The 59,367-nt window shown below is 39.1% G+C and overlaps 1 protein-coding gene across 2 annotated transcripts; it reads left to right on the top strand.

Annotated features, from left to right (window-relative positions):
* Positions 1-2,626: 2,626 nt before the first annotated feature.
* Positions 2,627-42,623, top strand: glra4a (glycine receptor, alpha 4a). 2 transcript variants are annotated; one of them, XM_063485824.1, is made up of 10 exons: positions 2,627-2,959; positions 23,942-24,066; positions 25,006-25,073; positions 26,269-26,492; positions 28,886-28,968; positions 33,364-33,501; positions 33,752-33,966; positions 35,445-35,594; positions 37,585-37,695; positions 41,861-42,623. In XM_063485824.1, exons 1-10 carry the CDS (start codon positions 2,892-2,894, stop codon positions 42,152-42,154), a joined length of 1,476 nt encoding a protein of 491 aa, XP_063341894.1. In that variant the 5' UTR covers positions 2,627-2,891; the 3' UTR covers positions 42,155-42,623. The 2 variants fall into 2 exon arrangements, with proteins under 2 accessions (XP_063341894.1, XP_063341902.1); XM_063485832.1 differs by lacking the exon at positions 37,585-37,695.
* The last annotated feature ends 16,744 nt before the right edge of the window (positions 42,624-59,367 follow it).

The following is a 59,367-nucleotide window of genomic DNA, read 5'->3' as shown; positions in this document are numbered from 1 at the left end:
AAAGAATCTGGATGGGGCATTTTTCCTTTTGGTCACAGTTTTTGCATTTCCACAGCTCTTGCTCTTGCTTCATCCTGCGTGTATTTATGCTTAGTTAAAATTATAGCGTCTCAGTTCCTGAATGGCTGCCTCAATTTTCAAGAATTTAAATTCTTCACAGTAACAGCTTCTGTTCTGTTACAGCTAATGTATATCATCTACTAAACACACTTAGATGTTAACTTTCACTTCAACCCCTGGGCTCTGGATTTGCAGAAGACAAGAATATTAGCATTTAGCATCATTTTCACATTCACTACATTTCCCCTTTGATCTTTCAGCTCGAGGGCGGTTTAAGGCCTTGTCACTTTTATCTTTAAACTTGACAACAAATCTACCTTCGTCTTTAAACTTTACCATTTTTCTAATTTCCCAAGAACCCCCCACTTTAACTACCATTCCCTGATCTGTCTCTTTTATGTTGTTTTACTAGACTTTTTTTTATATAGCCACCCTTTCCCTCTCTTCCCCCACACTTCTATTAAACGACTTTTAGATGTTACCATATCAGCCAGTGTCTTGAACAAAGACACTAAATATCCAAAGCAACTTCTGCCTTCACATCTCTGACCTCATTAACTTCAGCCTTCTTTCCCTTCCTTTGTTTTTGTGCCCATACGCTCTTCCCGAATTCTTTCCTCTTGTGCCTCTTTTCCAGTCAGCTCCACTTGTTTTGATAGTGGTGTGACCCATGTTATTTTATTAGTTTATATGTCATTTTCCGAGTCCTTCCTGTGTAATTCCTTGTCTCTGCAATTTGTTACATACCCATAAGTCTGCTAGGGTCCAACTGGGCCAGAAAAATGTTAAGCTTATCAGATGTTGATGGTAAAGTCTCATCTACAGAGCCTTTACATAATAATATACTAAATACAAATGCACGCTTCAGGTAGGTGAAAGCACTGTTACAAGAATGATGCCTTGGCTGTTGTTTCTACAGCTGTGTGTTTCAGTGTCTGCAGCAGGGTTTAATCGCCACTTTCCTTTTAGACCACCTTCTGGATAATCCCTTTGTTTTCTTGTTTTTATTTTCCTCAGACTTTACGTGGGCTTACCTGTTATATCTTTTGACTTCTTTTAAAGTTCTGAATGTGTGACCCACTAGCTCATAGAAAAAGAGCCAAACTCAAAAACAGAATTTGAATGAGCCGATGTAAATTCATAAGCCCACTGGAATGTGAAGCTAAAGAGGCTTGTGATTTTTCACTCCTTTTTAAGAAAGAGAAAACTAACGCATCTTTAATACCATTCTTCACTGAAAGGGGACCAAGTAATTGAATATGGCGAAGGTTAATCTGCTGTATTTTCACACATAAAGACAAGTAATGGTTCTGCCTACTTAGAACATATTAGAGCTGCTGAGTGGAATCAACCGGGAAAGATGACTGACAATAAAACAGACAACTGTGCTGCTGCCCTGTGATTTCTAATATTCAGAGGCGCTAATGGACACTGAGACTGGCTCTGCTTTCTTTCTTTTGCCAGTACATGGGGATGCATTCAATGACCTGATGCAGTAACACTGTCTACCATAGTAGACAGGGTTCCATCTAGTTCAAGCCACAAATATATTGATCTTTTTTCCAAAGAAGATAGGGCACTTGCTAACCACAGCGCCCACCTCTGCAGTTCATTTAATAAAACCAGCAACATCCCTGCAAAAGCTCCACTTTGGTGATGTTTCCATGTGGAAAATCACTCTTTTTACAATATTGCCAGGATTAAAGGGTGCAAAGGTGGTGGCAGGTGAGTGACATTTTAGTCTGTTAGTAGTAATTAGCAGGTTTATCTGTGGGTATACATCTCCTGGGTATAATAATAATAATATTAATATTAATAATAATAATCCTTTTTAAAATAACAGCCCAGATTTTTTTTTAAATATTATCTGGAAAATCAGTTTGAACTGAAATAAATAACACTTATGTAATTTAGTTTTTTTTTTTTTCTAAATTAGTGATTAGAAACCAGCTCTGTCCACAAACTGCTAACATTCTGCATGCTGATTGGTTGGTTAAGGATTTACAGGTCACGCTCCCTTGACAGCAATAGTTTACCAATGATAACTAGATGTTGTAAGTGTAATTAAACCACGGCACCTAATTAGATTTGTGCATAGAAAGCTGCTGGCTGTGGTGGTCAAAGGTGATTGCTATCAGGGGACTGTTGCTGGAAATTACCTGCTGATACTTGCAGGAAAACAAAATGGTGAATGGCATAAAACAGCTTGTGGCGCTGTGGATAATACTTGAAAAAAGCTATTTTATTGCGCTAGAAATCTTAAATAATAACAATTTAAAAATGAACTTTCACATTTTACTTACACGTTTTTGAGTGTTTTAGTCCAAACTGGTCATCAGCTAGCGTCTAATTAGGTCATCATCGGAGGCCTCACTCCCTTCATTCTAATTAAGGATAATTACACCAGAGGCAGCCGTCAAAACAAAAGCTACTGTTCCTTTAAATCTTCACTCGTTTCAAATTTTTTGGAGCGAGGGAGGGAAATACAGTGAAAAGGAGACGAAACCACATTGTCAAGGAAAAGGAGAGAGGAAAAAAGAGACCCACACGTAAACCGACACTCCCCTAGAACACATGCACCAGCGCACTGACAGTCTGACCAGTGCCGTCCAGCCGCCTGAAGCACAGCGCCCGCTGTTTGCATGTGTTCACCCCCCCTTGGACTTGGTGGGAGGGGGGAGAAGTTTACCCAAACACCAGCCTGGATCACTGAGAGAGACGATGCCTTTTTCCTCCACACCGGTCTCACGATTCTTCAGTGGATTTGCTGATTCCCACAATTAACCTTGCAAGTTATTCATCGGGAGTGGGGCGAGATTTCGAGCCAGAGGATGCTCCCACAGGTCATTCGGATACTGTATGTCTTGTCTTTCTGCTTTTTCCAAGGAGTCTTTATCAGGTGAGGGAGCAATCTGCTATTCTCTCAGTTTTTGCGAGTTATTTTCTCTCTCATCAACTGCTTCGCATAAACTTTTTTTTTTTTTTTAAACCATTTCAATCGACGCTACTGGCTGTAAGACATCTGTCATTTGTGGACTTCTTTAAAAGACTTTGTTAGAAATTAACATCTAAAACGTTTTAAATGCTGGTTGGAAGGGGGGAATGGAAGACTGGTACATACGAGCAAGAAATCAATCAGTCGATTAATTAATAAAAAAAATAGACCTGGTGTTTACGCACAGAACAAAAAAGATGCCGCTAACCATGAAGTAACCACGGAGTCACTAAACCCTGTTTGCCCAGAGGTGTCAAACTACCTGTGGAATTCCCGGTTGCATTGAAAGGTGGAGTGATGGCTTTTGTGGGTCGTTTAAATCGCTACATTAATACTCCAGTATCGTGGTCGTGGTGCTGAACAGTTTAACGGGAGCCAGTGATTACAAAGCTTGCTGGGGTTATAAAAACTAATGAAAGCTGCTGCATACTGAACATTTGGATGCATGTTTGAAAATGGGAGCTGGGAGTGGAGTATATTGTTTCTGTGCTTAGTTTATTCACTACTGCAGGAAATATCATTCATTGTGGGTTCTAGAACACATTTTATTTCCACGCCATCATTCTTTCACTCAGTCCATCTAACAATAACCAAGCTCCTCTGTCTTCCTCTTTCCATGTCACCTTCCTCTCGTCCTCCCTCAACCTCTCTCCCTCCTCTTGGTGGCAAAAAGTTTTATTTGCAGTGAACACTTTTCTTATTTCATGCCCTGCCACCCTCAGGTGTGAGCGGAAGGGAATTAAGATCTGCATAATCCCAGAGCGGAACAGAGCAGTGACTCCGTGAACCCAGGGGCGAGGAGAGCAGCTCTTAGCCTGGAGAGCAGTCAACTGACAGCACCTCCTCTGACAAATTATATGCTCTCCTACCAGCCATTCTGCTAGCCACGTAGGGAGGGAGTGGGAGGGAGGCATGAAGGAAAAGGAAGGGATTAAGGTGTAAAAGACAAGCAGAATCAGATGGAGTCAATGGACACGTTGGGGGAATGATGGAAGATGAAAATGGGAATGGAGCAACCTGGGATGGGGAGAAATGGGAACAAGAAATTGAAACAGTGATTCATTTAGCTGGAGGTGGTGTGAAGATTAGCAAAGTGGAGAATGAGGCTGGTAGATGGAGAGAAATGGTTCAGATTGGAGAAAGAGGGGGAGGTGTATGTTAGATGGGAAGTGCTGTAAGAGATTTGGGGGAAAAATGTCATGTGAAATAGTGCTCATCAAGCAGGATGGATATATGTTTTGGACTGGGTGTTTGTCAACAAGAGGAAATGAGAAACGGGAACGAAGGGTGTAATAAATAACCAAGTTCATATCATACTCTGAGGGTTGGGAGATGGTTATGTGTTCACGTGTGGATGTAGAAAGAAGCGATGTTGTGTCTATTTAACTTGAATGACAACCTGGAAGCAAAACCTGACAGGATCTCTTATCCTAAAGCTTTTCTGCCATCCACTTCATTTCTTCATGATGTATCCCAGACAATTTCTGACCCTGCAAGAGGAAACTTAAAAATGCAAAGTTTTAATTGCAAAGTTGTTGATTTATGTTAATTTAAGCATCTTTAAAACTTGGTTCGTGCTTGCTCACCGTTACAGTTTACTGGACACTTTAACAGAACAGTGCCACGGTAAATGTTCTTGCTAACACCTTATTGCCAACACCTTTTAAAATATTAACTGTGAAAAATATTGTGTGCATTTGCAGAACAGGGTTTCCTGAACTTTATTTAAACAGTTATTTTAAATAAAGTAAAGCTAGATCAGAATATGTGAAAATAGCTAATGAAATTAGTCATGAGTTTTTGTTTGTCATACTGCCTCATTTTTTTTTAGAACGCACATTATAACGGGGAGCTATGAAAGTGGACCAATTATGTTTTCATTTTTTTCTGTTATAGTCTTAAAATTGATAATATTCACTTAAACATGGCCAATTGTCAGATAAAATTGAAGCAATCCACATGAGCCTAAAGCTCAGGCTTCACTTTTTTTTCTATTAATGACTCTATATGATTTTCATTAGAGTGATTATCTCTAATAAGGTATCCTCAGGCACACAGGTCTGCTGCGAGTATGGAAGCCACACCCAACTGCTGTTCAAACTTCCTGTTTATAAGAGGCATCCTATCAGAAGTAAGTTAGGTCAAAGAGAGGCTGGCCTTGAAATCAAAGGAGCCAAAATGGCTTGTTTCAGACAGCAGATGAATTGAGAGGCTGCAACAAGGCTCAGCATGAGGTTTAAAAAAAAAAAACTGAGTTATGCGAAGTTGCTCTAGCCAAATCCAAGAATAAAAAAAAAAAAATAAAAATAGCTGCAAATTAGCAAAAGAGGTCCACTTTACAACTGAGAACTTCTCCCACTGTCACCTCTGACTAACACCATTTGATGTGTTGTCTGAACGGGACTTTCCACATGGTAGAACTTGAATTTTTCTCTTTGGGGTGTTCAGTGAAAAACGAGTTGGTTGTTGATACTGTAATAAAAAAAAAAAAATAGCCAAACTATCACACATGCAGTCTTCGCCATGTGAACATCACATCAGAGGAAATTGTGAAAATATGTCCCTGACCTCTGGTCATCTGACATGTGTACTGGGAAATTGCAAGAGAAGAGTAGTGGATTGCATGAAGTGAAGGGCAGAGGATTGCACACCAAGGATCTCTGCTGTCCTTGCCTGCAGTCAGCTAGAGATCATGAGTCAGAGCTTAAAAAATATCAGAGAGTAAGTCTTATCAGATGGAGCTGGGCACTTGCGAGCCTGATGTGAGTGTGTGTGCGTGCGCGCGTGCGTGCGTGCATGCGTCCGTGCATGCGCACGCACAGGCAGGCATACGTGAGAGCATGGTAGTTCAAGAGGAGGCATGGGATCTTCCCTCTTAACTGTAATGCATTAATTGGAGTAGATAAAGACTTAACATGACCCTAAACCTCAACTTGAGAAAATAGGTCAGCCATAAACATTAAACATTATATGAGTGACATATTTGGAGATAAACATGATCAAAAATCCTGTAACCCAGTTAGAGACATAAAAGAAGTTATTTTTACTTTTTAGAATCTTCACTGCATTGCTGGCACGTTCAGTTTCTCATAATAAGTTTATAATGTGGGGAGTAGTTTTAATGCAGTGTCACTGCATTTGCAAGGAAAGTCTAACTTAAAATTTTGAATGCTTTAAAAAAAGATTTTTGTGTCTCAGTGACTAACTGGCCTAATTAAAACATTGTATTGAAATAATGTGCACACCACTGAGATACTTCTAGTATTACTGCAGTTATAATAACAGAATAAATTTGAACCAGAGTTTCAAAATGAAACCAACCAATTGTTTTGGTGTGTGACGACATGCAGTTCCTTATTTGCATCAAGCGATGTGATCAACTTTTGAACTACGATGTCTGAACTAGGAGTGATGTCACTGCAGAGTTGAGCATGTTCCAGTAGTGAAGTTGGAATATCGAGAAAAAACAGGATTTGTTTTGCTCCTTAGCAAGGTTTATGTTCACTGCCGCCATCTTGGATTGTTAAACTGGGGGTGGCCGGGGGGCTCCGACTTTCAGATTTGGAAATCCGACTTGAGAGGGCATTCCAGTTGGAAATTCTGACTTCTACCTTAAACTGGAACGTACTTTAGCTGAATACATCTACTGGTAGAACTGGTAGAAAAAATTCAGTAGGTTCACTGGAAGATATTGATCAGCTTAAGATTGTCCTTCAAATATTTGTGAGGAGGGAAGTGACCGGAAAAGGGTTACTGTACTATTACAAATTGAAAAGTTGCTGTTCTTAAGGCTTGTGAGACAAGCATTTTAAAGATGTATATCGAAATCTATGCAATATCCAGTCCAAGGGGATCAATTTTGGCCAGTGAGCTAATGGTCTAATGGCACGTCAACTTTTTTTTTTTTTTTAAACCTTCTTCTGTCAAATTTCATGAAAATGGTTTGTAGAAAAGTTAAGATGCAGGAATCGATGTTACAAATGTCTTTTTGGAATAAAATGTCTGCCATAACAGTGCTAATTGACATTTAGCAAGCTTGATGTTTCTTTTGAAGCCTGTTCTAAAACAACTGCTAAAGAACAGAAAAAGGACTTCTTTATAGTAAGCTCCCTGGAAAGAAGTAAATACGATTTTTAGCCAATACAGACTTCAAAAGCTCGGTTTCTGGGCGAGGACAAAATCTTTCTGTGATAGCTTTTAATTAAATTCTGATGGTCCTCCCAGCTGGCACAGAAGTATCTGCAACAGCAAAGCAATATCTGGAGGCTAGTAAACAGCAGAGAGAAGAGGACTGCAAAGATTGTGTGCCTTCACTTTAAACATTTTGCAGCCCACAAGGAGTTGTCCAAAACACTTGCATGGGGAAAACCCCGGTGAGAAAATGCTTGGCACTTCCATCAGAGAAAACTTTTGCATGCATTTTTTTAAACCCTTTTAAAATTAAACTTCACATGTGACGTGTGTAGCGGGGTTTTAAAAGACGGCTGCACATGGCAAGACAAAGAAATGAATCGGTAGGGTCTAACAGTGACTTCACCTTGAGTTAGACTTTAACAAACACTTTTGGGGTTTTCTCATTCTTTCCAAAAACACAGAAAATCCCCACACACTTGGTTGATACACAGATTAGAGCAGCAAGGAGTACTGGCAAAAGGAAGTGTGAAAGGAGAACAGATGGGATGTTTATGTGAGTTAATGACGAAAAAATGAGAGCCAAGCTGGATACAAGAGGCGAGCAGACGGTTTGCTCTCCACAGCCACCACCGCCATGAGCAGTAGAGGCATGCTTATCAATGAAATATTAACCCAATAGACAAAAAAAGTCCTCAAAAGATAAACAAAGAGTTCATGTTTTTGCACTTATAACCTTCAGATTCCAATGAGGATATCATAAAAGCCAATTAAGTCTTGCTAAGGAAAAGGGGGAAAAACGTATTTTTTTCTGCACGTTCTCAGTTTTTAATAACTCCGTGCAGCTGGAAAAAGGCAAAATGAACATCTATCTTCTATTTAAGTGCACCTTTTAATAAAAGGGTGACACACAGTCACGTCCCTGTCAAGGAGGCACTGTCTGACATAGATCTACCCATTTCTTCAGTGGGCATTAGATTTGTATTTGGATGTATGGTGGAGGTGACAGTTCAGTGATGGTCTCTAGCAGCTGGCCTGTTCCTTCACTGATCAACTGACACCTCAGGCTGAGAGATGTGACTGATTATTAGACATAGGTTTCAGTTAAACCACATATAACCTTTCCCTTTTTTAGTTACATCAAAAGTGCGTAATGGCCTCATTTGACAGATTGGAATAGTTTTTAGGTGCCGGTGGATGAAAACAGTGTTTTTGTCCTCAGGGACTTTAAATGGGCAAATATGCCAGTTACTTTCTCATATCAAAATCCAACCATGAGTTAAATGGCTACGATCATTCATATCATAAACCAGTTTTGTATTCTGGATGAGAACTGGGTCTCTGCCTGTCTTTTCCTGTCCACACTAAACCATGTATTTTTGACATGCCTCTGCCGCCAGCTGAAATCAAAACCCCAAGCCACTGAATAATAAATGCATCATGAAGCGTAACTGATGCGCATCAGCTCAGGGTAAACTTTTAATCTTTAAAGATATGTAGCCAGCTAATGCTAAGCTGAAAGAGCATTAAATGCAACATTGTCCACTGGTTATGGAGGGAACCTCCAAAAACCTTTCAGACGTGCATCAATAATTTTATGTAGCCTCTGCAGTTTTCCTCAGGTAATGGAGAACTTTTTAGCATCTTTCTTTCTTTTGAGTAAACAAACCAAAACTTCATGTTCATCTCCTGATGCAATCCCTTCATTATTAATTTAAGTAGAGCTGTCCATCAGTCGTGAGCTAAGATGAAAAACTGCACGATTTAAGTTGAAGTAGTTCCCTTCTCTGCGTTAACCCCTAAAGCAGCCAGGAATTGCAAAAGGTAATTAAGTCAACCTAATCGATAGCCTCATTCCTTATGTGGGTCTTCTCACAAAGACACATAAACAAATGTTTTATTTCCTTTATTTTTTCCTTTATTTTTTTTTTTTTTTTTGAAGTTTCTGCTGATCAGGAAACTCTTCAGATCTACATATACAGTTTCTATCTGGCAATTGTTTTAGTTTATAGAGTAACAGCAGTATTTCATAATCTATTTTATGTTTGTTTTTTCCTTTTGCTTTTTTTTTTTTTTTTAGGTTTAATATGTAATTTTACATACAGCTATGTTTTCGCTGACAGTTGTTTGCCAAAATGTACCGGAGGCCGTGCAATATTTTAGAAATGAGCCTGTTTTTAAAGCACTACCAACTAGCTGTCCAAAGATAGTATCTGCAAATAAATGTTTTCTGGTCATCTTCTTTGTGTATATAGTTTTTTTATTATTATTTTTTTAATTCTCTCATCATTTATTGATATTAAAACCTGTAGATGATGACATCCTTAAAACTGTATGCTTAAAACTACTTGCCTTCTATAATTCTTCGAAAATGGTAACACTGATATTCACTTATGAAACACTAAGTGTAGAGTTCAACTCACTAATTTACATTCTACACAGCACTCTGACTCTTTTAGATTATGTTGTGCTTTAAAATGTTGTAAATTGTGCTCCATTCACTGCTTGCTTAAATAATTCAGTGCAAGAACTTGTTTGATTTGTATACCTGAGTAAAGCTCTATACCATAGTCTTTGTGTCAAATCTTATTTGTTCTTGATTCTAACAGTGGCCTGGCTTCACAGTCAAACTGCTAGTGTTGCAGTTCTTTATTTATTTATTTTAGTTTTGGTTGCAGAAGGCAGCCAGCCAGCTGAGGTGGAGGCGTAGGTGTGAAGGTTTCAAGTGGCTTCATCAGGGTTATAAAACCACAGTTGTGTTCTGCAAATACATGTTGCTGCATCTTTGCAGCCAAAACAATCCAGCATACAATCTAACTCTCTCCAGTGTCTGGATAAGAAAATGTGACACAGTGGTAAGGTAATGCAATAAAGGGGAGCTCTCCACTCTTCTTCTCTAGCTCTAGCAAATTAAAATACCCACTTATTGACTAGGAGAGCACTTTGGCTCTGAGGTTCACCATTGTAGGTCATTATGCTCTCTACAATTAGAATCATGAAGTGGGGAACCATTATGAAACCCTCCATCATGTCATTACATCTGACCAGATGGGCCTTGCTGATTAAACTTCACTTTGAGAGTGAGGGGAAAAAGTGTGGTCTCAGAAAGCAAGACCTCATAATACACTGCTGGCCAAAAGAAGAAGTGGCCAGTGGAGTCAAGCTGAAGAGCTGCTTTGTAATTGAATCCGAAAGTCATTAACCGAGCCATTTAGAGTGACCACGCTATAATCAATCATTAATTACATAGGGCTGTGTCAGCTTTGTCAGCCAAATATCGCAGGCTACAGCTAACAGTCGAACAGCAGCATACCACAATTTATTAATCATTTTGCTTGTTTGTTTGTTTTTTCCTTTTTCTTTTTTTAAACTTGTCTAACTTGTGCTCTGATTGTATGCACTAATGATGTATGTAGAGTAGATGATAAGGATCATGTTGAGAAATGTTGTTTGAAGACTTTGGAACTTCTTTTTTTGGGAGGGGGCGTTGTTTGGTGTTTTGGTAACTATGAGATACAGTCTTCTCCCAAAACATGGCACCATAGTTTTCACTAGGGGTGTGTGTGTGTGTGTGTGTGTGTGTGTGTGTGTGTGTGTGTGTGTGTGTGTGTGTGTGTGTGTGTGTCTTACTCACTCACTCACTCACTCACTGGCTACATTATTTAGGTACATTTTGCTAGTACCCGGTTGAAAGCCCCTTTTGCCTTCAGAAGTGCCTTAGTTCTTCAATTAGGTACTGGAAACATTCCTTACAGATTTTGGTCCATACTGACATGATGGCATTTAGTGACTGTTTGCATGTGACTCTCCTGTTCCACCACATCCCAGAGGTGCACTATTGAGTTAAGATCTGATGACAGTGGGGCATCTAAGGAGATGCTTTTCTTCATACCTTGGTTGTAGTGAGTGGTTATTTGAGTTACTGTTGCCTTCTCAGCTGAAGGCAGTGTGGTCATTCTCCTCTGACAACACAAGGTACTTTGGCACATTTTGGCCTTGTCATTGGCTTAGTGAGAGTAAAAATTAGGAAGCATAACTGTGCGATGTTGGTAATTAATAAGGTTAAACAAAAACTACACCCGGGTTTCAAGCAGAATTCCTAATGTTGATTTGGGAAGCTGAATATAAGGACTTTGTGTTTTCTTGCAGCACAAACCAGATTTAATCTTTATTGTGTACAAGAAGAAACTTTTGGCTGATCCCTTATTTCCCAAGGGGATCCACATGTTTGATTTTACACAAATGTTGCAGTGGATTCCCTTCCTCATGCAACCCGCCCATTCATTCAGACTTGGGACCAGCACTAAGAGTAGACTAGATGCTGGGTTTGCGTCTCCGCCTGGTTTTTGACCAGGAAATGCAAAAACTACCATACCATGGAACCCCTAATATCCATACCAGCATGTATGTTTACACAATGTTTTAATCGTAGCCTTTCAGTAGTTCATAGCAAACCCAATTTTGCCAAATAAAGTCAAAACAGCATAAGAAGTATTGTCCTCCTACATTTTACTACACCCTAAGTCACATACAATCAGTAAAGGAGAATCTGTCAGGTGGTAAAGGTGGTTGAGAAAGATTAAAGCTGTATTTGTCAGATAACCCAGCGTAAGGGAGTCTCTCCTCTTCAGCAGCATTAAATAAGGGAAGTTCACTTGCAAAGTCCTATATAAGGACCCTATATAATTTTCCTATACACTCAAAGAATTACTGTGTGTTAAGGCTTACTTTTGCTCTCACATGGTAAGAATCAAATTACAATGACGGTTTCATCTGGTGAGGAAAAAGCTTCCTGAGATGCTTTGATGTCAGTAGGTTTTCTGCCTTTGCTGTAACCGATCCAATAGGGTCTTCAACCATCAGTTTCAAAGAAATGGCTCTATATTGATGGTTGGACTTACTGTATGTGTCCATTATGTGACACTTTGTGATGTAAGTGGCCCATTTACCCTAAGTGGCCTTCATGTGACTCTCTTCAACAGAGTAGAAAGCTGCTTCAAGGGTAAAGCAACATTGTTCATATACCTCCACAAATCTGCCTTGCTAGCGGACTTTTTTTTTTTTTCTCTCTCCACACACACTGATGAGATGACTAGTTGTCCTTGACAGGAGAAGTAGAGTATTAAACTGTAATGGTATCATAGTGTGCTTAAGTTTAAAAAAGAAATCTTTGCTGAGGAGAGCACAACAGTGTGAGCTTTTGGAAGGTGTTTGTGTTAATCCCAAGGATATTCTGTGTTATGTTGGCGCGCTGTTTCTTGGTTGCTCCTTGGAAAGAATGAATTTAAAAGAATCTGTTTTCTCAAAGTAATTGTTGTCTGAGGTCTACAGTAAAAGTAAAGAATGGAAAAGTTTAGATTATCTTCTAGGTCTTTAGAATCTTATTTATTTTAATTATTATTGCACTTATTTAATCAGAGGGGAAAAGGTCTGTCTTTATGGATTCAAAGCAAACCTTATTCTGGACAAAGATCATTTAACATGGATCTTATATAAAATACTGTTGAACCAACTTAATAAGCCCAGAGCCCTTATTCATTAAAAAGTAGATTTTATTTAATGGAGATTTTGAGGCTTAACATAAATAAAATACTGTAATTAAGTTACTGGTTCAAATACATTTAGTAATATTGTGTACAACCCCCTAATGCAGTATTTTAAAAAGATGGAACAAGGCAACAAAAGAATAGATACGAGCAATTCATGCTGCAATTTATACCATGTCTTTTTCAGTAACTGCTTATTTCTCCAAAAATGATGTGAAACCCAGTTCTTGCAATTCGGCAGCATGCCTTCTATAGAAAGTCACCTGGCCTACCTGAATTTGAGACATGTCCCCTACTTAAAGAGGCCCTGAATTGCATGGCAGCTGCAATCTGTGGAAGACATTTAGCTTAAATCTAAAGCGAGAGCGTTAAAAACACAGTTTTAGCCTTTGATATTTTGTGTGCAGTATATTTCAAATGGATGCACAAATTTAGGGCGCAACAGTGGTGTTGATGGTGGGTCAAATTCAGTGGCCTCCGAATTGACTTGTGTATGGTTATTTTGCCTTTCTTTGCTAACCTCGTTACGGACTAGTGAAAGCAGCAAAGCAGAAACCCTTGTTTTAATCTCTAAATCGAAGAAATGTCCAGTGTTAAAAATTATTACCAGCATATCACATTTAAGACTGTCAAAAAAGTATACACAGTCTTTGAGTCCATTAGATTCCAGCCTGAGCCTCTAATGAACTCTTCCTCATTTTGTTGATTCAATCGATTGCCTGGCGGACATTTGTCTTCCCCAGAAAGGAGAAACATTTTAGTTTGTTTGCTGCAATCATGTTAGTGGGTCCATAGATGTCCCATGTCTAACATTGAAATGGGACAACTATAATATTCGTTGCTTGAATTAGTTAAATTACATTTAAATATTAATTTTTAAGCCCTTGGTCATGAATTGGATAAGTGGAAGCGAGGAAGGGTGGATGGGGTAAGTTTAGACGTTTCCTATAGTTAAAATGTGTTTTACTACCAACATTTCTGAGATCAGCTTCTTGAAATGTGTTTAGGCAGATTGACTATGCCTTATTTTTATAGCCCATGTTGCCATCTTTAAATTCACTTTTGAAAGTTAGTCTTTATGTTTTTCATCATCTCTCTCTGTTAGTGATGTTCAAACTGTCATTTCAAGGTAAGCCAGCTAATATTTCAAAAGCCTTGGTGATCATAACGGCATAAAATTTCCCAGTGAGATTCTGTAAAAAATTAATTTTAACATCACAATGTTAAGGAGAATACTTTTTTGATTATGTTTTTATGGTTCTCCTGGAGGGCACTGCTTAGATGACTGGCTTTATGCTCAAAAGATGTGCTTTTACCATGATTTTCTTTTTTTACCTGGTGACACACACTCTTTTTAGTTATGCAAGACCGTGCTTTGTTCATGGTTATCTCAGTCCACACACTCACCTCAGAGCTTGCTAACCATCCATAACGGTGCTGGAGACACATCTCTCTATCATACTGAGCAGACATCATGTGAGCTGAACAGATTCGTTCTCACCTTGCCTCCTGACCACTGAGATTCCTTCCAGTTTTATTCATTTTTTTTAATGTCCCTAAAAGCAACATTGTCTCCTCAAATAGTGTGCTAAATGGTGTGGTTCCCTTTGTATGAGAAGTGTTTGCTGATCAATAAATGCGTCACATAAAGGCTGTTAATTAACATCAAAAGGCTTTCACTTTTCTTACCTTTTTCTTACCTTTGTTATTTGCTTCTCTCTCACACAGTGGAGTAATTAAATCCACCTGATAGGAAGACATAAAAAAGCACAACAGTGTATGTCAAACAGGATTAGTTCATAGTCTGTCTGAACGTGTTTTTCTTTAACAGGCTAAAGGATTACCATAGCCATATGCCTTTGTTCTTTGGAAAAAGCTGCTAGACATGCAATGCTTGTCCAGCACCCCAAGAGGCTCTTGTGAATAAGACATCACCCCGGAAAAAGTGCACAAAGCAAATGGAGCAGTGCCTGAGTTGTCTCTTGGACTCGAGCCTCTGAGGAAATCTCACAGAGCCAGACTCTGCCTCTCTTGAGGGTTTTACAAATCTTTGAGAAAGAAAACATGAGGACTTTTCTATCTACCCTTGGCTTTGTACCATCTCATGTTTACTGAGGCATAATCAGTGATTTTAAAAATTGCAACATGAAAATTGTAGCCTGCAGTCAAAGTCTCAGCTATAGCTGTGGGAGGGCTGGAGACTATACCAGCTTTTATAGCACCAGAGGCAGGGAACACCCTAGGTGTTGATGTGAGAGAAAAGGAGTTATATTTGCAAAAAATATATAAGAATACCAGAAAATAGTGTTTCATGAAATAAATATTATCCGGGGGGGTATCTCATTGTATAGCTAATCTTTGCAGACTGTTATAATCAACTATACACTTTAATGGGCAAAAATTATGGGCTGCTTAAATATTCCAGGCTAAAAAAAGTTGGTAATAAGACTAAAAACTAACTTTTCTTTCATCAATGTGAAATTATACATTAGCAGCACAGGTAAAATGACAAACTGATTTCACAAAGCATTGCAAGGCTGCTCTCTATACGAGTGTGATTCAGAAAATCCCTGGTAGACCCAGCTCCACGGTGTCTTTGTCATGACGTTGTTGCTTCCAGCCAGCAGCTTGATCAAGCGAAACAGGCCAGCGGCTATGCCTACAACTTCCTTTCTCTTCAGTGTCATGTCCAATATATGGGTCATGCAGAGTGCAGTTACTGTCTTTGTGTGTGTGTTTGTGAAAGTGCTGTGCATTTTTGTGGGAAGATTTTTCTGTTTGACAGTCTGCTCTACCTTCTAAAACCTCACTTTATTATACAGATTGACAGCAAAACCACCAGCTTTTAGGCTTTTCTTTATAAGCGCAGGTGGACCATGACCAGGGCCAAGTGCACACTGACTCACACACTGTCCCTTAGCTTTCTTATGTCTTTCTTGTTTTTTGCAATAACCGCTCTAGTTCCTAAGGTAAAATAGGAGGGCCACCGCACTGTACTTCCCCCCACAAAGAGTGACCTTTGAGAGATAATAATGAAATGATAATGAAACAGTAGTCAGAACTGTGAAAAAGCTTTAGTGTCCAATGTAGTGTAGGGAGGGAAACGCCATTACATCATCAACGTGATGTGGCTAGCAAATAGCTAATAAAAGAAAAGATTATGATAACTGGAAAATGAAATGAGGATAACAGGAAAAAGAAGCATCAGAGGATGTGATTTGTACTGAGACCAATGCGCGCTGACACTTCTTTCCATATTCATACAGGTGCAGGGAGCAAATGGAAGACATTTATCATAACAGAAGAGTAGTCTACAACGTGTAATTACGTGTTCAGCTTACATAGTTTGACAGTAGTCTACTTCTGTAAGAAATGAACTGGAGAGATTTCTCTGTTGCGTTGAGATCTGAGTTGAGTCGCTGCAGTGATGCAGACACCAGCAGTGAAGAGACGCACTTTAAATTCCTTCATTATGTTATCCAATTACCGTGCCCATTTGGCTACATAGAAAAATGCTTTCCCAACTTGCTAATTATTGCATTTTGTTACCTTGAATGCAAGACATGGTGAAGATGGAGATAAACATAGTGCTTTGATCATGGCTTTTATCCTGCATTTGAACACAATCATTCAGCTATAAGAAAGTTCATAATAACAATATGAATTTCAATGTAACATGTAGCAAATTATGTATATGACTCTAATCCAATTGCAGTATGAAAATGAAGCCATGGTACATTTCAAATCCCCAGACACACTTCAAGGCAAGTCTTTTGCAGTCGGTATCGTCCCTTCTTTGTATCAGAAATCCTGCTAGCTCTGTTTCACAGAGACTGACAGGAGGCAATCCATGCTGATATCAGATTGTAGACGTGAAGAAGGTGGCCTGAATACAAAGTAGCTTCAAGAGACATCTGGGAAGATGGGTAGGTCTGAGGAGGCTTTGTGTTAGATTCGTCTCTCTTGGGTGGGCCAAGTCAGTCCCTGGTTGATCGCAGGAATTGCCATTTTAACTTCTACTGTTGGAGACCTTTAGTTTGTTGATTAGGCTTTGGCCAGAGCCAACAGGGGGTACACAATGAGCAAGTTATATACAGTTAATCCATATTTTTAAATCAAAGTTCAATGCCTTTGGTAAATTTGAAAGATGCCTTATGGAGTACCTTATATAAAGGTTGTGGGTTCCCAAGTTTTTAATAGCAAGACTATACTCTGAAATCTACTCAAAAAAGAAAGAGAAACTTTTGCTAGATAATGTATGTGGGAGGAACAATTCATTCTGCCATGACATTTTGACAGCAGATGTTGCAATTAGGAGTTGGAGAGAGTGTAGATTCGGATTTAACGCAGCGTTATTCTCACAGATAAACGCATTATGTCATGAAGAATAGGATAATATATTTCCCACAGCTATAAATTTAAAGTCACTAGACAAGAATGCATTAGAGAACTGAAGATTAGTTAAGGGTGTATGAGAACAGCCTGGCTGTTAGTTAGAGTTCACTGTAGTAGCAATGTGATGTTAAATCTGTCATCAAGCCACAGCTCATTGTGTCCTTGTCATTACTGTGGCAAAAGCAAGTCTGTAAACATGTATTTATTGGTAATGACCCTGTCTGCTCTTGATGCACTATATATATGTCGTTGTGTTTAAAACTGGTGTTTATCACTTTCTAATCCAGTAAAATAATAGAGTACATTGTATTATCAAAATGGATTAGTATTGTTCTTTTGTCCAGACCCACTCTATACGTACTGAAGATTGTTTCAACCAAAAATTACAGTGTGAAATTTCCACAAAGTTTTAGTTCAGGTCTTTTGGAGTTAAACATACGTCATCCCTTTCTCTCTTTCTCTTAAGATTAGCTTCTTGACATCCACCCTTCCATTGAGACCATCTCTGATGAGCAGTAGATAGATCCACCGAAGAGCCAGATGCATCTCTCAGGTCCTGAGTCAAGTCTTTGCTGGATTTCTGTGTTTTGTTTTGTTTTTTAACCTATTTCTTAAAGGCATCTTGCATTAAAACACAAGTGTAAGATGCCGCTGATGGCCTGATTAAGTGACAAATCATCTGCTGTAGGATGCTCTGTCGGTACCTGTGTTTTCATACTCAAGGTGTTATAAGATGGCAGTGGTCATGTCATTGAAGATAAATGTGCAAGGTTAAATTACAGTGTGCTCCAAATCCCATTCCCCAATGTGCCTATTGATCAAAAAGCAACAGCAGTAGCCATAGGCCATCTCATACAGTGGTGTAAAGACAAGGGCTACACAGGCCATTAAAAGCAAAAAATGGCATGTCATTGTATTTCCATAAGGCACACCATTTTGATAAGATGCCTGTCACAAGCTTGAATGATTTCTGTGGTTTGGTAGGCCTGATAGAAAGTTCTGTCAATTATCTAAGAGGTATTAGATCAATATATGAGGCTCAAGTAAATGTCAAGGACAAGTTGGCAAGTAGGAAATTAGAGCAACAGGCAGAGAAAGCAATTTTCTTCTGTTTCCCATTATGCTAATGGGACTAGAAACTTAGTATTTCCATGTACTATATGAATATCTAATGGCCTTGATATCCCCCAGTGCTTCCTTGTTGGAAACCAGTGACATCCATACTGTGAAAAGATGTGCTTTTCTGCGTCTTTCTAATGAAAAAGTAATTAACAAAATATGTTTGAACTCCATGGGAAGACCCTCATCCCATCTGATTTGGTGCAATTTTTCTCTGTTATATGAAAAATAAACTGATTGTTATTAAGTTAAAAAAGAAATTGAACATATTTGTTCAAAGTAGTATTTTTATGTGATAATTAGCTGCTTCATTATCTGTCCCTGAAATTAGTGGGCAGCTTTCTATATCTCCTGAGGCACGGAGGCTATATGTCGTGAGAAAAAGAGGAATCAGTGAATTTTGCAGCTGTTGGTCTCTTGCTGACCTAGCCTCCCTTCCCCCTCACCCTACCCAGTCCAGTTATGTCCTTATAGATTTGAACTCTATGTAATATATAGAGAACGACAGCTCAAGCCTCTTTTGTTTTACTGGATGTGCTGATGTCCGTTATAACTAAAGGATACACCATACTATAAATGCCTAGCATTTGTCAAGTTATGTAGCTAATCTTTCTGCTTGACCTGCATGACCTGCAACAGCAGCATATTCTTATAAATTATATTTATACTTTATAAACATCTTATGGATTAAATCCAGTTCCAACATTCAAAGCTAGTGCAGCAATGATTGTGCTTTTAATGCTGAGAGCTGGAATGTGTAAGAGTCTGATTATCACAATAAGCTCTTCAAATTTAAAAAGCTTATACAATAAAACAAAAGATCAATTTCTGATCCAAAGCCGTTAAACAAACAGCATTGTCCTGTTGTATCTCTCACAGATTTGTTAAAAATTTAAACACTGTCATAAAAATTTGTTTAGCAACCACTATTGTGGAAACTAATGGGGTTCCTTATATAGAAATAAATCAATTAATATAAAATGTTTTCTTGTATAGTTTGTTTTAAGAAAAGATAATAATTTGGATTAAAATAAGTTTTCACTTTTTTTCACCAATTTTTAATTATTAATTAGGTAGTGAGTATCATCATATTCCAAAAACACAATATGACAGTGGTGAAGAAGCTAAACCAGAGCAAGTTGTGAGCTGCAAAGGTAAACTGTGAGCTGGAATTGGCTATACAGCTCTGGTAAGCCAAGAGAAGCTGATGCCAGTTTCCCTGTAGCTTAATTACTTTGCACTGTTCTCTGTTGGGTTGTTGTTGTTTTGTTTTTTTTTAATATATACTTAAAACTAGTAAATTAATCTCTATTCATACAACACTTCTCAAAATCTGTCTGTTTTGTGTGAGGAAGAACTGTAAAACAAAGCAACCCTGACTAACACTGGTCCCTGCGTTGTTATCCGTAGACTTTTTTTTGTTTGTTTGTTTGTTTTTTCCTGGACTGAGGGTCGTGTGTACACAAGATAACAGGATAATGCTTCTGTTACGTTGACCAAAATTAACGGCAACCTGAAGGTTTATTTATTTTATTTTCTTTATTTATCTTTGTTGAAAGCCTGGTGGAGTGGAAAGGTAATCAAATGCTTGCTAGCTCTTCACCCCAGTTGTACTTACTTTGGGTACACATGGTTGATCTGATAAGACGCTCCTGGCAGGTTTGCCAAAACAGCTTTTTCCTCTTGTAGCTGAGTACACTGATGTGAATTTGTGAGTTCAGGAAGATGCAGAGAGGCCTTTCAAACTGAAAAAGTTTTTTTCATTTTCCATATTCATATAAAGCCTACCCTATGATAGATTCAAACAGTAAAGTCGGGGCAAAAAATGTTTATAAAAGCAATAAAGCAAACTACCACTTCGAAGACATTGAAACATTTCTTACTGGCTACACTGTTATAACTATTTTTCCCTGCATCTAAATATGTGTGTATACAGTCACCTTTTGCTTTAGCTTTGTTTTCAAAATCTAATAAAAAGTCACTTGCTAACGAGAGTGTTACAGCCAAAACTTGCTTTATAATGGAAGGAATGACTTGTTATTCTCAACAGCAGCCTGGCACCGATCCTCAAATGAAAGGGATGCAGGGGGAAGCAAAAGGTCAGGCTAATTAAATGTCAGCAAAGAGCATCTTAATAATTGAATCATTCAAACAAAGAACCACATAATTTAGTTTTTAAGGTTTCTGATGAGCCACTTGCAGCCTCTCTTGTAGTTTTATGGTCAATAGATTATTGTATTGTACCATCTTAACAGTGATTCCTGTACACTATATAAACCTCGATAGACTTCACATCCAAAAGCAATTGACTAAGACATAGTTTCCTGATAAAGATGTCAATTTTTGGAAGGAGTTCAGTCTTTCCCAAAACCTCCAGCACTACATCTTAAACCTCTGTCAGGACTCATTAGTCGGAATGCAAGTGAGTAAATTTTCAAACAGTTGTATTTGTGCCAGAAACCTAAAGATAAAATTGTTTTGACACGCTTGTAAATGGCTTAGGCTGTTTCTTCTTTCACCCTCTCAGTTATATAAGATCCTATTGTGACACCATAAACAATAGCAAGAAATCCAATTGGATATGCGTGAGGGTTGATAGAGAGGTGATGTTGGTCCCCGAGGGAAAACAAACCCACACATCCTCCTATAGCAGCGGGTAAGAAGTTCATCCATTGACCTCAAGAGTTTATTTATCCTATTACTCTTTAAATATTCTTTACTTTTGTGCTTTAAATACACTTAAACTTTGTGTTCTCTGCATACTATATTTTCATTCTGTTTGATCACCATCAGGAAACATCGTAAAACTACCAGCACCTTATTAACTGAGAAATCTCATACTGCCATTTCCTGAGTGTATTTCCCCAACCATAAGCAGAAATTCCTCTCAGTCAGCTCTATAACGTGGGGCTGTATTTCACTAGAAGTTTCTGTCTTAATAGTTGGCTCGGAGCACTGACGCATGCATAGTACAGTATAGAAATGGTGAACCTTGTCCTGTGAGCTAGGCTTACAGTGTTGTGTGGCAGACTGAGTGCCTTGACTGCAGTTAACCTCTTCATGATCTTTTATTTCCCAAAATGTCATGTAATAGCATCTTTTCTTTGATCATGAGCAATCCACATCAAAAGCATTCACATGGCACTGCCTACACATGCTTGTTGTAGGGTCTTATTCTTTTTCTGTCAATATTTCTTCAAGATTAAAGAGTTTACTGTCACAGTCATTTGTCTTTGAATTCTTGTGACCACCTGTGAGAGAAAAATCACACTTTAGGCCAAACAGGATGCTTTATTGTTCTGTGTTGGTTTGTGAAAGGGACGCAACGCAAGACAGATTGTTTGTTGTTATCAGTGGCTTACTGCAAGTAAGAGTCTGACCATCAATTCATCCCCTTGTGCACCTGTTTGTGTTTGTAGCCAAGTGCTTGTGAGAGGGAAAAAAAGATAAGAGAGGTGCGCGTATTACATCAGTGTTACTAGAGGGGAAGAAGTGTGTGGAGTGAGGGGAGTTATGGGACCAGTGAGAGTCGAGCTTTCACAAAAGACTGATATGTGCACATCTCTATGATGAAAGCAAAAGAAGGGCTCCAGTGATAAGGCTTGTGTGTTCATGGGCATGTTGTTTGGTTGTCAGTGAATCCATCTAACCTCACTATGTATGCAAGGCAACAAGCTCGCTTTACTTGTGGTACAGACACTGGTAAAATCAATGAGCACAGTAACAGTAAAACTAGAGTTACAGAGGTATAGATGAGCTGTCAGATTAGTTGCACTGTACCAGAAGTATCGTGGGTAAGCACAACACAATATTCAGTCTAAAAATAAAAGTTTAAAAAATATATACAAAGCTTGCTAGTAAAACGATCACAGAAGTGATAATCAAATTGTAAGTGTTGGTCTTTGAATAACAACAGCAAGTTGAGTACATTTGAATGAATTCATTAAAAAATAAAGCTGAAAATGCTTGCTTGGAAAAATGGTGAACGCTGCTTAACCATTAAGTCCACACCTTAAGTCAGTTTTTAAGCACTCGGACTTTCTAACATTCACACACAAAATCGCACTCCGATGGATGCATCGGAGCTACTTTGTCCAGTGATACTTCACCACATTGCGTGGAGGAATCAGGGTTCGATCACAGACCTTCCAATTGGTAGGCAATACGCTTTAGTATCTGAGCCATAGTGACAGGTTTTGGGACAACAAGGAGTTCTTGTTTCAGTAACTAAATCTACACACAGTGATACATAAACATGTCTGTCTTGTCACAGTAATAGATGGCAGAGCTAGATTATACGTTTCGCTCAAATCTGCTTCCTTAAGGGGACTGATGACAAAAAGCTTTCCCATTTAAAGAAGCACCAGAAGTGAATGTTTGTCCCATTAATGACTCTGATCATCTAAAACCGAATGAGAGGATGTAAAATTAAAGCTATTCAAAGAACAAAACAAAAGTGATGCATTCTTTTACCCTAACACACACTGCAACAGGAATAAGAGGAAGTGACTGTAGTAATTACCGTGCAGGCTATTTTCGGGTACAGTTGGTGTCCATCAGAACTGAGAATTACAGAGGCAAAATGTCACCATATGGAAATGAATATATCAGCCTGCGAAGGAATTTCAATTTTTAAAAAAATTCTGTAGAGTAATATAAAATAAGTAATGGCACAAGTGGATAAATTGAGTCACAAATTGGACTTCTTGCATGCAGTAAACGCTAAACTGGCCACAGTGATCCATCACTAGAGCCCCTTTTTTCCTTTTTTTTTTAAATTCCTAATTGTAGTCTGTGCTATTGCAAATAATGCATGTCTCAGGACCAACTCGGCTTCACACATGTTTCAAAATTATTGTCCCCAAAGTCTTCCACCCTGTAAACTATAAACTGACTATGCAGTTTATGTGACTCTAAAGCAAAGAGCACAAGATTGGTAAATCAGACTGGTTCCAGACTTAATCAGGAAAACACAGGGTATCAGCAATACTGTGTCTTCCAAGGGACTCAACCTGCCATCTGTACATAGCTTTAGATCTTGACAGAATCATGAACTGTTAACAGTTGTATCAAATTCATGGGGTGCAATATGCTGTGCTGCAGCCAGAGCCAAACAGAAGTCAAATCCAATGTGTACTGTTCTTTGCATGTTCCTTAAGATATCCCCCTTTGTTACTCTTCCTCTTTTTCCTTTCACTCCAGGCTGTTGGTTATTCTTGTCAGTGGCTGCCCGAGCCTTACTGGAGCTCGTATCAACTCCTTCCTCTCCCCAGTGTGACATTCATAGCATTACAATTGAGCCATCAATCTGTCAAGCTTTACCCCTGCTAAGCCGCAAGCAGTGGGAGGCACAGAGGAGGGACAAGTTTACCTCTGCTTCTGTTTTGCTTCTCAGTAGTTAGGGTCTAACAACTTCAATAAGTCTTAGTCATGATGGGAAATAGATAAGCTTTTAGTTGCCAGCTGAGGCAAGCCATTCAGTTATCATTTTTCACCCTCATTTCACATCTACTGCTGTGTTTTTTGCTGATGACTGACTTGCTGGCTTCATTTTTTTTTTTTTCTTTGCCCACAACCCCCACTGCTACCTCTCAGACATGCATACACTCCTTCTACTGTTTTTCATATCCTCTCTCTTCTCTTTCTCTTTGTATTTGTTGCCCCCGTCTTTGCCTCTCCTCCTGGGTAATGTCAGACTGAGCTCCTGTAAGGAGGAGATAAAGCACCCCAGCAGACAAGAGCTTTCACCTTCTGACTTCCTGGACAAACTCATGGGGAAAACATCAGGATATGATGCACGGATCAGACCCAACTTCAAAGGTACAGCGTACGCCATGGCAGACCGTCGCAGTAGCCCTCAAGAAAATCCTAGAAAGTACAAGCATTAGAAAACAAAGCAAACCGTAGTGAGTCTATGCTGTGAAAGCTAAACAACTTGCCAAGCTCATGTGCATTTGCCGTGTATGTGTCTTCACCAAAACTGTAGGAAAATTCTAACATTTAAAGCTGTTCATATGCTTTATGCTATACTTCACTGGGATACCCAATCACTGTAATTTTGTCTCAGTACGACCTTACTTCCAAAAACCAAAATTCTGTTACATACAAAATATTTGTGCAACACTGCTACCTGGATTTTCTAGAGAAGAAACAGTTTGTACCACCCACAAGTCACCAGGAGAGGATATGGGTAGATGGTGTGCATACAAAGCACCTGAGAGTAAGGTTATCATGTGTGTCCTCCACACATTGAACACAGCTCCACACAGTGTCAGGGTTTAAGCAACAAAATATTTTTCTTAATGTTGTACCTCTCTGTGGTGTACTTCAAGTCATCATTAACTTTTTCACTTTTAATTCCAGATCAGTATTTATTAGTGGAGTATGTGACTCTAACTTTATAAAACATCCTCCCTGGGTTATGTGATGTAGACAGGCCTGAGCACTATTTTTTTTTTTCTCAGACACCTGACTATATTTGTTCATCCTATCATTATCTTTGTGCCCAGACTTTTACATGAAACTTTTAAGCTGTCGTTACACTGACAGTGAAAGGAATAGCAGGAACTCCAACTTCAGAACTGGAACATTGCAATAACATTTTTAAGTCACAGTCACTGTAAGCAAATGAAAAGTAGTTGTGCAATGGATATATTTTCTATAGGCTTAAAGATGCAAAGACAAATATTCACAGTAGTGCTTTTTCATAAATCGCAGGGACAAGTGTGCATCTATGTTCTTATTATGTCTTTTCCCCAGGTCCGCCTGTGAATGTCACCTGTAATATTTTTATCAACAGCTTTGGTTCAATCACAGAAACAACCATGGTAAGAAGAGCATGTACAAATATTACACATTTTTTATAAAAATGTAAGTTTTGCTTTTTCTTCGTAGCCCAGAAAATTAAATATTGTAAATACTCTTTGACATGATTATAGCAGCAGATTATGGTACAGTTGCATCTCTCTGCATGATTAATAATAAAAAATACTTAGATTTTCATTTTCCTTTTCTAACTTATTGGTTTCTAATCCTTTAAGTGCTGAAGCAATTTCTGTTTCCTGGAGCATAACAGTGCAACCTTCAGAGACCATTGGGGTCACTGACATGCTGATAATGAACTGTCCACTCTGCAATTAAAATGAAAAATTGAGAAAATGAAAGAAAAGGGAGAAGGGTGAAAGGACAGGAAAAATGGCTCCCCTTACGTCTGCATTAACACTACAGTAAAGCAGTGAAGTGTTTAAGGGTATCCTGGGGACTTCCAGAGCTCCAAAGCTACAGTCAGGTTAACCCAGAAAACATTAATATTTTAACTGTAGGGCTTTTCTTTCTTTTCTTTTTTTTCACTTGTTTGCTAGAATAAAAGAAAAAAAAATAACTGCAATTGGCCACAGAGAAATTATCAATTAATTGTACTGATTAGATTTCTAATTTAATTACTTGTGTATTCTGGCTGCAGGCCAGGCTGTGTTTGGTATATTTCCTTAGCCTGGCTTGCATTACCAGCTCTCAGCGCAGTCTTTTCTTTCTTTTTTTAACTAAACCTGACAAATATAATGCAGCAAACAAAGATGAATTATCTGTAGTGACCTCAGTGCTTGCTCTTTCTTGTTAGGTGTAATATGAATATTTTTCAGATTTTCCATTTATTTGCTCAGTCTCCAGGGTTTTCACACATTTCACATTTCTCAAATGAAATCAACACGGATGATGTTCATTAAAGTGTGTTATTCTCATCATGAGGAAATATAAAGTAGAAAAATTATATAGCTCGAATTAATGTTGTATAAAGTTTCAAGCCGTACTCCATCCCAAGAGAATAACTTTCATGATAGTTCTGTCTGGCATTGAGAAGTTCAGCTTCAATTCAAAATAAGAATGGACAAACAGTGACCCGTGTCAGACTGATCCCAGAAACTTCTCAAACTACAGCAGAATATTCCCCTTCTGAGTTTTCCATCTAACTGCAACCTCCACTGATGATATATTTTCCATTAACTACCTTGCGTTCTTCCACAGGACTACAGGCTCAATGTATTTCTACGGCAAAAATGGAATGACCCTCGTCTGGCATACAGTGAATACCCCGATGACTCCCTTGATCTGGATCCATCCATGTTGGACTCTATCTGGAAACCTGATTTATTCTTCGCAAACGAGAAAGGAGCCAATTTCCATGAGGTCACTACTGATAACAAGCTGCTACGGATTTTCCAAGATGGCAGCGTTCTTTACAGTATCAGGTAACTAAAGATTATATTTCTAGAACAGCTGGGATATCTATTTATACGTTTAGAAAACACTTTAATTTATTTTTTAACAACATGAATCTATTAAATTTCAGTCTCTAGCATGTTTGGATTTGTGAGCGAGAGTCTGACCTGTAGATATATATATTTTTTTTTTTTCTCTATTTCTAACCATAAACCCCCTAAAGATGGAATTGTTTATGTGTGAAGTCCATTTAATTACATTCAGTTTGAGCTCAAGACTTTCTGTTTTACTTCAGATTTTGTTCTGTCCTCTTTAGGCTTATATTCAACATTACTGTACATACAACATATTCTAGACCAAGTTCAGAAAATGTTGTTGAAATTCTGTGTAAAATGTAAATAAAAAGAAAATGTAATTATTTGCACATCTCATAAACCCATATTTTATTCACAATAGAGAACATGTTTGAAGTGAGAAAATGTGTTAGTGTTCATTTTAAATGTTTTGGCAGCAACACATCTCAAAGGTGAGACATGGTCATATCATGGAGATTCTTGGACTCTTTTGTTGATATTATGTCTGTAGATGATTAGATATTTACAACCTTCACAATTTTACGCAGAGAAATATTATTCTGAAATTGTAGAGAATTTGTAGACTCAGGCAGAGGTTCATCAATCTGTCATCATCAATCTCTTAGATGCTTTTTGATGGTGACCTGTTTCCAGTTAACTTTATTATTTACCAACTCGCGCAACTTACTTTTTTTGGTTCTTTTTTTTGTTGCCCCTGTCTGAATTGAAACCAAAATTCATTATGAGCTTCTTTTTTTCCCATTAAATGCTGCATTTTCTCAGTTCAAACACTGAATAGGTTTTCTTTGCTCTGAGTGACTAAAATATGGGTTTATGAGATTTGAAAATTGTTGTATTTTCTTTTTGTTACATTTTAAACAGCGTCTTCCTTTTTTTCTTTTTTTTTCTTTTTTTTTTTTTTTTTGGAATCAAAAAATGTATTTTAGTGAATTTTACTCAAACTATGTATATGCATCAGCGAATCATTATTCAACTTGGGTATTCCATTTCTGCTAAATGAAGTGAAGACAACCCCCCCCCCCCCCCCCCCCCAGCCCCCCCAAAAAAATAAATAAATAGAAAAATTATTGCTAGCAGAGAAATGGCAAATAAATCCCACTCAAACATGACTTCTTAACTATAATAGAGCAGACTGCTGAAATGCCAGTTACACTCATCTTACTGCATCTTTCCACCCAACCAGTGCATGTCTATGCGCACTGGAGGTCACCAAAATATTAATAGGGTGCAAACATGTCAAGTGGCAAGTGTGTGACGGAGTCTTTGATGCGAGTTTGTTTAATGACACTCTGCGCCAGATGGGAAATTTGCAGCCGACTTATTAAACGATTGCACGGGAGGAGTAGATGTAGTTTTACTCTGTGCTTGTGTGTCCCGAGTTCCCATTTTACAGCTTTAAACATGTTTGTAATTAAAACGCTGATAAAATGTACACGGTAGAAAACAATTTAATCACAAAAGTCTGTTCACATTCAGTTATTGTGTTGTGCAGTGATATTTATGTTTATGTTTTCTTATTGATTTTCAGATCATGAAATTACTGTTTTACTGAGGAAAAAAACTTCTTTAGGAAGAGGGAGAGGCATAAACATTGAAATCATCCACTGAAAACAGACTCGAAGTATTGCAAATACGGATAATCACCTCCTCATTCCACTGATTTACTGCATCTCTTAGATTTGCTTGCAAACTATGTTTGGTAATTATGCATCAAACATCTTTGTTCCCTCTAAGTGCATGACACAATTTAAGCAGCGAGTCAATCAGTGGAGTATTTGTAGTTTGTTCTTCTGCTGGTGAAAGAGATATTGTCATCATAACACAGTTGCAAATGGGTGCCTGAGTGTATATTGCTGCCGGCTCTTGTCTCGCCTCTGGGCAATGCATTACAGCAGGTAATTACAGAGCTTTCCTCCAGACAGACTCCCAAATAGCTCTCTCTCTCTTCTCTAAGAATCCTTGAAGGCTTAATGCATCAAAACAACAAATAAAAGTCGGGATGCCTACACCAATTACTTCTCTATTACTGTGGTGAGTGAGTGAGCGATCAAATGGCAGACAAATTCAAGCTGTTTTCCAATCTACTCTTTTTGAAAAAAAGATCCCTGTTTATTATTTTTTATTTATTCGATTACTTTTTATTGAACATTTTCATACAGACTCATAAATTGCAAAACAAAGCAGCTGACGCTGATAAAGCCACTTTTTAAAAATGTTGTAATCGATCGTTTCTTCTTATGCTTCGTGTCTTTTCCTTGAGCTCTGTCATGCCCTCTGACATCCTCTACATCCTATTTCTCTTTTCCAATCTGTTTTTTCTATCTCAGGCTGACTCTTACCCTGTCTTGCCCTATGGACTTGAAGAATTTCCCAATGGACATTCAGACCTGTACCATGCAGCTTGAAAGCTGTGAGTTTTCATTTCCTCCTCTTCCTTTTGTTTCACTTCTCTTTTATCCTCCTTTGGTTTCTTATTTTCTGCATTTTGCCCTTTTCTACATTTGCCCTGCTGTATGCCAAACCTACAGGTTTGTGTGAGCATGACGTTTTGTAATTGCTTCATATGTTTGTCCATATTTCTAATCGATATTGCTAATATGATTGTTACTCAAGCTGGTGTTGACCATTGGCTGTACCATTTCACAGAAGGAGCAATTGTCCACATATTGCTTAACAGCAGTAACGGACATTAAATATTTATTAAACTATGACTGCAAAGGTGAAACTGTAAGACATCTACCAGCTTGATTGAGAAAGATGCTAATGTGCAAGCATATGTGCGCGAAATAGGTTCCTCAAGCTGGGTGCAGTCTTGCAGTCAGGGATCCAGTTGTACTTAATCCATCCACAATCTGATATTGCCGTGTTGTTCCTATATCACCATAATTAATGTTGCTTCCTGGACACTGTTACAACTGACCGGTCATGTTGCTGTGATGTCATAGCTTTGTACTTTCTAGAAGTTTATCTTAAGGGTTTTCAAATAGCAAAACATCTAACAGTGCAAAAGGGTCTATATTAACCCAAACCATAACCAGCATTTGTAGAATTAGTATGAGAACCACTGTCTCTTGGGTAAAAATCCTGTGACAGTGATCAAAAGTCATGCTATGTTGTATAGACCGATGTTTGCTTTTTTTGCCCTGTAGATTAGGCTCTGGGGAACTTTACACTATCAGTTAAAGCTTTTCTATGAAATACAATTGCATTTACCGAAAACAGCCTCATTCTTGTTCCCGTTTTAAGAGCAAACATGCCATTTCAAAACCTTTTAAGCTGTGGAAGTTAGGCAACTATAGAGGCAGATGTTGACTGACATTAAGTCAACAACAGTATTTTTATCCACTTGGTGAAGCTAACTATATTAGTCAGTTACTGAAAATTGGTGCTGCTACTGATAGCAGCTGTCATTTTATAGCACAATTGCCAAAAGGTGTCAATTAAGTTGGTTTGGGCATCTAGTTAGGATCCCTCCTAGGCATCTTTTTTTGGGGGGGAGATTTTCTGGTTACGTCTGCTGAGTGAAGACCCCAGTGTAAGGCCTGAAACTCACTTAAAGGAGTATATCGTATCTGGCCTGGGAATATCTGAGGATCCCCCGGGAGGAACTGAAAACTTTGCTGGGCAAAGGGACGAGTGGAAAACCCCAGCTGTGTTGCTGCTGCAATGTGACCTCAGATAAGGGAAAAATAAAATGAACTTTTTTCCCCCCCTTGAATCATTCACATTTTCTTATATGAAATATGGCAGAATTGTCAACTCCTTACACTTTGTTTCTATCTTTAGTCTGACACCGTCTCCACTCCTGAACATTTCAGTGGGAGAGAGGATTTGATTTTCCCCTAATCACTCTTTAGAGACTAACCTCTTTGTCTGAAGCTATCACAATTTTAGGTTGACACTGAAGTGCAGTTGTGCAAACATATTGGTTTTGCTAGGGTTTAAAGAGCAGAGCAGACCAAAGCAAAATCAAACTGCAATGTTACCCCTTGTATAGAATGCATACCATCTATGTAAAATACTCTTGAGGGGATCATGTCAATTTCAGCAGCACAAATGCAAAACAGACTGATTCCTCATTTGCACAGCTTGACAACTGCTTGGCATCAGCATTGATACCGCCAGTGACACTGGCTAATCTTTAGTCCTGTTTTTTGGTGCTCATTGGACTGAATGTTTGACAGAGAAGCTACTTTTTCACGTCACAGTGCCAGACAAATCAGCCAGCTCAGTGGAGTGGACAGTTTCAAAGGTTTGGACCAAGGCACCACATTTTCTCCGCATTTATTAAAACCAGAGAGTTTGGGAAAAAATGTAGAAAACATATTTGAAACCTATTAAAATGTTATGCACTGATAAAACGGAGTAGGAAGAGTATTCTCTTCTATCAGACTTCCTTTGCCTTTAGCAGAGATAGTATCTGCCCTCATGAAACCAATTTCCAGGATATAAATAATAAAACTTTAATTTTGTGTCCCTTTTATTATATGTGACCCACCCTCTGTGCCTAGGGGTGACCCAATTTCCCTTCACAGGGACAAAAGAATTCAACTTTGGCAAAGGGTGAAATAGACAGAGCTTTCCAAAAATTCAGCTTTTATCCAAATAAGTCTAGTTTAAAGCTTTCGCCGCTATCTGGATTTGTACCTGACTTGGTAATAATCAAGAAGCAGAGGGACAAGCTGATTTTTTATTTTTTTTATTTTTTTTAAATCTAATAAAATATAAAGACATTTCACCCTTCAGAAGTGCAAGAAGAGGAGACGCTCGGGTAAACAGATGTGTGCCTGATGTGGCAGTGCCTGTCTATATGTGCGTTCGTGTATGTGTGTTAGTTCTCGGGGTTACTGTATCACATCACACTGCCATTAGAGGAGAGGTAATCATTTATGATTAAAGGCCTACTGAGGATGCTGCTAGTGTACACCACCCAAGGGTGCGATCACCTTGGCTTGAGCTTAATGTTAAGAGGACATTATGGGTTTTGCTGTCACTACTAGAGCTCTCGCAACACCATCTGCTCAGCATGAGAGAGTGAGAGAGGAGAATAATGGGGGGGGGAGTTTATCTTCTGAGGTTTAGAGAGCCAAGGCCACGGGCTTATATAGATATATAAATAGAGCCAACCATAGGATTCTGCCTTATTCTGACACTTCAAAGCCTCATATATGCAGCTTATACTAGTTTGCTTTGCCACGAGCCATTAATGTTCAGTAACCCCAAATCTACTTGGAAGTTACTCTATTAGTGAAAGCCAAGACTAAAACAGGAAGTGTGAAGCATAACCGTAACTTTCATTAGGTGAAAGACTTTATAACATGAAAAAAGAGATGGCATGTGACTAATGCTCATTACTCTACCTTGCTGAGATATTCCAGACATACTGGCTCATGAATTCCATTTTTATTGCACCTTGAAAGCTGTGTCAGTTGCGTTTTGACGTCTGTTAGCTCCGTCTGGCAGAAGAACAGAACAGAAAAGCATTTCATTATCTCAGGAAAGCATTGGTATTCCCCTTGGTTGTTGTAGCAGGATGTCTGAATGACAGTGACTTCTCCTTGTGAACGACATAAGCGTGTTTTAGTGGTGGTGTTTTTCAGACTGGTGGTGTGGGATTGGATGTAACATCGTGAATAATTGATGTATTTTGTAATTCAGGCCCTAAAGGGTCCCAGTAGACATCAGTATTATTTAGATGTGCGAGGAACTCCTTGCTGTTGTTGCATGCAGCATGCATTTTTAATACACCTATAATCACGCAGCTGTGAGGAGTATAACCCTTTTAAAAAATGATGCAAATCAACATGTGAATGTATTTGTGTTTCAAGAAAAACAGTTGTTGACTTAAAGTGTTTACATCTAAGTGCTTCTCTAAACTGTGTGGCAGTCGTATTCTGCTATGTTGTAGTTCGTGCGTTAATGGTGTGTTAGCACCAGTTTCTCCGAGTTTCTCAGGCAGATATGCTCCTCGTGTCGCCTCCTTAGTCTGTAACCTTCAAACAACCACAACAACACAACTGTTGCTGTGCAGTATGATGTGACCTTTACTGTGACAAACAGGATGGCAGAGGGTAGCTGGTAGCTGGACAGATGGGGAGAGGAGCATTACATCACCACAGCCTTCCAAGTTTCATTCTGCCTCTCTCCAAGTCTCATTAGCCAAGGTTTCTAATGTTTTCTCATGCACGGATTTTATACTGTGGTAGCAAGATCCCCTTGAAAAATTGGGTTAAGGAGGAGGAATAACAGCAGTGATAACAAGAATATTCAATAGCTGCTGAAGCAGGTTATCTGAGTTAAACAACCCACAGACCTTTTTTTTGGTAAACTTCTGCACTTCTCGTCTCAGAATGACTCAGTAAATAATGTGCAGCCTTGTTTTTCACTACATCTTGTATTTTGTGAAGAGTGCTATCCATAACTCTGTAAAGTGGTGTTGTACTGGTGCAGTTTGGCAGATAGTCAGTGCGGTGGTAACTTGGTATTTTTGTTATAGTTTTATGAAACTTTGTCTCATTTTAGGTATTGCATGTTCAATACTGAGTGTGCGAAGTGACGTACATTAGCAGCTGCATGCATTTTTTTCAAAATATGCAGTAGTGTAGGAAAATGCATGATGTGAAAATAGTGGGGTATATATCAGCTAAATGCCTCAAATATCAGGGAAGGTGCAAGGGAAAAACACAGAAACAAGGAGGGATTTGTTTAGAACGAGTAGAAGAGACTAAGTTGTAATTGGAAGAGCACGTTTCTCACCATTTGTGTCTGTTCTCTCCTTTTTGTGCCCCATGGTTTCCTTTCACAGTTGGTTACACGATGAATGACTTAATCTTTGAGTGGCTGTCTGACAACCCCGTTCAGGTGGCCGATGATCTCACCCTCCCTCAGTTTGTTCTAAAAGAAGAGAAGGATTTGGGCTACTGCACTAAGCACTACAACACAGGTGCAATAAGTGTAACCAAGTTACCCATGTTATAAGACTTTTTTTTTTGCATGTCGCAGTAAGCCACATCTTATTCCTGTACACGCTGCATAATTCTGATTGCATGAAGTCTAGCAGCCTTCAAGAAAAATGTCATTTTAAAAGACAAACTTGTTTCTTACTCTATTTATATTTCAGGTCATGACACAAAAACATGAAAAACAAGTAAAGCAAAACAGACAGTCTTTTGTCTTATACCATATTTCTGCAGGTCAGTTCACCTGCATTGAGGTGAAGTTCCACCTGGAACGTCAGATGGGTTACTACTTAATCCAGATGTACATCCCTTCCCTTCTCATCGTTATCCTCTCATGGGTCTCTTTCTGGATAAACATGGATGCTGCACCAGCCAGAGTTGGTCTGGGCATCACCACAGTACTTACAATGACCACACAGAGCTCCGGTTCAAGAGCCTCTTTGCCCAAGGTGAGTCCTCAGCGCAAAAATGGGTGAAAAAATACGACTTTTGTTTAACTTTCATGCAAGATTAAGCAATCAGTATGTTTAACTATATTTAAACATACCATATATATTTAGTTTTGTCAAATATATATACATATTTTTGAGACCTACACTACCATTTAGAAACCTACAGCCCTGGAAAATTGTTAAAATTCAGGTGAAGTTTAAAATAAACATATCGGTCTGCTGGATTTAGCATGTTGCTTTTAAAATTAGAAGATCTGAGATGGAATAAATCACATCTAAAATGTCAGCAGAGTGCAAAGAAGTAACTTTTCTGCCACAAGACCTGAAATATTATCCTCAGAAACAAATGAACAGATTTTGAAACTAATAATATTCCCAGATTTGTCCAAAAGCTTAAAGTATGAGAAGAAATAGGATTACATAACGCTATCAGCTCCAGAAAAAGGTCATTGACCAAATGAAACATATGTAATAAATGGCATTGTGAACTGAGTTTGAAAATTGTACACTATTCTGACATTTTCAGACATATCCTTGAAAAAGTGATGCAGGATTTACAAAAACCATTACCTTTGCTGATATTACCTGACAAGACAAATCAAATGTTTCATGAGATAGCAGCAGAAAATCAATGTCTGTAAAAGACATTTTACGTGTAATTGGTTCTGTATGAGTATAGATTTAATGCGAAGACCTTGTGACTATCACAAGAAAAGCATCAGACAGACTGTGTCAGCCATTTCAGATCTATACACAACCTTAATCGGCACTTATCTATTTGATGACTGCAGTTTGTCCCAGATTTGAGCTGAATTAAACTGTGCATGTGCTGAATTCCTGAGACACTTCAGTGAGAGTTTGACGGAAATCAGAATTTGTTTCATCCTGTTATTACTCCTACAAAGTTGTACTGGCTGTGCCCACCAAAGTTAAGTCAATGAAAATGAAAAAAAATCTTTATTTTGTCTTTATGTGGTAAATGGACTGACATCTATACAGCACATTTTTAGTCTTTTGAGTATTCAAGCCACATTTACCTATTCACAATAACATTACAGCGGCTTATTCTGTGACGACCCGCTCCACCTCCTGAGCCACAGGGAGTAATTTAAAAGAAACTGTTTGTCAATCCCTCTCTCTTTTTTTTTCCTTGCTTCTCTGTATGTATCTGTAACAGTCAGTAAAATGCTACTCAACTGAGTGAGTGCCTGCTCGGTTGGTGTTGCTGATGTGGTGTGACATATCTTCTCTCATGAATGACACGGCCAGGGGACTCACCAAGCCTTAGCTGTGACCTGCCGGCTATGTGTCAACAGCCCACAACCCACTGACTCATTTGAATTCTAGGCCATCCCAAAGATGTATGTCATTATAGCCCAGAGCCGAGGAATGGGCAGACTGTGAACAACCCACGAAATTATCCATCAGCCTTATTGATTGGCTATTGATTACACTGTGACCTTGTCCTTTTCCAGGTGTCTTATGTGAAGGCCATTGACATCTGGATGGCAGTGTGCCTTTTGTTTGTGTTTGCTGCCCTTCTGGAGTATGCAGCAGTTAACTTCGTCTCAAGGCAACACAAGGAGTTCATCAGGCTGAGGAAAAAGCAGCGGCAGCAGAGAATAGTAAGTGTAAATGATGCAGACACACACTGCTACCAGAAAGAAAAACCTACACACTTGTATTCAGTGTCACAATCTAGTAGATTCTGAAAAGCATGGATGAAGAAAGAAGACTCTCGAGTCCTCGTCATCCTATTTAGCAATGAATTTTGCCTCTTGTTGTTGTGCGATGCTGTAGATCCAGGAGCTGACAACACGCTACAGCTGGCTGTCACATTAAATAAGGAAGATCCAGTCGCTTCAGTTCAGCTCGTGAGCAGTGACCTGTTAGAAGATCTTGCGATCTTTTACCTCTGCCACTACTTTTGACGCAGAGCAACAGGCTTCTTACCAACCTTCTTACCAACCTTGTGGCACTGGATTACTCTAAATTTGACTGTTATGACAGATATGAAAAGGTTAGACTGATTAGTGTAGCCATCCAGTAACAACTGCAATTTCACAGAAATTCAGGTTCTTTCTTTGTCCATGCTCTATTTTTTCCATCAAATTTTGTGAAACTGGGCTCAGTAGTTTTTGAGTAATTTTACTGAGCACAGCTAAGAGTTGACTTTTACCAACAATGTACAATATAAGAATATCATCTTCTTTTTCTTTTCTTTTCTTTTCTTTTCTTTTCTTTTTTTTTTTTTTGTTTAAACACTAAAACAAACCTATTCCAACAGGTAGACATGTAAATAACCTATGGGCACTTTCCAATAAACCAACAAGCCTGCAGGTACACTCTAAATGTCAGTGAAACACTGAACTCCATGTATTTATAATTTTCTATCACACAATAAAGTTTGCAGCTATAGTTGGTAAGTTGCTATTAAAGGGACACAAGTATGTTCACATTGTATGTGCAGAAGATAAATAGGCATAACTCCCATTATTAGGCTGTCCATTTGAATTAAAAGGGTAAAACTGTGATAGAGCATCTTAGCAAGACAAACACCAAAGCAACAACTTAGCAACTTGGTTTGTTCTTATTAATAGTTTCTTATTTACCTGGAACGCTTGAATTTGTGTTTATTAATAGTGATCAGTCTAAAAGTTGCAACACCAACCCTCTGGAAAGTATGCCTCAGTAAGTGGTATCTTTTGGTTTTTTGGTCCTGGCATATTCTTTCATCCAAAAATACATCTCCTAAACTGAATCCATATCCTGAATAGCAGTTGTTAGAGACAACAGCTTGTAAGTTGACAAATAAAAGTCTTTAAAGAGTGGTAAGACAGAGATACTTGTCTCAAGAGAAACAAACAGGACATTTTGAAAATCCCATTAAACACCTCCAAGTCTAGGCAGCCTCCTAGACCTGTGGCAGTGTTCCCTGTAAATGCAGGAGAGTCCAGCAGATTTGCAGGACAGCTTGCCTCCTGCACAGTAGAGAGAAAAGAGGAGAGATGGAGAGTAATGGTCTGTAGAGAAAAGGACTTCCCCTGTTCACATCAGTTGGCCAATTGCTCCCACAGAGGAGTTGGAGGTCACAAACTATACATCTGAGGGATATTGACGCCCGGCCCTGTAGTTGTAGCAGAGAGATGTTGCGAGTCTAAGGCAAACAAATCCCAGACTGACTGAGGCTTAATCAATGAGAGGCGAGATTTCAACCAGATAGTCTATACTGTGTATACCCACAGCGATCAAATGTGTAAAAATAAATACATGGATTTGTACTTCCATTTATAGTCTTTACAGAAATAACTTGAACTGGCTCCCTGAGGATTCTTTTTTTGTCTTCAAAGTCGTTTCTTTTCACTAACATCTACACTCACAGTATCTCTTTAATTAAAAGCTAAGAACATCTACTTGAGTTTGTTATTTGGACCTAACGTTTGTGTGTATTATATCACATGATATAATATGAACATGATTTTTTTTTTATCTCTAATACTCAAAACAAATCAAAAATATAAGGTAAATGCCTTCAAAATGCCTTTTTTTTAATCATAAAAAATGAAATGGTCAGTAACTGCTATCTCTGTTTGTCTACCTTCCTTTCCAATGGAGGCATCTGCTAGTCAGCCTGGGAGCGTTGAGTCGTTGCGAAAAGTCAATGACATCCCTGGTAACAACTCAACCTACAGGAGTCTCAATCAGCACTGCAGCGCTTGTGCCAGGGTAAAAGGAGTAAAAAATCTAACCCTGTGTCAACCCTGATCTTCCCAACCCTATTTTTGTCCATGCCTCCACTTTTTCAAATTGTGTAGAGCAACTTTCACCTCAAACGTGAATTCCTGACCTCTTTTCCTGAATTAAACCCACCTTGTGCTGATCTCATCTTGTCTCTATAGTCATGTCCTTTTAACCTTTAGCTGTGGAAATTTTTGCACTTTGCCCTTTATTCTTCCCCGGTGTGTAACCTGTTTTCAAGCTCCAGGTATTCTTTCCTTGTCGAAGGAGAAGCCATGCTGTTGTATTATATGTGGAATGTGGTTTAATAATGTCTTGCTGAACAAACTTCAACTACTTTCTGGATAAAGATATCATCTGGGTGGTAGTACATGTTCTCCAAAACTTGTGTCATTCAATATGATTCAGCATTAATAGTGCCTTCACAGATGGAGGAAGCTATTAGATATGGAACCCAGTAAAGTCACAGATGTAAGCTTTTGAATTGTGTATTGATAACAAGCTGAAACCACAGTATTCATGATGTCCGGAGAATATTAGACTTTATTTGTCAGACCACAATGCAGTTATTCACTTTGCCTCATTTCAGTTTTGATTGAGCTTGGTCTTGGTCTTGGTCTTGGTCAGGTGATGGTCTGTCTGGGGCTAAAGCAACAGGTGCTGATATAATCCTAACCATGTAGAAATCTTGGCCAATCAGAAGTCTAGAAGCCTGGATTGGAAAGAGTAAACACAGATGGCGCATAGAAGCAGTCTTTGGTCTTTCTAAATTGAGGGACAGTAACTGCGTGTGTAGATGTAAGCGTGTAAAAGCTGCATATAGTAAGATTAACAGCAACAGTATGTTGTCTATAAGCGCCATTGTAGAAATTTATCTCATGTACACAATTACGTGGCGCACAGCATGACGTCAAAAAAGGCGCACACCTTTGACGTCGCATGAGTTTTTCGAAACTCTCCGTCCTGGCAGGAGTTTTTAAAAATCTCCATTTTCAGTGATCCAAAACGCCGTTTACGTGTGGACGAAAGGCCCAAACGCATAGAAAAAGCTTCATTTTCAAAAATACCTGTGTATGTTTGGACGTACCCTGGATTTAGTTTTTAAACGTTGTTTCTTCTCATGTTATAACTTGGTTCACTGATAGTGGTTTTCAAAAATCCTGAACCCGTACAGTCATTTTTATTTTTATTTATTTATTTGTTTGTTTACTACAGAATCATCAGTTTCTGGTGCAGTGGCAGAACTATCACTGCCATTCATTGTAACCTTTTAGCTGTGTCCTACATATTTTCTGGACACTCTTCTTTCAGTGATGCAGTCCATCCATTGAGTCATCCATTTTCTTTCGCTTGTCCAATCCCAGCTCAGTGATAACATATAACACTGAAAATGAAATCAACCAGCATTTTTCCATTGTAATAGTTTGAAAGAGTAGTCCTTACTCAGATGCACATTTTATATTCAATAATGTTAATGATCTAACTAATTTTGTACCAGTGAGTAAGCATAGTTATTCACTGGTAAAATGACTAACCGATGTAATTAAAGATCATGAAACACAAGAAATTTTACCAAAGCAGGAAAAAATAGCTCGTCTTTCTCTGATCATTTGTGTTTTTAGACAATAACTTTACTCTCCACAGAGCACAATGTGATAATCAGAGCGGGTTCAGTTGAAGTTATGCCAGTATAGCTGCTGCGGAGAGTACAGAGCAGAGACGATGAGCGCCTATTATCTTTAGAGAAATGCACCATTAAACTTTAGCACATGATGTTCTGTATCGTTTAAGATGGCAGAGGGATAATTAAGCTGTGCTAGAAGAGCAATGTATTCCCTATCCACCTGTTGCATAGTGCAGTTTACCAGTGGAGTAGCAGAAAGTTGGTTACAAAGTGTAAGTTTACAGTAAGTTAGTATACTTAGATGTGCACTCTTAGTATCTTTCTGCCAAGTCTGTACAGTACTGAGAAACGACATTCAGCAGAGAACCAGAGAGCTGCCAGGGTCAGTGAGAGAGAAACGGAGAGAGGCGGGACACGGGGATCAGAGCTTTCAGGGCCCTTCACACTGACTACTAATCATCCAATTTAGATCCCACATCTTCACTTTCCCCTGCTAAAGTGAATCTCTCAAAGTGTCAGAGGGCTGTCAGAGTTAAGCTGCATGTCTATTAATATTCTCTTCAAAGGGCGGGAACAGTGTCTCAATAACTGTAAAAAAAAAAAAAGAAAAAGAAAAGAAAAGGAAAAAAAAAAGTGCATAGCCATTCATCAAAGCATAATGCCAAGTGCAAGGTTTTTTGACGAGATCATGACTTTATTAATATTTTGAGCCATTTTATTAACATTCTGAAAGGTCTCTCATTCTGTAACTTTAAAAAGGGGAAAGATGGGGGTTATTATTTTCAGAGTGACAAAATATCTTTTTCCACCTAAAGAAGATGCCCTCATTTTCACTTCTTTGGTTGTTTGAATGAAGTAGATTGTTATAGATACTTTTAATCTACTTTAAACTCAACATCTTCAGGGATACGCCAGGCAAATTTTGAAGCTCTTAGGATAATCTGGAAGAAGTCACATTTTTGATAGTCAGCCTATGGACCCAAGCTCTTTTCTCTGTTCCCAGTATCATCATCAAATTCAAATGCATGATTTAATATGAAAATATCATATTTCTGGCAGTGTTGTGGGCTCAGTCTATCACCCTAGAGTAGACTCTAACTGTGCAAGTGGTCTCATGTTACAGCTCTCACACACCAGATGCATAATTTCACTGGACAAATTTGCAACATTTATTTTTTCAGATCAAGCTTGAATTTTCTTTTTCTTTTCATTTCATGAAAATAAACCGATCTGACCAGTTTAACCACTGCATTTGGCAACAATTGCACTTGGAGCTTAAAACATGCACTGATATTGAATATATGATGATACAGAAATACTGAAATAATACTGGTTTACCTCCAACACACAGCCAGACGCTGATCCGGGTCAATCGGCTCTTTGGTATCGTTTCTCTGCCTCCTCAGATGTTCCCAATTCTGCCAACAAGAGCTCAAACTGCCCCACTGACTTCCTGAAATATGTATGAAACATGATACAGCTTCAACTCTGGATCAAACCCTTCTCTTGAGAATGGGATGAACCCAGAATCTCTATTTCTTCCTTTCGTTGTTTTAAAAAAAACCAGGACCAGCTTATGATCGCTTGATGCAGACTTTTTTGCGGACTACGTTTTCCGCTACGATGGAACACTTGCTGTGTTTATATACGTTACACTACGAGGTCACATCTGAAGAAGCCCGAAGAATTTTGTGTCGTTTTTTTCGCAGTGCATTTGGTGTGTAAAAGCCTTCAGGTACCGGTGTTCTTTGTAGCTCACCTCAGAGTTGAAAGGAGTTGGACTTTGTACCTGCCCATTTCATATTGCTAACAGTTATCTCTACTGACTACTACCTATACTGATGCTGATATAACTGTGGCAGCAGAAGCATGCAGCACTACAAAGTAAACTGCTACGGTTTATTTGTGCTTTCAGATGAGTTTCAACCCTCAAAATCGGGCGTGGTTTTTTTTTGTTTTTGTTTTTATTCCCCTTTCCCTGTCTGCTGAATTTTTTTTAGTTTTTGAAAAATCACTATTTATTTAGTTTTAAGAGAAACAGATGTTGATGTTTTTTCAGCTCTGAATCTAATGTAATAATGTTGCTTTTCAATACAGTTTTATGTATGTATTATAAGTTTGCTTGAGTTTTGACTTCTGTTTCTTTTAAATGTAATTTTCCTAAACTTAGGCTGGTGTTACACACTTGATGACAAATCATCACCGTTTTCAATCTCAAGGTTTTCAATCTTTTTTTTCTTCTTCTGTTTAAGCTATTTTATTTAAAAAAAAAAAAAAAAAAAAAAAAAAAAAGGTCAGGAATTTGACAGAACATTTTAGAAAACATAACTTTTTCTTTTATCTTTTCTTTTTTTTTTTTTTTTGCTATTGTTGTTTGGGTGATCTCATTCTTACACTGCGCCGCCCTTTTGTGCTACTACACCACAGACGCATTTGAGAATAAGCCACTGAGCGGAAATGTGGAAAGCTGTATGCTAATTCTTGTTGACAGCGAGAGGCCAATCTGTTTTTCCCTGCTTGACTCCACAGGAGGAGGAACTGGTGAGGGAGAGCCGCGGTTTTTACTTCCGGGGTTATGGCCTGGGTCACTGCCTGCAGACCAAGGATGGCACTGCTGTGGAAGGAGCCAGCGTGTTCACCCCACCACCACCTCCAATTACCATGTTTGATGGAGAAGTGCTTCACAAGCGTTTCGTGGACCGAGCCAAACGAATTGACACCATATCCAGAGCCGTTTTCCCCCTGAGCTTTCTCATATTTAACATCTTCTACTGGGTCACCTATAAAGTGCTGCGACATGAAGACATCCATGCAAATTTGTAAAACACTCTGCCGGTCTGGGATGTTGTGTGTTTTTGTTTGTTTGTTTGTTTGTTTGTTTGTTTGTTTTCTCGAAACCAAAACTGCCTGTCAATCTACATTACAATGAGGAACCGTGTCAAAAGGCACATCTGCTTCTCAGAACCACTGCTAAAAATAAAAATGTTGTGCTCAGGTGCGTCTTCAGGATCTTGGACATAGAGCAGTCAAGAGAAACTAGATTATGCTGCGTGGATTCTGGCTGTTGTGTGCATTTCTGTCTTGGATTGATTTGCCTGGATTACAGCAGAGACGAGACACTAACGGTACTTTTGGGTTCATGACCTTTGCTTCAAAAGATGGATAAATGATTTCAGCGAAGTTGGTCCTGGCTGAACGAGACATTCTGACTTGAATTTTGACACTACCCAGCTTTGAATGAATGTTTTTGAAAATATTTTTTTTTAAACAACTTTAACAAATGGGTGCAAACAGTACGGGCGGGGAGGGGAAGGGGGTCTTTGATATTTCTGACTATTCAGTACGTGATGATCATTCAGTTTAAGTATCTGTAACAAGAGATTATATATAATGGTGTATAAAAGTGTATATATCAAAGCTGTTCATTATACTGCACAAAGCACAAATATGTATTTCCTTTTGTCTAAATTTAAATAAATTAAATAAATTGTTATTCTGCCAGGAAAACAGAAATGATTTTGCTTCTCTTTAATCTTAGTATTCAAATGATTCGTTTTGGGGGGTGGAGGGACAATGTAGTCAAAGAAATCAGTCACAGAATAGCTGAATCACACACAATTACTTTTCTGTTGCATTCATTTAATAGCAGCCATCAGCTCTAAAACCCCAAGTGGAAAGAAATTTAAAAAAGGTTCTGAATAAAGAATTATTATAAATGTTACAGATGCAAAATCTTAAATTGACATTAAGATTGTTGGAGTTTGATTTGTGATAACATGTCACGTGCATAATAAATCTTTCAGGAACTCACTGAAAGATTGCATAAGGGCTGCTATCCCCCACACCACACCCCCACCCCCCCCAGTCTCAGGAGTAGTTTGGAAGGTGTGGAAATTCAGGGATGCAGTAGAGGGAGAGCATCGCCAGTGAGGGAGGACGAATGGGTTTTTTAATGGGAAATCAGAGGGTTGTTTTATCAACTAATGAGTTTGAAAAGGGCTTGGTGTTCCACTGCTAATGACAATGAATTCAGAGAGGCAGCCAGAGCCTACTGTCCTTTTGTTGGCAATCCTAATCAACTCCTCTGTATTGTATGGTTCCCCTGGTAATGAAAATGAGTGTGTGAGAATCCTTTAGTGTATGTGTGTGTTTCATCTGCCTGCTCTTATATCAATAGGGTTCTGGGGGGTTTTGTGCTTTAAACTTTACTAGGTTAAATATTATCGTATATGCAGTGTTGGGGAGTAACGGAATACATGTACCGCCGTTATGTATTTAAAATACAAAATATGAGTAACTGTATTCCGTTACAGTTACCGTTTAAAAAGGTGGTATTTAGAATACAGTTACTTTGTTGAAATAAATGGATTACACGGCGGTATTTTCCTGTTTCATATTGTCGCGGGTCAGGACTGTTTGGGTTTTGTTTGACAGCTACGTTCTGTTGTTCCATGCGGCAGCGTTACGGTTACCATGGTTACAGGGTGACGCTCTCTCTCTGCGTGTTTCCTAGGTGAGAGAACGCCTTTTTGTTGTTGTTGTTGTTGTTGTCGTTGTGCTAAGCTAATAGGCAGAATGCTACAGGTATAGCTCTAAAGAATGTAGCATCATGGGCAGTGTAGTCCGTGCTGCAGGGAGAATGGACTGCCATACTCGTTATGTGTCTGTGAGCGCGAGGAGGGAGAAAAAGGCGAGTGGAAAAGTACGAATTGTCATCGAGCAAAAACGGGAGCTGGAAGCATGTAAATATAATAATAACCACTGCAGCCAAGAAGAGTGCCTGACGAGCCCAGTTGTAAGTAAGCTATTAAGACTCGACTGTACGCCGTGCTCGTGTTTTCCTCCGAAACAATAAGTTCCGTTGGAGCAGCCTTTCAACGTCTCTCTTTGTCTCTCGCAAGAAAAGTTGACCCACACAACAAAGTAAAGCTATTTTTCGGCTACGAGCCCGACACGGAACCCGCCGTATTAGCCAGAGTTCCCTTTACTATGGTTCGGAGCCGCGGACCTTCAGTAAGAGCCCGTTCTCACTCCCGAGGCGTAACATCCCGACGTTTTGTCACGTCCTGCGGCGTTCCTGAGGAACGCGAAAGGTGACCTTCCACGTTGTTATGGTACGCGGCGGTTTCCAGCCCTGTACTGCAGCCCTAAACTTAACCTTATCACTAAGCCTAACCATAACCTTATGCCTAACCTTAACCATAACCTTATGCCTAACCATAACCTTATTCCTAACCTTAACCATAACCGTATCCCTACGCCTAAACCTAACCTTATCCCTAAACCTAACCATAACCTTATGCCTAAACCTAACCATAACCGTATACCTAAGCCTAAACCTAACCTTATCACTAAACCTAACCATAACCTTATTCCTAACCTTAACCAGCACTTTAATGAGGTGAAATAGTGTTTTCTAAAGCGATTTTAAGGGAAAAAGCGAAGATGTGTAGATTGAGTCCAAACGGTTCTCATGTGTCCGCAGTTTTCCGATGTCGTGACGTAGGAACGCCTTGGGTGCCCGAAAACGTAATATGTTGACGATTTGTCACCTAGCGTAAAATGTTACGATTTGGGAGTGAGAACGGGTTGTCAGTAACAGTAATAAATCACAGCAATAGTACATTCACGTAGTTGTAAAAAGCATGATAATATATTAAGTAATCCAAAGTATTCAGAATACCAGAATACGTTACTCTCATTGAGTAACGGAATACGTTACAGAATACATTTTGGGGCATGTATTCTGTAATCTGTAATGGAATACATTTTAAAAGTAACCTTCCCAACACTGCCTATATGTTGCTATTTTTGGAATCAAAATCTAGTGTACTGGATGAAAGGCTCAAATAAGGAGCTACTGTTATATAAATGTTAAAAGCATTTACACGTTGGACTCTTTGCCTCAGCTTGAAGGACACGTGCCTTGAAGTCCTTCATACTTGCTTGTGACAGCTTAAATTTCTAAAACAGTCTGCAAGGGCATGCAAATGTCAAAAGTGTTGACTGTTGCATGCCATGGCTTCCTTTAATCTGCAGCCTTTAGGACATTAGTTTGAGGAAATTTGAGGAAATAAGCTGATTTGCTTTTTTGCCTCTAGTTAATTGAGATTAGAATCCTTCCCATGTCTAACTCTATTTAAACAAAAGTCCCAAATTGACACTTTACATCTCATCTGTTTAATCCATGGTGGTTGTGGGTGTTTGTAGTGGATCCCTTGGGTAAGCTAGGAGGGTGTGGACTGTGGGTAGAGTTTACTATGGCTCATTCAATCAGACTGGGATCTGGGGAGTTTGTAATTTCTACGGTTCAGCCCATCTTCTTGTAACTTTAAGCAGTCTTGAGCAGTTTTTTGTGTGATGTAAGGTGTGTTTTCCTCCTAGTTAGAGACTGTTCTCATTGATGAGTGCAGTTGCCATGCAGGGCTATGCTCGTAGATGGTAGGTCCACATGAATACCAAGAAGAAAGCACCGACAGCAGAACATTGCATTTAAACAAAGTATGAACACCAAGGATTGAGGTAGAGAAAAGTGTCTATTTTGTGGCTGGTTAGTGAGCAGTTGTTGACAGTGACTAACCTGAAATAGAATATCCTGAGGTATACTGAGCTGCACTTAAAACCACCTTGCAACTGCAGGTTGCTGTCATTGCCTGTAGTTTGCATGGAAAATCTTGACTTGCAACTGTTTGCAAACAACCTGTCTGGCCTTCAGAGTAACGTGATGAGGTGTGTTGGTTGCAGCAGTGAGGCAAAATCATGACTTTAAAGGCCAGCATTCTCTATTTCCACTTTTTCCAGTTTCATTACAGCTTGGCAAGTAGTTTATGCAGCCAAGTTTCAAGGCCTGTGTAAATGCGGTTTTATTGAAGTAGACCTCTCCACTGTGTGTGCTGTGCTGTTGATTCATTTTGGACCATTTTAATGAGGTTTTCCGACAAATAATAATGTGGTAGGAAATTTGTGCTGTACTTTTGGTGAGTAAAAATCCAGTGTTTTAACAGTCCAAGGAAACAAAACTAATAAATAAGGAAGACTAAAGAAAGTTTGTGCATTGTACCCATATGGCTGTTGTTTCCTTTTGCACTTTCCAGTCCAAATATGCTCTGTTTTGGCTTGTCAAAAACCAGATCTAGTTGTATTCTAATGTAGATCTGTGTAAATTGCAGTGTTCCTGGCTGCAAAAACAAAAAACATAGCCAGTTTGCAGAACCGAAAACCAATTTCTCAATACAGACATTCAAAATTTACAGTGTTGATACCCACACAACAAAAGATCAAATTACATTTTGAAACTCAAAACACTAACCAAAATTTCTCACATCCGAAACAAATAGTATCGCACAGAGTGTCCTCCTTTCATTGTAAGTCAGAGATGGAATTGTTTTGACTCTGAGGGGGAAAAACAGCACATTTGTTACAAAATAAGAAGCTTTTCTAAATCTTCAATTGACTGACACACGCAAAATAGGCCCAGTGATTTCTGGCACATTATGCTCTATTGCCTCTTCGAGAAAACAGTATGTCCGCTCAAAATGTGCATTATTTTGAGGACAGAGGAAGACTGATGGATTCCAATAAAGCAAGATCTTTGCTATGCTGGCTGGATTTGCACCCTAACTTTCATTACACACAAAATCCCAAGAGTGCAATGACTTTAATAAAAACCCTTAACCCATGCACTGCCACAAGGCACCAAAAAGAAAACCAAAGCCATTAAACCAACTGATTTATAAATTAGTCCCAACAGAAGGATGGACCCAAATGAAAACATAAAATATTCATTGTTCCAACCGGATTTACATGCATCCAGTCATGTGCTATGTGTGGCTGCTTATTTGAAGGTCTTCTCCAGGGAATGCTCAATGCTGACAAATGACACACATGACTTTAAGCCATGTGATTGTGTATGAATAAACATACAGTGAGCATGGGAGAAAGGAATATGTGTTTGATGGAGCTGCTGGTCATCATGTTCGAGGTATGCCTTTACTGTCTCCCTTGGGAGTGATTAACAGCTTTCCCCCCTCCCCATTTTCACTGAATGTCAGTAGTGCCTGAGCTAAAACTGAAGAGTGCAACCTAAGACCTGCAATCAATACTGTTCTCTCATAGTATAAGCATTTCACCTGTTCTCTGCAGACAAAATTGTATGTGCCTGTAGTCGTTGGCTCTTCTCTTCAGGTCCTCATTAAAAATGTCTTAGATCAGTTGAGCAAACTGCTGTTTATCTAGTTGGAAAAAATGCTTTAGGAACCATCAAAAATAAACCTAGTGTAGCATAGATAGATGATATAATTTTAATCAGAGCTTATGAGTTAGATCACTGTTACCAAGCATTTATCAAAAAAAAAAATACCCCTGCTTGTATAAGAACCTTCATAGCAGAATGCTAGATAAAGAAATATAGCATCTAAGGGGAAAATATTGCCTTCTTTTGACAGTGATGCATTGGTGAGACAATGCTACACGTGTCACCTTTAAATATATGAGAGTAAACAGAGGAAACTGCTTGTTCCACACAACATTATGGCTGCAAATCTTGTGAATGTCACCCAGCATTTGGATAGAGATGTCCTTGCACTTTAAATACACCTTTTTCTTCCCCATAGGCATACTTGTGAATTCAGTACTATGTAGGTGGTACAAAGGTTTCATGCAAATATCCTGTCTTTCCTCTACTGATGATCCATTATACAATGACACACATGCAGCTGGATCTATGTGACTATTTGGTGCCCAGTAGGCTTTTCAGTGTATACGTATTCATTATTCTTTGGGTAGTAGTGCAATCAAAATCCCTCTGACAAACACTTCAAGTGAAGGTTTAATTTCAAATCCTGTGCTTTTTCTGTTTTGTGAAATGCCCCATCCTTTGGAAATAGTGCTTCAGATCTCCTGAAAATCCACAGCAGGTACTCAAGAAATATGATGTATGGAAAACGGCTAAAAGGGAGATCAAATAAACAGTGAGTTTATCATCTCCAAGTCTAGACACAGTAACTTGCTTTCAGTCAATACAACATGATACTCAATTTTAGTTATATAATGCCAAATCATAACAAAAATTGTTTTATGTTCCTTTTATATTGCAAGGTAAAGAAGACTTCCATGAGAAGAAACACTGAGCAGCAGTTGAAAGGAAAAAAATACCTTTTTTTGCACCACAGCTTTGTAGCTTTTTTAGGAGCCACTAATTCCACAGCTGGTACATCAATACACCAAAAAAAACAGGTGACAGGTGTCTTTTGTTAATGAAGAATTCGCAGCCAAATTCTTGAAACTAACTGCTCTAAGTTTAGAAAGCTGTGAAAAGGCACTGGACACAGTGTTGAAGCTTTAGTAAATAATTCAATAGACAAACCCATCAACAATCTTTTCTGCTGTTCTTCTTGCAACAACAATGTTCAGACATTCATCAATACCCTGACATTTTTGCACATTCAAAAAACATGCCTAGCAGACAGCCTTTTAATATAAGCTAGATAGCCAGGCAAACACGTGAAGCTGGAGTTCACCCCGGTTATATGACTCAAGACTGATTGATGCGTCAGCTGGATCTTTCAAATATGGGCAGATAGATATCCAGTCTGCTCATTTTAAACCATTCCTCCAACCTGAGACAAGAAAATATTTCTTCAAGAACACTGCAAAAGAAAAAAAACTATATTTCAAGCAGCACTGAAAAACTCCTCAGTGTGTATACTTATACAAGAAATCCCATGTGGTTTCATTTCCACTAATCCCTTGCTGTGCTTCTACATTTCTGTAATTCCAACATCTGAGAGAAGCCCTACAGCTGGGAAGACTGCAGCTCAAGGTTTACATGGATAATGCTCATAGATGTATATGCACACTGCACAGTCTTTGTGTGTGAACAGGAGAAACAAGGAATTAGTCACTTCCCTGTCCCTCTGTAGAGAGAATAGGTACCAACTGAAATGATGTCAACCACAGAATTACTTCACTTTAAAAGATTTTAAAACTCCTGGGGAGAGTTTAGTTGAAGATTGAACTAGGAATGAAGCCAGTTCCTCTACATATTACAGTAGTAATACATGTAATGCAATGTATTGCATATAAAGTATGTCATCTGTGCAATGCCAGAAAAAATTAAGCCAGAAAAGTAACCAGGATTAAGACAGTGGCATAAGGACATGTACATTTGATAAAAGGAGACCAGGGGGGAAGAGAACAGACAGTTTTAGGACTATTAAACCTAGAAATGTGCCTAATGCTAAGAGGTCAGGGTCAAAAATATATACATGTATATTTTCAAACCTATTTGGTTTACATCTCAGTACTTGTTTCTGCATTTCCTTGTTTCAGTTATGGCTGTTACTCATTTCCTGTTTTATTTTATTGGTTATTTGCTAGTCTCTTGTTTCAGTAGTGCTTTCTCCCCTGTCTGATTTTGACTGACTGTCTTCACCTGTATATTTGCTTTCACTTGTGTCACCAGCTAGTTCGACTTCCCTGATCACCTCACGTGCATAAATAGTCAAATCCTTCCCCTCAGTCTGTGTCTTGGTGTCAGTTAATTGTTAATGTGGCTCCTCACACTTATGCTGGTAGTTTAAAATCAAACTACAGTGGTTAGAGGATCTAAATGCCCTTATGTACGTCATATAACACTTAATCATGAAGGTTGGAAAGGGGAATACATATGACTCACAAAGGGAAATTAAATGTTTGCCACACTGAGATAAGTTTGTAATCCTGTGCCATCATAGTTTTTCATCAAACTGGATAGATGATCCAACATAACCTTTATTAAGGCTTTCAGTATCTGACAAAAGTTAAATTAAACCATTGATAATCCTGATAAAACAACCTTAAACACAACTAAGGCAAACTGACTTTGTAGTGTCAGTGTCTGTTAAATAAAGCACATCTGAAAATTTGCTTTGATCATGTTATTATAACTTTTTATAGTTTTTTCAGATATATATTTCCATTTTTCAGGCAACAGTTTCATAAGAATTATACTGTATTACAGCAGCATAATGTTTATATATACAAGGAAAAACAGATACTTCTTTTAAGGGTTCACAGCACATTGTATATTATTGTCCAAAATTGAAAAGACAATATTAATATTTACATGATCTGCATCACATATGTTACTTATTATTTATGATTATGATTATGAGTTATGGCCATTTAAGTTTTTTTCTTATATTTACATTTCATTACATGTAAACTCCATGTGATTAATACAAAAACACTAAAAACTGTGTGGGTTTGCAAAGTAATTATGGGATGATCTCCTTTCCTTTTTAAAAAAGGATGGTCTGGTGTATCCTGATGTAATAAACGTAATAAATAAATGATGTAATAAAGGAAGCACCAAAGAACTTTTCCTCATTAGTATTTAGAAAATTTGACTAGCTCTTCTTTTGGATGCCATGTAGACACTTCTGGGTCAGTTCACTCAGTTAGAAACCTATCAAAGCTAAATTGATTATTCAACCCCAGCCCAGGTCTGGAACGTGAAGCCAGTGCAGAAGTGTTTAAACCTACACCTACAGGCAGAGTGCTTTCCTCTCGAAATCTTTCCTGTTTATTCAAAGGACTAACTCTGTGTAGTCCACAGAGAACAAATTAGCTCATTTTTCACAAAAAACAAACATTACATTGAGATATTGGTTCTTTTACATAATTAATCCCATTTTCCATAACTTAAAACAAGTTTATAATTATGATTCTTGTATCTTGTTTGTGTTTCACATTGCCTTATTAAGATAAACTAAATGCAAAAAAAAGTCAGTAAGTACCCACCAATCCAGGGCCTGACACCTGTGTCTCTGCCTCCGTTCCACCTCTCCTGCTGCTGTGCAAGTGAACAGAGGATTTTCTCCACCTCCCTCTCTCCCCTGTCTAACAGACATGACTGTCACTGTCATTAATGCCCAAGAGAGTAGGGGAGGGAGACAGTTCGCATCCTTTTTCCGCTGCTGCTGCTCTGACACAAATCAGAGTTGGAGGTGTTTGGCTCAGAGTGGTGAACTAAGAGAGAAAATAATTATTTTCCTGTGAGACGGTGCATGTGTGAGCACACGCACATGCCTTCGTGTGTGCGTGAGTGTGTGTTAAGACCGCTAAATGTCTCTTTGGCTTCTCACCAAAGAGATAAAAAATAAAGAGCAAAAGAGACTTACACAGTCATTCGCTGTTCTTAAGGAATGGTCATTCCTTTTATTACTTCTATTTCTGTGACTCATAGTCAAAGTCGTTGAACACCAGAGACTTTGATACTTTGATTTTGTATGCCAGTGTTTCTAATTCATTTATTTTGTAGACAAGCATAACAGCATGCATACAGAGAAATGCTGGTTTGATGTCACTTTTCAATTAGTTTTGGGGATTACTTTTTACAGTCACGCTGCCAGTTCAGTGAAAACATTTTTTTATCATTAGAAACAGAAAAGACTTTATCCTGAAGGCCGCCTTCTCCTGAGGGCATTTATAAAGTGAACTGTAAGGTTCTTATGAATGGATGATGCAACTTTACTGTTCAATTTAAGAACCTCAAGTTCACTTCGTCTTACTGCATCAGAAATTTAAAGAGCAGCAGACAAGAGATGCTTCTTGTTCACGCAGACAAGCAGCAGCGGCGGTCAGTTTTCTCAGGTAAAAGCCTTTTTAAAAACTCTGCAGGTACACTTCTAATCCTGGGGTATTTTTGGAATTTTAGTTGGATCCTTGGGAAACTCTAGACTCACCTGGATCTTCTCTAAAACATTGTAGAAGCACATCTTGTACAAGTACAGTGTTTTCCCTGGTAGCATTCCTTCTGCAGGTTGAGCTCAGGCTGGGGCCTCAGCAGACTCATTGTTATTGCTTATTAATGAGACTATTGTTTTTACAGAACAGAACAGTAGGTCAGGTGAACTCACCAGCACCTGTGACACAGTCTGAACTGTTGAGGTCATCAGGGCATTTATCTTTGGGAAAATAAAAACATGTTGGTGTTCCAGTGAACTCCAGTCATTTGCATAATTCCTTGCTTTGCAGGCCTTGCAGCAGTCTTTGGAGTTAGCTGTAACTTCTCTCTAACCTGGTGTTTTTATGGTTATGAAGGTGGTTCGCACCTTACTGTACTTTGCATCTCCATAATTTATGCTGTCTTTAAAACACTGTAAAACTCTCTCTTCCCCTGATTAGCCTCTAGGCAAATGCTTATCTCTGTAAGCTGATTAAAAACATGACCTTATATTTTATACTGTACTGTTTAACATTGTTTGCAGCTGAAATAATGAAGCTAAAACTTATCTGCCCCCAAAAAGACTTTTTAGTAACATATGGATTTAAAGAAATACATAATTGTAATTATGGGATCTGCCTGTGCCTTAGTCGTGAGGTCGTACTTTTCAGATGATTATTAACCGTAGGATTTGCACACCAGCTTACCCTACTAACTTTGGTTTCAGGGACATTTGGCTTTGGCACTGTATGTTTTCATGCCCATGAGTCCATGCAGACGTCTGCATGCCTGTATGTTTTCCCACTAAGACTTTCCATTAAAATGGACCAACTGTGACCTGAAATGACAGACTTGAAGCGAGTTATTACTTGCTGATGTGTTACCAACTGTCCTTCTCTCTATACACAATTAAATATCTTCAAGTCTTTAGGCGAGTTTTCTTGAAATTTCTTTAAGCAGTCTTCAGGAATAGTTCTCCAAGCTTGTTGAAGGATAGTCTTAAGGTCTTGCTTGAATGTTGGCTGGCTTTTGTTCCATTTTCTACCAATAATGTTGATTGCACTCTCTGTCAGTAATTCCATGACATGAAAGTGTTTCAAGACCACTTTAATTGTCATGCTGAAAAATGAAGCCATTGCCAATCAGCTGTTTTCCATATCTGAAAATTGCATGGTGTGTGAAAATCTGATGGTACTTTTCTTTGTTCATATCGACTTTGACAAGATCCCCAACACCACTGGCTGAAATGCAGCCAGCAGCAGCAAACATGACAGAGCCTCCACTGTGTTTTAGAGATGTTGTCCCCCCCTCCTGACCTCCACAGACATACTGATGATGATTTGAACCAAAATATTAAAATCTGGATTCAATAAAACCTGTTGCCATTGATTTTTCCATACAATTATTTGGCATCTCAGCCCTTTCTCCTTGTTTTTCTCTCTTAAGTGTGTGTAAATGACCCAGATTATTTATCTTATTGATATTTTTCAAACAGTTAAATCCCTGAACGAATTATACCTTATAATATAGATTAGACTCTTATTTTGAAATTCGAAATTCAACTTCCGGGAAGGAAGATCGTACTGCTACTGCTTGCCAGGGAAAGGGTTAATGACAAAGTTATTGTTTTCCATCCATCTTTAAATTAGCATCTAGCTGGAAGGCGAACAGGTATGTTTGTGTGTTGTACTTGTTGTTTACATTTCAGACAATTTGTAAATGTATTACTTGATTGTTAACAAGTTTATGAGTGATCTAGCAGGCTGATGCTAGCACCTCTTGTGCCTTTTCTGTGAATTAATTAGCATAAGGGAAACGTAGTTATATCAAGTCAATGTTTATTTTGTTTATGTTATGATTTCAGCTCTTACGATGTTTCTATGGTAACTTGTGAATAAATGGGTTGGAATACCCCACCATGGTCCATCCGTAATAATCATTGAGTGCATCGTCTGAATAAAGTCCGGCTGGAATGCTACAGTAAGAGCTGATCCCCCGCATCATCCTGCTGCCACCCTGCACCACGGAACCACGAGGATGAGTCACGGAGCTGTGTTGCTATTCGTCTGGGATTGATAAGACATTTCACGGAGCAGCTCAGCGCCATTCTATGGGTCTTCTAGACAGAGACTTTATAATCATCATGCAGCTGGCTTAATGGTTTGATGTGACGGACAGAAAAGGTATGGAACATTTCATTCTAATCGACAAGGAAAGGACATTCATTCTCATCAGTGGTGGTTAAAGGGAGAGAGAAGGTCGTCAACTACTGTGGACATCTGCTGCATTAAGACACAATGGACATGAAGTAATAACAAGTGAAGTAATTTTGTTTATTGGTATTTACCACCACTACTGTATATTTATCATTCTTTCTACTGACCCAAAAGGGGGTGAAAGAGGGGGCATTTGATTCAATTTGTAACTGTACAGTCTTAATGGTGTATTGATTTGTGTTTAGCATAAGAGGTTTACTTTACCACATCAGTTTGCAACAGCTAGCAGGTTGCATTCATTATTTTATACATTTCTTCTCAACGTTGTGTTGGTTATCTGCTTCTATTTCAACTTGGTTTAAAGGGCAAAGATTCTCCTCCCTTCTGTTAATGCAGCCTGTAAGTTATAGTAACCACAAGCAGCTCATTAACGAAAGCCTGCAAATTAGATAAGCAAATAACATAAACATGAAGGAAATGGAGAATCCCTCCTCACAAACAGAACTAGAGCAACAGATAGTCGACCTGCAGAATAAAATCGAAAGGCTTAAGGCGTCTCTTGAAGACACATCAGAAACTACAGAAATAGAACCTTTGGAGAAGGAAATTCAATGCAGAGAAGAAACGTTGAACAACTTACAAGGCGAGCTTAAAGAAGACCTCAGACGCTCGACTCGAACAAAAATCCCAACTCCAAAGGCGCTCGAAATGCAACAGGAGGAAGCAAGAAAAAGGGAAAGAAAGTTCATCTCAACATACGAAAGATGGAAGATTCGAGCCCGAGAGTCAAGAGAGCAGCTCAAGTCAGACATTAGTAAAGGCGAACTGGCATCTTTGATGGATGCTTTGGAGAAAGAGAAAGAAACTGTGTTAAATACTTACCTTGAAATACGAAGTCACATTACACCTTCTCCAGAATTAAGACCTCATGTTGACAGTTGTGAGGCAGTTACAGCCGAAATTATGAAAGTTACCTACGAGAGAATGTCAGACCTCGATGGTGATTATGATGCAGAACAAGTACATCGCCATCTCAGGGAGCTGCTTAAGAACAGCTACGCACGCTCCATCTATGGATCCACTGCATCTAGAGTGACAAAGTCAGTCCGTAGTCACGAAAGCACCACTATAACACTCAAACGGGCAGATGCCGCAGCAGAGCTAGCTGCTAAGGAAGTTGAATTTGAAGGGTTGCTGGAAGAAGAGAGACAAAGGGAGAAGATAGAGGAACAGCAGAGAAAAATGGAAGTAGAAAAGCGCAGACTTGAATGCCTTCAAGCAGAAAAGAATTTAAGGGCTGCTCGGGCCAAACTACAGGTTTACAGCCAGGTAGCCTCACAGGAAGGCAGTCTGCATTCCTCTAATAGTTCAGTGGGAAATCATCATGTTCCCCCTGCTATCGGCCATCCAGCTCCCAACGTCACAGCATCACCACCCGACATAAACGTGTCAGCCCTACAAGACAGTATGGCTCTAAATAGACTTCCAGTTCCAGAGCCGTCCACTCCATTCAGTTCATTGAGTGGAAAACTTCATTCATGTCACTTATTGACAAAAAGGCCATCTCCCCAGCAGACAAACTTTATTACTTGAGGAAGTATGTAGGCGGCCCAGCTCGTAAAACATTGGAAGGAACTTTCTATAGAAATGACAGCGACGCTTATAAGGATGCGTGGAACAAACTGGATAACAGATATGGCCAAACCTTTATTATACAGAGAGCCTTCAGAGATACAGTCAGGTCCATAAATATTGGGACATCGACACAATTCTAACATTTTTGGCTCTATACACAACCACAATGGATTCCAAATGAAACGAACAAGATGTGCTTTAACTGCAGACTGCCAGCTTTTATTTGAGGGTTTTTACATCCAAATCAGGTGAACAGTATAGGAATTATGACAGTTTGTATATGTGCCTCCCACTTCTTAAGGGACCAAAAGTAATGGGACAATTGGCTTCTCAGCTGTTCCATGGCCAGGTGTGTGTTATTCCCTCATTACCCCAATTACAATGAACAAATAAAATGTCCAGAGTTCATTTCAAGTGTGCTGTTTGCTTTTTGAACCTGTTGCTGTCAACTGCCAGGATGAGATCCAAAGAGCTGTCACTACCAGTGAAGCAAGCCATCATTAGGCTGAAAAAACAAAACAAACCCATCAGAGAGATTGCAAAAACATCAGGCGTGGCCAAAACAACTGTTTAGAACATTCCCAAAAAGAAGGAACGCACTGGTGAGCTCAGCAACACCAAAAGACTAGGAAGACCACGGAACACAACTGTGGTGGATGACCAAAGAATCCTTTCCCTGGTGAAGAAAACACCCTTCACAACAGTTGGCCAGATCAAGAACACTCTCTAGGAGGTAGGTGTATGTGCGTCAGAGTCAACAATCAAGAGAAGACTCCACCAGTGTGAATACAGAGGGTTCACCACAAGATGTAAACCTTTGGTGAGCCCCAAAAACAGGCAGGCCAGATTAGAGTTTGCCAAACGACATCTGAAAAAGCAATCGCAGTTCTGGAACAACATCCTATGGACAGATGAGACCAACATCAACTTGTACCAGAGTGATGGGAAGAGAAGAGTATGGAGAAGGAAAGGAACTGCTCATGATCCTAAGCATACCACCTCATCAGTGAAGCATTGTGGTGGAAGTGTCATGGCGTGGGCATGTATGGCTGCCAGTGGAACTTGTTCTTTTGTATTTATTGATGATGTGACTGCTGACAAAAGCAGCACAATGAATTCTGAAGTGTTTCGTGCAATATTATCTGCTCATATTCAGACAAATGCTTCAAAACTCATTGGACGGCGCTTCACAGTGCAGGTGGACAACGACCCAAAGCATACTGCAAAAGCAACCAAAGAGTTTTTGAAGGGAAAGAAGTGGACTGTTTTGCAATGGCCAAGTCAATCACCTGACCTGAATCCGATTGAGCATGTATTTCACTTGCTGAAGACAAAACTGAAGGGAAAATGCCCCAAGAACAAGCAGGAACTGAAGACTGTTGCAGTAGAGGCCTGGCAGAGCATCACCAGGGATGAAACCCGGCGTCTGGTGATGTCTATGTGTTCCAGACTTCAGGCTGTGATTGACTGTAAAGGATTTGCAACCAAGTATTAAAAAATGAATGTTTGATTTATGGTTCTTATTCTGTCCCATTACTTTTGGTCCCTCAAGAAGTGGGAGGCACATTTGCAAACTGTTGTAATTCCTACACCGTTCACCTGATTTGGATGTAAATACCCTCAAATAAAAGCTGACACTCTGCAGTTAAAGCATGTCTTGTTCGTTTCATTTGGAATCCATTGTGGTGGTGTATGGAGCCAAAAATGTTAGAATTGTGTCGATGTCCCAATATTTATGGACCTGACTGTAAGCTCACAGATTGGCCAAAGATCCAACCAAGAGATGCAGAAGGATTAAGAGACTTCTCAGATTTCTTAAACGCTTGCCAAGATGCAATGACACATGTGAAGAGCCTTGAAATACTGAACGACTGTGAAGAGAATAAGAAGCTAATCCTCAAACTACCAGAGTGGATAGCATCTCACTGGAACAGGAAGGTTACTGAAGCCTTAAAGGGCAATAAGGAATTCCCTAGTTTTAAGGACTTCGCCGCATTCATGGCGACAGAGGCAGAGATCGCTTGTAATCCGATCACCTCAGCTTATGCCCTCCGCAGCTCTGAGTCGAGCACTGCAAAACAAGGCAGCAGAGAACCCAAGAGGAACAAGGCAAGCGTTCTAAACACACAGACTGAGGCTGACACCGAGAGGCTCAAGCCAGTTAAAGGAAAGGAAAGGCCTCCTTGTGCCTTCTGTCAAAATAATCAGCACAGACTACATGGATGTCCCAAGTTTATTGCTAAAACTCTGGAGGAGCGTCGAGATTTTGTCAGAGAACATAAGCTCTGCTATGGCTGCACCATACCTGGACATAGTGCAAAAGACTGTCGACATCGACACTCATGCAACACGTGCAAGGGTAAACATCCCACTTGTTTACACGATGACAACTATGTAAAGAAGGAAAGGGTCCTGCCACAGGAAACCGCTATCCTGAGCAACGCCGGCCAAACGGAGGCTGCTGCAACTTCAGTGTCAGTGATTACTGGACAGCCAACTAACACATCGATGATTGTGCCTGTGTGGGTTTCAAAAAAGGATGCAGGAACTGAGAAACTGGTTTACGCCCTGCTGGACACACAAAGCGACACGACATTTGTTGACCAGGAACTGAGTGATGTACTAAAGGCAGATTCCTGTCCAGTTAAGCTGAAGTTAACTACTATGATCGGACGTGATGTGATCGTAAAGAGCCAAAGAGTCTCAGGGCTTTGTGTTCGGGGTTATCGCTCTTCCCTCCTCATCAACCTTCCTCCTGCTTATACCAAGGATTGCATACCGGTAAACAGAGCCCATATCCCAACAAGCGAGACAGCTAAAAGGTGGAATCGTCTCTCCAAGGTCATAGAAGAGATTCCACCTCTACAGGACTGTGAGGTTGGTTTATTGATAGGCTATAACTGTGCACGAGCAATGGCACCAAGAGAAGTCATAACGGGAGGAGACGATGAGCCTTACGCAATTCGTACCGACTTAGGACGGAGCATAGTTGGTGGTGCGTCGACATGCCCCGACACTTCAAGTACGGCGGGACAGTGCTTCCCAGTTGCAGTCAGGGAGCTCCCACCAGTCACCCCGACAGATGCCATTCGTATCCTAGAGTCTGACTTTAAGGATGCTAAGGAAGACGGCAAACCAGTGTCTCAGGAGGACATCCTGTTCCTGGACAAACTCAAGAACCACATCAAAAGGAACAGTCTAGGTCACTACGAGATGCGGTTACCCTTTAAGGAGAGACCTACCTTACCTGACAACAAACAGCTTGCAGTCATGCATCTGAGCCATCTAAAGAGGAAGCTGTTAAAGGATGAAGGGTACAAAGAACAGTATGTCAAGTTCATGGAGGAGGTCATAGAAAAGGGTGATGCAGAGGAAGTCCACAATGATGGGAAAGAGGGCGAAAAATGGTAGAAGAATAGAATAGAATAGAATAGAATAGAATAGAATAATCCTTTAATTGTCCCACAAGGGGAAATTTG

This window comes from Pelmatolapia mariae, linkage group LG2, assembly GCF_036321145.2.
Source record: "Pelmatolapia mariae isolate MD_Pm_ZW linkage group LG2, Pm_UMD_F_2, whole genome shotgun sequence".
Taxonomy (NCBI): domain Eukaryota; kingdom Metazoa; phylum Chordata; class Actinopteri; order Cichliformes; family Cichlidae; genus Pelmatolapia; species Pelmatolapia mariae.
The sequence above is the reverse complement of the archived record's forward strand: the minus strand, read 5'-3'. Positions and strand labels throughout refer to the sequence as shown.

Coding starts and splice junctions, on each gene's coding strand:
- glra4a (XM_063485824.1), top strand. CDS start 2,892: ATGCTCCCACAGGTCATTCGGATACTGTATGTCTTGTCTTTCTGCTTT. Junction 2,960..23,941: donor TTCCAAGGAGTCTTTATCAG/GTGAGGGAGCAA, acceptor GGGTAATGTCAG/ACTGAGCTCCTGTAAGGAGG. Junction 28,969..33,363: donor TACCATGCAGCTTGAAAGCT/GTGAGTTTTCAT, acceptor TTCCTTTCACAG/TTGGTTACACGATGAATGAC.